At 41.9% G+C, this 72,089-nt stretch overlaps 1 protein-coding gene across 3 annotated transcripts; it reads right to left on the reverse strand.

The window, feature by feature from the left end:
• Window positions 1-38,153: 38,153 nt before the first annotated feature.
• LOC147622656 (pentatricopeptide repeat-containing protein At4g14050, mitochondrial-like) lies at window positions 38,154-42,579 on the reverse strand. 3 transcript variants are annotated; one of them, XM_086822207.1, is made up of 8 exons: window positions 42,379-42,579; window positions 42,215-42,304; window positions 42,052-42,125; window positions 41,878-41,954; window positions 41,601-41,754; window positions 41,426-41,505; window positions 40,141-41,335; window positions 39,821-40,043 (listed from the first exon to the last, which is right to left on the reverse strand). In XM_086822207.1, exons 1-8 carry the CDS (start codon window positions 42,537-42,539, stop codon window positions 39,967-39,969), a joined length of 1,908 nt encoding a protein of 635 aa, XP_086678333.1. In that variant the 5' UTR covers window positions 42,540-42,579; the 3' UTR covers window positions 39,821-39,966. The 3 variants fall into 3 exon arrangements, with proteins under 3 accessions (XP_086678332.1, XP_086678331.1, XP_086678333.1); XM_086822206.1 differs by having other exon boundaries at window positions 38,154-41,332; XM_086822205.1 differs by having other exon boundaries at window positions 38,154-41,335.
• Window positions 42,580-72,089: the final 29,510 nt, after the last annotated feature.

Consider the following 72,089-nt stretch of genomic DNA (forward strand, 5'->3'; position numbering starts at 1 on the left):
TGTGTATGTGAAGAATGGATGTGAATGTGTATGTGAAGAATGGATGTGGATATCTATGTGAAAGAATGGATGTGGATGTGCATGTGAAGAATGGATGTGGATGTGTATGTGAAGAATGGATGTGGATATGTATGTGAAAGAATGTGATGTGATGTAAAGAGATGTGATGTGACATGAATATATGTGGATGTGAAGTGATAGATATGAATGTATGGATAGATGTGGGTAGTCGTGCATGTGAACGATTGGATGGATGTGGATGAATGAGATATGATGTGGATAGATGTGATGTGATGTTATGTGGATAGAATGTATGTGATGGGATGGTGATGAGAATGAATGTGATGGATATGAATGAATGTGATATGAATGAATGTGATGTGATGGATGTGAATGGATGGAGGTGATGTGATGTGAGTGAATGAGATGTGATGTGAATTGGGATGTGAATGAATGAGATGTGATGTCATGTGAATCGGGATGTGAATGAATGATATGGGATGTGAATGGATGAGATGTGATGTGATGTGAATCGGGATGTGAATGAATGAGATGTGATGTGAAATGGATGTGATGTAAATTGGGATAGATGTGAGTGGATGATATGTGATGTGAATGAATGTGATACGAGATAGATGTGAATGAATGAGATGTGATATGAATGGATGAGATGTGATGGGATGTGAATCGGGATAAATGTGAACGAATGAGATGTGAGGTGAAATGGATGTGATGTGATGTGATGTGATGTGGATCCGGGTAGATATGAATGGATGAGATGTGAATGAATGTGATGTGATGAGATGTGGATATGGATATGGGTAGATGCGAGTGGATGAGATGTGATGAGTATAAATTTTGAGAAAGATTTGATGAGATGAAAATGATGTGATTAAAAGAGAATGGGAATACATATGAAATGGATGTGGATTAAATAATGTGGATTGATGTGGAACAATGTGGAAAGATGGGTGCATGAGTTGTTTTCTCCTCACTCGGGTTCGCGTCATGAGATTCCAGCACTTCCCCAAACAATCCGGGATCCGGATGAGGGGCTTCTCCTGTGTGCTGACTCCCTTGCCTATGAGCTGCACTGTCGTTGTACGGCCCCTACTTGTTTAGCCGAGCGTGAATTAAAATCCTCATGTGTTTGAGGGCCGTCTCCTTGCAGAACTCCATGTTTCCTTGCTTCCTCTCTTCCCGGAGCCTTTGCTACATTTCTTCCTTTTCCTTCTTCTCTCTTTTCACCCACTCTTGGAAGTCTTTGATCATTTTTTCTTTATTCTGCACTTCTGTGGGCATGAGCCTTCTTCATGGCTTCTACTTGCTCATTTCTTTTCCTGAGCTTGGCCTTGGATGACTTCAATTATTCTACATGTGCTCTTCTTTAGTCATCCAGCTACTCCTATCTCTTGTTTAGATTGGCATGAGCGACATCCAGCTCATTAACCATCATTTTACCTTCTTTTGCTTGTCACCCTTGATGCAGCTATTCTGGCTTCCTTCTTGGGGGCTTTGATTGTCTCCCCATCTTGTCTCTGCTCCTTATATTCCTCCAATAGTTCTTTGTATTCCTCAATTTGGGCCTTTGGGCAGCTTCATTCGCTGGCCCTTTCTTCCAACTTTTTAGTGGCCGCCCAAGAATGCTCTCGCAGCTCATCATGGGGGATTATGTCTATAGATGTTCCTTTGTAAATTACCAGCTCCTTCCCCTTCCCCTCCGGGTGCTCTGCCAGTTTCTTGCCGCTTCCCTTTAAGAGTGTAAAACAATTTTTCCATGCCTCCACCTTTGCTTTCAACTGCTCAATCTATGACTGCAGCTCTTTTTCCTTAGTGGCCCCATCCCTTTTGTTTCCTGCCTCCATGCCCCATTCGGTTTTCTCCGGTGGTTGCCACTACTCCTGTTGGCTGCATTCTTGTTAGCTCTGTAAAGTTCGGATTTCTGGTTCGTCCATCCGGATTCCTGTTTTGAGTTTGGAGGGGAGCTATTTGTTTGCAGGTAGGTGTGGGGGCTTGCATGGCCACTATCAAGTTTCTCAAATATTCTACCCCGGACAACTCCTTTAAGTTTTGTATGGCATGGTTCTCCCTTTGCTCCATTTTCTTTGCCTCCAGCTCATAGATCTTAGGAACTCTTTACCATCCATAACCGCCAATTGGGATTCCGCCTTGACTAGCTCCATATTATCCTTGCTCGCTGCCCTGGCTTGTACTTCTCTTATGATCCTTAAATGTTCTTCTCTGATCATGTTCACCTAGACTTCAGCCCTTGCTTGGCTTACAATAGCCTTGTCCACCTCCTCTTGTAGCTGCCTATTTACTTGTTATGTTCCGACTGGGGTGAAAAATCCCTGTCCCCTCCACGCAATGAATTTAGGGGTAGGCTGGACTGACAGGATAGGTTGGACAGGTTAGCCAACTGCCCAACCACTGTGATGATGATCCATTTAAGAATTTGGTTAGGTTTTGTCTCGGGTACCAGGGAAAAGAGTTCCCAGACCCCCTAGTCGGATATTCATACAAACTTAAAACTAGTCACACCACTTACACGGGCCAATATGAAATTGCTTTTTTCACAGATTTAGCTATCTTTAAAACAATCTTTAATGAAACTATAGTATCACTGATCATAATCCTCCAAAATATCCGGTTGAATCCTAATTTCCAATTTTTCCTTCATCAGTGTACCTATGGCATCATTGGCAACCAGAACGCTCACCACCTGTCCACTCAGGGGCCTTTTCGATAGTTCCTAGCTCATAGTACTTGGCAATATATTCACTTATAAAAATCAAAATGGAATCTCCGTTGAAGATTAGCAAGATCAAACCAATAGATCCATATAAAAAAGCCATGGACTCATCCGTTGAGGACCAGTAAGGTCAATCAACCAGATCCATGCCTGAATTCAAAAAACAACTCTTACTCCTTGTTCCAATATCTTCCCCGATGCACGTGTGGGTATCTTCAGCAACCCAGAGCCCGAGCACCGTATGGTCAACACCCTCAATGATCCTTCGTCGTCGGTCGCTCGCAGGTCACCTGGCGCCTCACTCATAGGCCGCTTCCTTGGTCCCTCATCCACTGTACCAGAAGCTCACCATTTAAATCTAATTGAGGCTGGTCAAGACCTTGGCCGACCTTGCTACACGAGACGTCCTCCATTGACTCTCCGTCAATCGTTGCAACTTTATCAGTTGGTCTCCATGACCTCATTCACAAGATGGTCAAAATGCTTCCCCAGCATTCTTGACATAAAACAGTCATTTAAAAACAGGTCATAAATACAGTTTCTATAACAGACTCTGAGTAGGAGTGCCAATGCCCCTTGCCAACAGAATCTCCTAGCCGAAAGAGAAAGAACAAGACCCAGTCCAAAACCAACAAGCAGTCCGCCCTATGGGTCAAAGTATTAAGGGACTAAGGTTATGTAGAAGGGTGAGAGAAGGGTGTGAGTGTGAATGGACTTGAGGTCTACTTGTTCACCTATTTAAAGGTGAGGCCATGAGGCATTTTGCATGAGAGCAAAGCCTAGTTGTATGCATAAGCAACTTAATAAGCAAGAGTTCTTTCTTGTATTTTGTGAGTCTCTCCACTCCACACACTTGATCTAGCATAAGCACCACGTTTCTTATCATGGTATCTAGAGCTTAGGTGAGTTCAAACTTTGTGGTGTAGAGAATAGGTCAAAATTATCTTTTTTTCCTCATCTTTCTTGTGTGGAGCTCAACCCTCTTCCATTGGAGGCTTTCCAGCAGCCGGTAGAGGCAAGATCTTGAGGAGATTACTTCATGGAAGATGGAGATAAGGCCTAGGAAAATGTAAACGTACTGTCAATTTCTTGATTTGTGCTGGCGCTGCGACGGCATTGCCCACGAAGGAGATTTCTGCTGTTTTTTGCTACGCAGGCTGGCCGTACAGCCATACGGCGCCTGTGAGCAACTATTGGAGATGGGCTCTTAGGGCTTTGGTAGTCTAATGTATGAGGACTCCGCAGCTGCAATATAAGCTCAAACCATCCACGCATGCGCCGGGAATCGACGAAAAACCAGTCATCTCTTTCTTCCTTTTCCTCAAGCTTCCATTAAAGCTTGAGTTTTTTGGTTTCTTGCTCAATCATCTTAATCCCTTGCTCTAATCACTCAAATGGTGGTGTGAATGCTTAGTTGCTGAGTTCTTCTCTTGTCTTGAAGAGTTCTCATTCATATGAGGTAGCCATAAACCTCATGCCCGTCAAGCTTCAACACCGACATCAAGTTTTAAGCTTTCAAAGTGATTAAAGTGTGCTTCTAAGCACTAATTGTGTTGTTTAACACTAATCACTCTGTTAATCCAGAAAAGGGAGGTTATCTTAAAGTATTTTTAAACACTCATAGTGTTATTAAACACTAATGGTGAGTTAATCACCAAAATAAGTGTTATTTTACACTAAAAATGTGCTTTTTAGCACTAATTGTGTTTTATACACACAAATGGTGATATTAATCATCAACTAAAGTGTTGCTCAACACTAAGGTGGTCTTAACCATCAAAGAAGGAGGTCATCTACATTAAGGAGGCTCTTCTTCATCAACAATGGAGGCCGGGCACACACCATACGTGCTACATTTCAAGCCTTCATCAACAACCGCTTCTTCCAAAGAGCAATGGTGCAACCATGAACCAATTGTCTTCACCTCATAAGCTAAAGAGGTTGAAGAATTCTGGTTTTTTATCATAAAACTCAGATTTTTGAGTGTTCTTAAAGTTGGGCACATGTACATTAAGTGCTCATCTTCAATGTTTATGTGTGTTACCCTTGAGGCTCTTGTTTGTAAGAGGCATAGGCAAGCCATAAGCCGTATGCTCTCGTTTCCCAAGCCCAAGGCACTTCATTCCGCTGCATATTCTGCATTTTCATCGTATAAGATGAGTTGTAAGGTTGAGCATAGAATCCCTAAATGCTCTACCTTATTGGTTGTCATGATTTTAAGCATTTTTTGGCATTACTTTTGTAAGAGACATTGGCAACATTATGAGCCATGTCCTCTCCTTCTTGAGCCAAAGATGATAATCCTTATTTGTTTGAGTATTTACCTCAACCAATTACTCATTAAGCTTGTAACTTCAAACTCTAAAGAGTATCATTTAACCAACATGCATAAAAGCTATTGTAATTATGGAGTAGACACTGCCCTTGACCAATGCATAAGGCAAGTAGTAAGACCCTCCCTTTCCCTTCCCATGATCATTGTGTGGCAGCCTTGTCTCATGATCATTGTGTGAGAATGGTCAAGGTGGAAAGCATGTGGTGGAAGCAATGGCATGTATGTCTCAACCATGTCATCTACAAGAAGTCAAGCAAATACAAAGAGTGGGGTGCACCATCATCGAGGTGTACATCTTTATCGACAACAAATAAAGACTTAGAAGGCAACATTGTATTAGCCTCTAAGGCTCTAGAAACACATTTGTAAATCCTAGATAACCACACCACCATGACATCCTTGTATGCCTAATGTTATAAAGGCAACCTATGTCCAATACCACCTATTCCAATTCTTTCATAGTTGGTATTGAGGGGGGGTATTAAGGGACTAAGGTTATGTAGAAGGGTGAGAGAAGGGTGTGAGTGTGAATGGACTTGAGGTCCACTTGTTCACCTATTTAAAGGTGAGGTCATGAGGCATTTTGCATGAGAGCAAAGCCTAGTTGTATGCATAAGCAACTTAATAAGCAAGAGTTCTTTCTTGTATTTTGTGAGTCTCTCCACTCCACACACTTGATCTAGCATAAGCACCACGTTTCTTATCACAAAGTGGAGTCAAGGGGGCGAGAAGGAGGTCAAGAGAGCCTGAGCAGACAGTATTCGAGAATGCTGCCATCCTCCCAAAACTAACTGAGCCATACCCTTTTGCTGCAAGGATGGCCATCAAGGTAATGGAAAGATCCAAGAAGAAGTACCCTATGCCAACCTCAACATACAGCTCCGGAGGGTGGATGAAAGGACAGAGGTTAGCCATGCAGAAGTAAGCAGCAGGAAGAGGGCTTACGAGCCCAGGTATGCCAAGGACAAACCAATTATATTTGTCTCTTGGGGTCTCGCCAAAGAAGAAGGACCGGAAGAAGGGGGCTAGAATAGGCCTTAGGAATCTAATCCAAGTTTTGGAAATAAAGTTTTGAATTTGCAAAGGATAGAAGTAGTCGGGAGGGAAATAATAGGAAATCATGTGGGCTTCGTTGTGCGACTACAGTGTCCACCATCATCGCCAAGTGTTTGGGGTCGTCCAACCACCAGTTGGCACCCAGCTTTTGCCGCTTTGGTTTGGAACCACGTAAGTGCTGGGCCTCAACTGGAGACTGACACAAATCCTTGCACATCGGCACAAGGGATTTCTCCCTTTCTTGTTTTCTTACACATCCATGTGGTAAAACTATGGTTTCTTGCCAAAACAGCCTGCATGAGGGTATTATCTTGTACATTCTCCATTCTCGGGTTCGAGCATTTGTCAGATCCATGGATCTGATACAAATGTAAGGTATCCATAGACGATGACCAAGGATTATCTAACCTAGAAACAAAAACCTAACAAGGTTTCATAGACCTAACATCATATGTATTGCATAACTGCAATAGATTATGGCTAGAGACTTACCACCCAACTATAGATTCATTACCTTGAACCACCCCCTAACTTAATGTCTAATTTCTACCTTCTCCTACGTAGGTAAATTTTCCTATATAGAGAAATCCATACGCTATATTTCCTATGTATACAAATTTTTCTATAGAGAGAAATCCATGCACTATATTCCCTAGTTAGTCTATCTAGGAAAGTGTTCCATTTTCCCTAGTTTGCACTTTCCCTAGATATGTTCATTTATATCTAGGGCATTATCTAATGAATGCTTTTCTTCCCTATATAGAGGATGAGAAAAAGCTCCATGTGCACATGTGGCATACTATTGAAAAGTATATTTTAAATCTACCACTTCTAATAAATTTAGAGTTGATATACTCAAGTTATGTCTTCCCCACTAAAATGTAGATTCCAAATAGTGTGACATCCATGTTACATGGATGTCACAATCGTTAGAATCTACCTTTTAGTGGGGAAGGCATAACTTCAACATATCAACTCTAAATCTACAAAGGTGGTAGATTTAGAATATACTATCCTAATAGTACGTCACATGTGGGAGTTTTGACATAAGGTACATAAGGTTCACCACGCCTCCCTTTTTTCTAGTAAGGTGATGGCATGGCTCTTCTTAGAGGGCCCTTTTTAGTCTAAATTTTATCTAATGATGACATTCCTTTTTTACTTATTATACATGTAGAAATCTATAATTTAAGTATTTGAAATATGTAGAAATCTATAATTTAAGTATTTGATAACATGTAGAAATCTATTCGATAACATGTAGAAATCTATAATTTGAGTATTTGAAATATTTTCGAACCATATATACTTGATTTTTTACCATTGGTAGGACCTTAATACGTCCATTCATGTTAATAAGGATGTTTGCTCATTCTCTTCTCATGGGACTCCTCCAGTAAGATAATCTCTATTAAGAATGATATGTTCTTTTTTTAATGGATTAGTATATGAGAATGAGTGTCTCATAGTTGGAATATTTGTCTCTTTGTGTACTTGGTTTTTTTTTCATTTGTAGGCTCTCAATATTCATTTACTCTCATCTCAATAAACTCCTCAAGTAAGATAATCTCTATTAAGAATAATGTATTCTTCTTTTGATCATGGTTCAATCATGGTATCTCATATAATATATATTTGTATTTTTTAGGATAATGAATTTGTGAAGAGGATCAAGAGACAATTCTTTTGAAGTTTCTAGATATACATATGATTCATGAGATGTATACATCCTTGAAGTCCAACTACAACATTATTAAGAGAGATCTAGCTTTTTTTGGAGGGAAAACTGAGCATAGCTCATTTACAATGAGAAAAGCTATTGCAAATTGGTTGATCTATGAGAGAAAGTTCATGTAAAGAAGAATAGTGATCACCTTTTGAGCCTTGAGACAATATACATCTATTAGAATGATTCATGTACAATTATCTTTGTACTATGGATAAATCAAAATTATAAATTTTTGTTATGTTTTTAAAAAATATATATTACTTTAAGTATGTCTTTACATTCTTAATCCTTATTGTGATTTTTTTGTTAAATAAGTGTTATAAAAATGTTTAAGATGTTTCTATTACTTTTGTCAATGTTGCTGACTCTTTAAGTGTATTTTGAGTTAGATTAAGTATATTCTATTCAAGTTAAATTTTCATGATCAATTTTTAAATTTTAATTTATATTTTTTATTTTTATATCTATGTAAATCACTATATAGGCAATGTTCTGTTTTCTATATAGATGATACAAGGATCACCATCTAGGAATTTGCGGAAGACAATTTCTCAAGCAAAATAATTATTCAACCATTTAACTTAAGCTATTACAATAAATTCAACGTAAACCAAGATTTAGAAATTAACACATGAAAATACTTATCTCTTGTATTTTCATGAAAATACTTAGCTCTTGTATAACACAAACATTGGGTGTAATCTTCCCCCTCACATGTTACTAAAATAGGCCATAGCCTCCAAAAAAATAAAATATGTGTTTTTTATGTGCTCTCCCTTTACCTAAAATAGAGAGCACTTCAATATTAGATTACTTGAGACCAGGGAAAAGCTATATTTGCAAGTCTATAAATCTATAAGCTTATACAAATAAATAAGTGGATGTGCACAAGCTAGCACATATGTACAAAGCTTGCCTAAAATAATGAATGCCTTCCAAAAATAATAATTTACGCACTTTCACCACAATCTTTCAAATCCTCTTCACCTATAAAATACCCCATAATAAATTGACAAGTAATTATGCATAGGCATACAAACCATTAACACACACATGTTCATCAAGTGTAGGTACTCCTGGAATCACCTTGTCATACAAACCAACTGCAAACAAACATAGGAAGCCACAAGCATATGTCAATGTGCACCAAATGTATTAATATTTAGAATGGCATCACCCATAGTATTAACATAATTTGGCATGATACAAAAACAATCCAAGTGTCCCTAAATTATCTAAGAGGGTAGAATAATAGTTTTAAGAGTGCTTAAAATACATTCTTCTTTGGCCACATCTTTACCTTTATACATTTTGGATTTATCAAAATTGATCAAAAAGAAAAGAAGATTTGGAAGACTTTGCATAAGAATTATCCTCTGTATTCTAGAATCTCTAAAAGTAGAAGTTTTGCATTTAGAATTGAGAGTAAGATCCATAGCAAAACTGAGATTATAAGGATGAAACATATTAACATCTTCCCTAATGGCTCGCTTGAGGCTGACAATAATTTCCTTCTTTGCTCTCTTTTTTGACCTTCTGATCACTCGAACTGTAATAAAGTATCCCAAAATTTATCAATATAAGATTGGGCATTCTCTTTCTCCACTGAAATGTTCTCGATCACTTGAACCTGTAATAAAGTATCCCATAATTTATTAATATAAGATTGGGCATCATTGACATGCTTTAACCTTGTATTGCAAACGAAGAAAATGTTTCTTTAAAAGCTTCTGAAAGTCCTTCCATGTACAGTCGATGCTTTCCCTGCTTACTCAGATTCCACCATAAAGCAACACTTTCAATCAAATGTTTGCAAAAGTACATCTAATCTTGTCTTTTTTTCAATAATTGTTTGCTTGAGAAATAATAACTAAGCCATGCAATAAGAACTCGAGCATCTTTCTTCCCATCATAGCTCTGGAAAGTGAATGCCTTGGCTAATCTATGAGTCTTTCTAAGAACTTTGGGCACAGAATGTAGCCTTAATAGTGCATCTAATATGATCCTCTTCCATCAGAATCAAAAAAATCATGTTTGCGCATACGGTGCTCTAACTCGTGTCTATGAGCATGCTCATTTGCTACTCTCTTGAAGGGCATCAAGTTGCTTTTGCATTGTGGGTTGTGTTGGTGAATTGGCTATTTTATGCAAACATATAAATAAAGAAAGAAACTATAATAAATAATTTACAAATAAAGAAGTAAAGCACACAAATTGAATTAGCTCAATACTCTTGAGATGTCTTGAATTCGTGTTGAAACTAAACAAAAACTTTTTATCAAAGGTCAAACTTGAGTCTTGCTTCACACAATTTGTGCAGGTATATACAAGCTTGAGTGTAGGTTGAGTGTAGGTTAAATATGGTTGAAATTAATCCTTGCACTTTACTCTCTGCTTGAAAACTTCAATTCTAGTTTCCAAAGCTGAAAGAAAATTTTTAGAAATTAATATGAATTTATTTGGGTTTTTATGGTATTTTGGCTATTTTAGGCCCTTTATGCTCAAAATAAGTTAAACTTTGAGTTTCAGGCCCCAAACAATTACTGAAAAAACTAAAAAAATGTTGAAAATCCTAAAATTACTAGTTGAACCTCTAACACCAACTCATTTGCCCACTGAAAACTCTAAAAATTAAGGATTTGAGCCTTTTAAAGCCTTTTTGGACTCTTGAGATTATGGGGCTTAATCATAACTAATCAAAACCACCATGGCTAAAGTTAGGTGCATGTTGAGAGAGAGAGAGAGAGAGAGAGAGAGCTTATTGTGAGTCAGTGCAACCCTTGAAGAAGTGGAGAAGATGAAGTTGCTGCTAAAATTTGAGTGGTTTTGAAGCTTCTTTGCTTGCTAAACACATCTATGGTGTCCGATTAAGAAAAGGGTTAAGGGATTGAAAAGTGGTTTTTCATTTTTGAGTGTTTTGAGTAAATAATAGTGGTTTTTCACCTTCCTTTGCCCTTTGGTTATTGTCCAATGGTCACAAAAACCTTTACTCTTTAACCTTTACATTTAGCCTTTAATTTCTTCAATCCTATTAAATTTCTTCCACAAATTGACCTAGCCCGAGCTCTAATACCATTAACACAAGGATCCCCATCTATAAATTTACGAAAGATAATTTTTCAAGTAAAATAATTATTCAGCCATTCAACTTAAGCTATTGTGCAACAAATTCAACATAAATCAAGCTTTAGGAATTAACACATGAAAATACTTAGCTCTTGTATAACCCCCTTCATGTGTGTGTCCTATTCATCACATATGAGTATTTTTAAGTATTCAATTGACAAAATAGGCCATAGCCTCCAAAAATACAAAAGTTGTGCTTTTTCTTGCACAGCGCTCTCCCTTTACCCAAACTAGTTGTTCTTTTGTTTTGGTTATGAGGGAGAGCACTCACTAGGGCATGGCTTATCCTCCTCTTCAAGTTCAGGTTCAGGTTTAGTTTTGTGCACTCTTAAATTCCCACTCATCTAGTCAAATAAGTGTTTCCAAAGTTGAGAATTTCCTTCTAAAAGAGAACTTGAACTTTAAAAGATGTCTTAGGCTAGGGGATTTGTTCCCACCAAGGTATTGGTCAGATATTATCTATGTGGGACTTACTTATAGTCCATTTCCATTGACCATCGAGATCCTAAGCCTCCAAGTGGGCATATCCCTAACTTTTATTCGTAGCGGCCTCTACATAGTACCCTGAAATGCAATATACGCTTTTCACGCATGTTGCTTTACCCGATCGCATTTAGGGTACTTCTGCTTTTATGCATAACATATCAGTCTATATGCAAGAATGTAAGAGATAAAAATAGGCATGGAGGCTTGAAGAACTTGAAGAGATCTTGAAGGGAAGCTTGCACTTCCACTGGGACTCTGGTGTGGCTTGAAGAGATCTTGACAGCAGGAAGCAATCTCCTCAGCAGATATCTCTTCACCAAGCTCTCCTCCTCCTGTTGGATTCATCAAGCTTGTTGGCAAATTTTGGGTTGAACCTTAGGCTAGGAGATTTGTTCCCACACCAAGGTATTGTTCAAGTATTATCTTTGTGGGACTTACTTATAGTCCATTTTCATTGACCATTGAGAGCCTAAGACTCCAAGTGGGCATATCCCTAGCCTTTATTTGTCAAGTCCTTTGCTTGGTATCCTGAAATGTGATATTAGCTTTTCAGGCATGCTGCCTTGCCCAGATCGCATTTTAGGGTACTGCTTTTATGCATAACATATTATTCTATATGAAATAACTTAAGAGATAAAAATAGACCTGGAGGCTTGAAGAGCTTGAAGAGATCTTGAAAGGAGGCTTGCACTTCCACTGATGTAGGCTTGAATAGCTTGAAGAGCTCTTAAAATGAAGCTTGCACTGGACCTACTGTGAGCTTGACAAGAAAGCACAGAGCATTTGGAGCTTAAAAATGAAAAAGAAATGCTAGTCTAGAGCACACAAAAGGTAGAATGCTTTTTTGGAATCCCACTTTACCGAAGTTCCGTACAACGCAGCAAGATTTCCGGCATGTGCATGGAACTAGTATCATTTGTCCTTTTTGCCGCCCACTCCCCTTTGCAAGATTTTCGGTATGTGCATAGAATTATCACCGTTTAGTGTCATTTCTCATTTTCGACGCGACGACCACTCCTTTTTGTGGAATTATCACCCTTTAGAATCATTTGTCGTTTTCGGCGCCACCCACTCCCCTTTGCATGACCAGTGATTCTTCACCATGAGTTCTCCGCATAAACATTCTTGATTTTCTTCATAGTGCACCATTCTTCTTCTTCTTCACAAAGCTTAAAGTTAACAGATGCCTCTTCATCAAGCTCTCCTCCTTAGCAAATCAACACTCCTTAGCAGATATCTCTTCACCAAGCGCTCTTCCTCCTTTTGGATTCATGAAGCTCCTAGGGATCACAGTAAGAATATCTTGCATCTACCATATTTTTCTATGTGGCCTTGCTTGACATATGCTTTAGCTAATTGAATACCTTAGAAAGCAATTTTAGGGCTCCATCAAGCTCTCCTCCTTAGTAGATTAATAAGATCCTTATCAGATATCTCTTCACCAAGATCTCCTCCTCTTATCAGATATCTCTTCACCAAGATCTCCTCCTCTTACTGGATTCATCAAGCTCTCGTCCTCTTGTTGGATTCATCAAGCTCCTGGTGGTGGTCGCAGTAAGAATATATTGCATCTACCATATATTTCTAGTGGTGGTCATAGTAAGAATATATTGCATCTACCATATTTTTCTGTGTGGCCTTTCTTGACAAATGCTTTAGCTAATGGAATCCCATGGAAAGCAATTTCAAGGCTCCAAAAGTGGTGTTCTTGCAAAATAGCTTTTTAAGGTACTTAGTGTTGCCCTCTCTTGGCCATTCAGCACAACTAGCCAGGTCAACCCAAGCCCTATCTATAGGTTCTTCATATGTCATAACTCCAGGCTCTTTCGGGGCCCTATTCTACGAACCCTTATCTCCTAGCTCTTCTTCCTCCTCTACCTTTTCCTGGCTACTCGGCTCAAAAGAACCGGTAGGGTCTATGTCGAAGGAGAAAGTAGAAGAAGAAGAAGAACCAGGGTCTTCTAGCTGTTGGTTGTTACTGTCAAAGCCCCTTAATCTCATTTAATGGTATGTCACTGCGTATATCCTTATAGAGGTAGGTGATGGCTCTACAACCCTACCTTAACTGTATGACATGTTTGCTCCATTTTCCTACATTCCATTATTGGATTGAGGGTCCTTAGTGTCCAACCCAGTTTGCAACACTCTCTTGGCCATTCATGTGTGCTCCATGCCCTACAACCCTTTCTAGGATTTAAAGGATCTTAAGCTCATGGTGTTCATAGTAAGATTATTTTTCTTTGTGACCTTGCTTGACATTTTCCTACTTTATTTGAGCCGTATGCTTCAATTGATGGTGTACCCTAAAAAGTGATTTCAGGGCTTCAAAAGTACCATGAAAATTTACTTTTCACAGTACTTGGTGTCCAACCCTATTTGCAGCCTCTCCCTACATCTCCCTACATTCTATTCTTGGCCATTCTAGGATTTAAGGTGCTTGTTGTCCAACCTAGTTTGCAACCCTCGCTTGGCCATTCTAGGATTTATCTTGAGCCATTATGTGTGCTCCATGCATGCCCTACAACCCATTCTATGATTTAAAGGCTCTTAAGCCATGTGTGCTACATGCCCTAGGACCCACTCTTGACCATTCTAGGATTGAAGAGCTCTCGAACCATCTATGCAACACACCATACTTTAAAAGAGATTTCAATCCTCTATCAACTCTCTATCAGCAATTTCAACCCTCTATCTCTTATATAGGTAGTGATTTTTACTAGTTGCAAGTTTCTAGGCACATTTTTTGCTTTGTGATGAGAATGGAGTAAAGTTCAAGTGGTTCTCAACTGCACTCTGGTGTTTTCAGGAGGCAACTGAGGATTTCTTAATTTAGTGGTTTTAGGATGCCTTTGTTCTTAGAGCACATGATCATAGATTTACTATAATGTAAAAGGATATGAACACTCTCAAAACTATGAGATATAGGTAAGACAAGCTTTTGCACCTTGTGGATGTTATGGACAGAAAAACAAAAGACAACCTAGTAGTTCCTCCTACAAAGAAGCCTAAGGATGTGGTGAAGATTATAGAAGTAACACACGAAAGAGACACAAGGTTGCATGCTCAGGCTGAAGAAGCTAAGAAGAAAAAAGAACAAGTAGCCAAGAAAGAAGAAGACCTAAAGCTACCAATAAGTGCAATGCACAATGTAGTGCAAATCAGGGTGCTATAAGGAGAAAACTACAAGACATTGGTGCTCCATTTGATCTAAATATAGATGATAACCTTGGCATACTTAGGTTTGAACGATACAAAATCTAGGCTTTGAAATTGGTTCATGTAGAAGCCACCGATACAAGATTATCTTTGCATACATGAGGTTGCTGAGGTCAAATCATGTGAATGAGAACCACAAATAGATGATACTAGAGAGCCTGTATCACCATCACCATAGAACATTGTCTATAAGATCCCAACAAAGACGGTTTTGTATATTATATATATATAAATTAAAGAGTTATTATTGAAAACTACTTGTAACTAAAATACACTTACTGTTACTCACGAATCAATGAAAGTGAAGAATTTTCTAGAACCTTACATGCCATTGTTTGTTCTTTTCTCTTTGGCACCTGAATGTGAAAGTAATACAAATGTCAGAGCTTACACAGATACAAAAATTTAAATACATACGAAACAGTGTCTTATACCTTTTGCATGTCATTTGAAAATCCAAATCTTTCTGGCAAGTCTGTATCTTCATTTTGTAAATCTTTTTTGATCTGTGCAAGTGTACAATTTTCTGCAATTGGAATTATAGTTTGAACTTCACCATGCTTTTTCACTTGAACATAAATAACCGTATGTTTTCTTAGTCAAGAGGCACAAACTAATTTTGAACTCTATATGCCCTTGTATTTTATTTTTTTTTACAATTTCGAATTCTCACTTGATGTATTATTTGCATAATAGTGTTTTTGCCACAACCATGTGTATTATACCATCTGTCTCTCTATGATCCCATCCATTGTCAAGAATATCCATACTTACGTTTGTACACATAAACATTATTGTTGTAATACAAATATTTGTGTTGAGAAAGAGATCAATAAATACATTGATTGGTGTGAACAATGTGATTCTATAACTCTTGTTATCACTTGGGGTTTCAAATTACGTTGAACCTCTTGAAAAGCTTGCAAACAAAGACTCTCAGTACTCTAGCTACTAGGTAGTTACCATTCTGGACTACTAAACTTAGGTAGATCAAGCTTTTCGAGTGTACCACAAGTGTGTTTAAAAAAACTATTATAGAAAAAAATACCATTCTCTGCAAGTGACCTTCGAGTCCTCCCCTTGTATTTTTGCTCACCAATGGAAGCGCAAAACATTAAACAATCCAATTACAGATTCTGTAGGTTGCCATTCTCCATAAGATGATGGATAAACATCTGTAAAACAAAAATATGGAGTTTAAGAAAATAGTTTTCTTCAACATTACCTGTTTGGCCTGTTTACCTAAGAGTACCCTCACTAGCCAAGGCAAGTAGGACACCAAAGCAAAGACCTGGCAACCACCTTTTGGCCAAAAGCCTACCTTTGAGCACAATACTGCCAAGTGGGAGTCTCAAGTATAGGAGATATGCCCTCGCTGGATCCCTGTTAAGGCGTTAGAAGCTCAAGGCTTCTAGGAGGGAAACCCTTCCGTTTGGATCCCAGAGAGTTAAGCGATGGCCCTAGCCCCCAATGCCATCCCAACTGGCCATACTTCAATGGAACCCAACAAAGCTACTGAAATATCAAGGCTTCTACAAAAGGAACCCCTACATTTGGGTTCCACAATCAAAGAAACCCATGATCCAAGCCTCACTAAACACACTATCAAATGTCAAATCCAAGATGAAGTACAGACCCAAAGCCATGCCTCCAACACCACCCCCAAAGCTTAAGCAGGATTGGAGAGCATTGGATGCCACCTCAACTCACGTGCTGACACCAACAAAACAATCAGAAGAGGTCGGGGCGATTCACCAACTCCATGAGCGGTGGTCATACCCCCATCATAAATCAAAGAACAGCCCCCCACGGTACCAAAACCTCAAGAGAGCTGTGCACACGCTTCTCCCGTGGCATTGTCAAGTGACCCCAAGGCCAAAAGAGATCACCATCACCCCCATGCCCTAAATAACAAACACCACCTGGAAGGCCAAAGTTCAATCAAGTGTGCACCACCAAAGCCAATTGTGATGGCATTAAAGCTTTGTTATGGATGGGCAAGCATTTTTTTGCCTTCACTCAGTGAGCCACATGGTAGGCCAAAAACCTTAAACCCCAATATCCCCTACCAATCTTTTGTAAAAGACGGTGTTGGAACATATAATAAAGTAGTCTTACCATGTGCTTAATGCCAAATAGGGGAATTCAAAAAACTACGTGTGCATACTTGCTTAATATTATTAATATTAGCCATACCATTTTTAAGTTTGCGCCAACCTACTATGAAAACTAGTCACTTGTCAATTTTGAAAATAAGCAATACACATTCATTCCCTTGCAATAGGATACTTGTGAGTTCTCCTCTTCTCTACTCTTGCTTGCTTGCTTATATGCTATTGAATCTTTTGCTCGATAGATGCATGCTTGATAGGTTTGATTGTAGGCTTCTCTCTTCCATTAGCTTCACCCCATTCCATCTTTTGTGAAGGATGACCACCACGAAGGTTACCTCCACCACCCCCATAGACATAGAGCACTCCAGTGTGACAACAATGAGGACATGATTGCGGATTACCTATTGCACCCATATCAAGGAGTTGCACTGCGGCTCAAAGGCAAGACCCAACGAGACTTGATTCAGCAAGGCTAAGGTAAGCTCTTGACTTAATCAATTGTGTCAAAAAAACTTAGCGATAACTCCATCAATCATCGAAGCACTAATAGATGAACAGATTGAAGTCTCACTGGATAGCAAACAATGCGCAGAGACGGCGGAATTATGGGTAGATAGAAATACAAAATTTAAAATTTTTGAGGATGGAGATATGGTCCTCTAGTTCAACTCAAATATGGGTACATACAAGGAAGTTTCATGGGTAGAAGAACCATATGTCATCTACTAACTCTCTACCAAACAAGCAGTAGGATGGTGAAATTTGAGCCTCAGATATCCATTCTCCTAGTGGATGAGCACAATCATGCTCAACACAATCGGCCTCAACCACTTCACCAAGCTGCCTTGGGACACCTTGCAGGCATAATATCCTTGCTCCACAACAGCTCGCCTAAACCAACGAGTGCAACGCAATTAATGAATATGTAGGATACCTTGTTGTTCACGGAGCCAAATGGTGACACTCAACATACTAGATTCTACAAGCATTTTTGGAATTGAGATTTGTACATAAGCACAAGCTTGCAATCAAGTATGTGAGAGTTCACTTACAACATAGGCACTTATAATTGTATGCCAACACAATTGATCTCAATACAAGATTTGAATGCCAATAGTGAGGCTTGCAAAGGTGAGCTCCAAATGGTTGTTTGCCAATATCATAGTCACAGGAAACGGCCGTTTCAGTCCCTAGAAACGTGTTTCTCCGGTTCAGGACCCCATCCGTTTCCATGGCCATTTCCACCCCTAAAAACTCGTTTCCTTGTTTTCATTCCTCGAACATTTCCGTTCCCGGTTTCTCGTGACTATGGCCAATATACAACTTCAAGCATTGCCTTGCACAATCCCCAATGCTATAGCCAATCCATCAATACCAATTATGGAAACTCAAGATCAAATGCATGCACAATTCCTTGAAGAACTCATGTCTTTGATCAAATGAATCATGCATTGATGTTTAAGCTTGATTACGACTGCAATTGATAAAAAAAGGATGAACGTAAACCCAAATTTTTGAAAGTCTCAATTTTAGCATGAGGGAATGCATATGATCAAAATGCACTTAGTTCTTGATCTAATGGATTATTAGTGTTGTCATTCCAAGATTATGATATTGACGAAGCTCAATCCTCATAAAATCCCCACATGTTGATGCTATGTATTGAAATTATCAAGAATTGAAATAGAGCAAGCATAACATGCATCAATTAGCAAGTAATGTGATCTCCAAAAGCTGTAAACGCAATCTATTAGGATTTATGAAGATTACCAGAGTATGCATTAATGAGACTTAATGCACACTTGAGGAAAAGCTTAATGCATACACTTGAGGAAAAGAGGCTTCCATTGAAGTATTAAGGCACAAGTTGAAGCATTAATCCCATTTGAAGAGGAGAGACTACATTCAACAAAGCCTTGGTTGCACAGGTAAAACTTTTTTTAAGAGGCTTCTGCTGCTACTGAATTCGTGCCATTGGCAACCTCCACACTAGGTAAAACTTTTTTTTTTAACTAACCCTAAGCAAAAACCACCTCCCCTAAGCTAAAAAAAGCCCTGGAGTCCACTGCAACAAACCCCTCCTCTTCAGTATCCGCCATACAATCTATCACTCCTAGTCCCCATTTCTTCCATTTCCGCATCTCACTTCAGATTTAGCTTTCATCGAACTTTCACCAAATGTCCAGAGACTAACTATCTTCAGTGGATTTTCATCCCCCTTTTGTTTAGTGTTCCAATTCTGTCAATACTGCTCAACAGCAAATGAATGCAGCAACAACAGGGAAGGACAGTTTGCAGAACAGATCCACGCTGTCAGACAATGATGTGCAAATCTACATACAGAAGTCAATAAGCTGAAAGTGGAGAATGTAAGGGTAGAAAGAATGTAGGCAGACAGTAGAAAAGCGTACTGACAAAAAGGAACAGCGTTCGGAAGAGGTGAAAATGTTGGGATTTCATCTAACTGCCTTAATAAAGACACAAACAAAGAGCAAGAGGAGCCGCTGCAAGAAGCCAACATCCGCATTGCCAGCCTCAAAGAAAAGATGAAGAAAAGGGTGCATCTACATAACGGTATTGTGGATCAGCTCAATAGAGAATTCAACAAAGACAGGATAGAACTACAAACAGCTCAGGCAAAATTAGTGTCATTGACTTGGAAGAGCCCATGGAGGTGTATGAACTGATGAGCAAGGACACAGTGCGAGCTTGGGAAGAGCATGCCATACAAAGAATAGGAGGCAAGACGTCAGTGACAGAAAAGATGGTGGAAGCCCTACAGGTTCCACCATCCACATGCAAATCATTCCTAGCCCTTCTGCCCCAAGCAACACAGGCGAAAGCAGAGCCGCATGATACAAAAGTTCAAGGGAAAGGAAACTTAAACTTAAAGTCCACCGCATGATACAAAAGTTAAAAGGAAAGGAGACAACAAATGAGACACCAAAGCACAAGAAGGCAATACAGCTCCGGCCCTAGCTCATTGACATAGCTCTAGATAGCATGTCCGCCCCATGGAAATAAAGGAGCACGCTGTGGTGCTGATAAAGACTCTAAAAACTTTGGAAGATGAACTTGCCGCTATCAAATTACTCAATGCAATCTATGAACAACAGAACAGACAGTCAGAAATGCATGCAGACTATGAAATGAACAACAGAACAGAAAGCACACTCAAACTGCAACTAAAGGCTGCAATTATATGACGAAAGCAGTAAAAAAAAATAGAGTGGAGCTTTAAAGTAGTGCCCAGAAGGAAGAGCACTCATGGGCCACCACCAATCTGCTTCACAGAGGAGCAGATTATTTGTATGAATGTGGTAAATACATGGTAGAAAATGTACTTCAACCACCTCTAATGTGGCAACAGGTAGTACCTTTTATCCACTCATTCCATCGCCCCACTCAGCATCCAACAAAAACCCCAACACCACCTGCCAGCAATGACCCTTCTAGGGCAGTGCATGGTAGTTCCGCTGTGTTATGACTAGCTAACATCAAGGAAGAAGTAGCAGATGAGTCCAGAGGCATGGATCTGCATGCTCACCCAGACCACCCATCCACTCGCATCTGCCTGATCAATGGGATAGCCATCTTCCAACTATGACTAGAGTTTTTGGAGCAGGCTATGCTGCTAGACAACGTATGGCCTGTCCCTGAGCCAGAATTTCGTGCCCCAAATGACTTTACTGGCCTTGGATGTGATCCGAACAAAGCAGCAAAATATGCCGAATGCTGTGCATGGCTACCCTACGCTGGCACGTCAGGGAGACAGGCTTGATCCATTTTGTTGGAGGGGCCGGACATTCAACTGGGCGTGCCAGGTGTTGGTGAACACTGAGCCTCTTGGCTGGGATGGCTAGAGGAAGGATAATAATTATTCTCACGTTTTACCACTGTAATCATTATCTTATATTTACGACAATTCTGCAGCACTCTTGTAATTGAGTGGACATTATTACATAGTCACCTTGATGCCATTATTACATAGTCACCTTGATGCCATTGGCAAGATCTTGTAAGCCAGCCGGGCCATACAGGTTACAAGCGACTGGTCAGCTCTGTATTGGGGGTTTCTTCGTTTCACAGTTGAGAGGAATGTTAGCTAATATGATCTTGTCCTGGTATTTAATGTAGTTGATGTCCATTGATGTCCATTGTATAAAATCCATCTTTAAGCGGTCTTCAGTTTTTCTCTTGCATTTTATTGTGTAGTCATATTCATTATTGTTTCTTTTTGGGGCATTCATGCATATCATGGTTGAGTAAAAAGCAGCCCACTGTTGCCACATCTACTTGTGAGGCTGAGTACAGGGTAGCCTTTATAGCCACAGTAGATTGTGTATGGCTGAGGAGACTGATGACTGATCTTCATGAGTGTCAGTAGACACCCACCACCATACTCACTGAAAGTCAGAGTGCTATAGCCGTGGCACGAACCCAGTGTTTCATGCACATACTAAGCACATAGAGATTCATTATCATTATGTCAAAGAGAGGATTCATGCACAGAAGATCTCATTATCTTATTGCTCTACAAAGGACAATGTTGCAGATTTGTTCACGAAGGCGTTGCCTCGAGAGAAGTTTGAAGCTTCCGCAAAGGCTTTAGGCGTACTCTCCTACAGAGAGAAATCTGCTACCGACCTTGTACAAGTTCACATTGCCACTAGAGAGAGGGGGAGGGGGGTGTTAGGTGGGGGAGATTTATTGGCATATATGCTATGAGTAGTGCCACATGTGAGCATGGGCTAACCAAGGGTACTTTTCTCCATTTGGGTTTTTCCCCTTGGACATCTGGTGTGAAAGGACACCACCATTATTATTGTATTTTGATATTATGGAGCTGACTCCCTAGCTCCACACATTCTATGCAATCCTTCTTTGTGTGAGCATCAATCAACATCTTCTCTGTGTGCTTGCTGCTGCTGTTTCTCTATGTGTCTCTGTTTGTGTGGAGCCCTAACCCTAACAATGGTCTCAAAGTCTGCTGCTCACCAAACAACTTCCGTCGACACTGCGATCCATCCATCCACCGTTGCAACATCCGCCCCGTCGACGACTGTGCAAACCATTTCGTCTGCCGTCTCCACACCCGCCCGACAACCATTTTCCGCTGCCCGTTTCAGCCTCCATTTGGGGTGGCGCTAGTGCCGAGGGCTCAGCCACACTTGTGGCTGATGTGGCAATCGACGGAATTGTGAAAATTCTTGGACTCTTTCTGTCCGGTAGTGCTCGCCGTTTGTCGCCGGTTCCATTTCCAACAGTCGTCATTGCAGTTTCTGACCGTCGCCACTCGCCGTTCCAGGCCATTGCCAGCCGCCGCCGTCCAACCTATCTTGCCAATCACTGGATCAGATCCGCCGTACCTGCCCGTCTGTAGCTCGCTATACCTGCCGCCTGTAGCCGTACCTGCCTGTCTGTAGCTCGCTATACCTGCCGCCTGTAGCCGTACCTGCCCGTCTGCAGCCCGCCATCGCCCCTTCTACAACAGTGCAAAAGGTGAAGGTATATCAGGTTCTACTGCTTTGGGCATTGCCAGTGCACTCTGTTTGGTTTCAAAATTTCAAAGTGCAAGTCATGCAAAATTTGGGGGCTTTGTGAAATACTTGCTTCATTACAAAAATCAGGTGCACTCAGTCCAAGGCAACATTTTGGTGCAAGGTTTTCAGAGAAATTTGGGGATCTTTCAAAAATTTGTGCTGAATTGCACTTTTGTAGTTACAAGACACACAGAAATTTCAGGCTTTCCTAAAATCAATGCTTAATCGCACAATTAGAGTTCATTGGTACACAGATTTTTGGGACTTTTGTGAATTATGTGAAACTGACGCATAAAACAGCCCATTGGTACTCAGAAATTTGAGGTTTTTCAGCATTGCAATTATCTGCAACCTTGTATTCGGGGTAAAACATTTGCGCAAGACTTCGTGGTTGCCTGCCATTGCACTCCGGTGCGTTTGGAATTTTGCTTGCAGGTACTTTTTGCAGCATATTTGGTTACACGTGTTTGCATATCTCTTGGTAAAGAGATTTCAACAAATGGCTGGAAATACGATCGATATATTCGGGGTTTTGTCTCAAGAGGACAAATTGGATGGTAGTAATGACTCCCTTTGGAGTTTCATGGTCCGAAATCTTCTTGTGGCGGCCAAAGGATTATGGGATTATGTGTCAGGTGAAGATGTACACCCTGTTGACATAGCACCTAACACACCTGGCCATGGTGCTCAACAACTAGCAGTACCTACTCCTCCCTCACAGGAGCAGAAGAGATGGGATACTCGCGATGCCCAAGCGATGGCTTTGATTGCTTTGTCAATAAAGCGATCAATCATACCGCATATCCGGTCTTACAGGACCTCACAGCGAGCTTGGAATGTACTTAAAACCATGTATCAGGCAAAGAATGAGACTAGGGTTGCATATCTCAAGAAAGAGCTTGAGAATTTGGACATGAATGATGGTGATAGTATGGCTGATCATCTTACGAAGATCCAAGATCTTCGGGAGCAGTTGCTCAATATTGATAAGATCATTTCTGAAAAGGAGCCGGCCTCCAGGGACTCTTCCCCGCCAGCAGAAACCTACTTGAACTTCTACACATCACTCAATCTATCTATGCAGGGAAACCTGGAACCAATCTTGTTTGAAGAGTTGATTGGCTTGTTACTTCAAGAGAAGTAAAATCGGAAGAACAAATCTTCCGTCATGTGTGGCAGTGATGGGACTTTTGTTGCCCAAGACAAGGCCAAGGGAAAAGCCAAAATCAATTTTCAGCCAAAGGCTGATTCGGGACAGCCTTCACAAAAGGCAAAAAATGATGCAAGCAAGCCCAAGAAAAAGGAAAAATATCACTACTGCAAAAAGCTAGGTCACTATTTGAATGAGTGCAAAAAAAGTCTTGCAAAGAGAAGAAAAACGAAAGCAGCATGGTTGTAGATTCTTCTTCATCACCTGCAGGGAAAGATGATGCATCAGTATATCTTGTGCTGGATGAGTGGACTTTCCTTACTTACGGTTATGATGCATCATTAGAGCATGTCTCTCAATGTCAATGAAAGACACGACACATGGTACTTTGACAATGGTGCTTCTAAACACATTACCTCACAAAGGAATTTGTTTAAGAAGCTTATGGCTGCCCCTAAAGGCAAACGGGTAACATGTGCAAACAATTCTTCTTATCAAGGTGTTGGTGAGGTGATCCTCATAATAGCAGATGGTGCAGACCTATGTCTTCCAAATGTATTGTATGTGCCAGGGATTAAGAACTTGTTGTTCGTCTCTTCTTTTGCTAAAAGAGGATATACAATAAACTCTCTAATTTCTTTTTTCTTTTATTTATAATTTAAAAAAGACAACCCCCTACTTTATTTTCCAAAACTATATTTAAAAAAGAGGTTAATTTAAAAAACTAAAATGCATAGCCACATGCTGATGCACGCCCGTGGGTGGTTGCATGAACCTCGCAGGTACCTCCAAAGAACTTTAAAGAACACAACCTCTGCTTCGACTCCAATTCAACACAAACATAACCTCACCCTGTCGATGTATTGCCATGAAGAAGCCCAATCTCTAAGCCTCAAGCTATGAGATCTGGGAATAATATTCAGTCGCACCAAGAAGGTCCAGATCACCATCTACCCATGCAAATGTAACATGCGGAAGCTTCGGGGGAGATCGGTAACTTCAATGCTCAGAAAACAACACACTTATCACAAGACGAAATTAATGCACAAAACTGAATGTAGATGTGCAGAAAAATAGAGAGAGAGAGAGAGAGAGAGAGAGAGAGAGAGAGAGGGAGAAAAGGACACAGTATTGGGTCAAAATACCCTCTAGTATTGGGTCAAAATACCCTCTGTAGGGCCCCCCACCACGAATGGTGTATTTGCTTTTATTAGACTGATGTAAAAATACTGAAATAAAAGACTGACTGAACCTTCTTGGCTGAGATGAATCTCTGCCCTTGACCTTCAATCCTTCACCCCTTCTGCGTTAGCTTGATCTAGACTATCCTGGCCCCTGCTTCAGCTTCAACACTTGGCAAATGATGAGATGAATAGAATGATATGTGGGCTGGGTATTTTCTCGGCAACAGTCGGCTGTCTCAATATGCTCCACGACTGAATAATACAGCACAAATCAGAATTAAATGCTGCACGTGACTAATAATAGGCTTGGGCACTTAGGCACATGGGCAAAGGAGGCTGGGCACTGTGCGCCTGCTGTCCTAGAGGCTGGGCAGCCTGTATGGGCTGCCCCACACTTGCCCTACAGCCATCCCATGGCTGGATAGCCAGTCGGCTACCCATGCCAAGCCCCTAGGGCTGTCTGTAGCCCTCCCATGACCTACCCATGGCTGGTGGGTACAGCCAGGGCCTTCTTGGTCCTTATGGGGATTGTCTTATACTTTCCCCATGCCCACATGAGTTCCTCGGGTAGCCCTATGGGCTGGCCCCTTTTCCTAAATGCAAACCCTAACTATCTACACAGTGTTCTTGCATCCGGTATCATACCAGATACACAAAGTCACTGACATCATTCCAGAGGGAGACTCACAGCGCGGATTGGCATTGTTTCATGTGCACATTTGACCTTGGACTCATGTGCAGGACAATGCACATTTGACCTTGGACTCATGTGCAGGACAATGCACACCTGACCTCGGACGACTGGGATGGAACCCTGGCTAACTCTTCCCGGACTGGGCTCACATGGGACCAGTTTACCATCCCAGGTCCTGCACCTTCTGTACAAATATGTCTACGTGGCATCCAAGTGTGGGATGCACGTGACAACAAATCATCAATTTCACCAATTAAAAGGAGCGAGCCGCTCTTACCAATTGCCAAATTTTAAAGAGCCCAAGCCACTTCCATAACAAAAGGATGAAGAAATGCCACATTGAATATATCTTTCATGCCGCCCCGGTAAGCTGCCTACAACCAGGGCTACCCAAAGATTATCACCAAGATGCCCTACATCCGAGTACGGATTGGTCTCGAATCTACCAGTTAACCTCACACACCACCTTCACCACGTATTCTAGACCATCCACACCTCTCCAACCTCGCAGCAAGCTTCACCACTAACTTGGGTGACGCAAGGACATGGTCACCATTAGAAAGTGAGGTATGTTTAACCACTTCGTTGGTTAACTCCTATCATAAGACATTTTGCCATCTTACTCACTCGAACGGACACCTATCCTTTGTAAAAGACGGTGCTGGAACATATATAATAAAGCGGCCTTACCATGTGCTCAATGCCAAACAGGGGAATTCAAAAAACTACGTGTACATACTGGCTTAAGATTATTAATATTGGCCATACCATTTTTAAGTTTGGGCCAACCTACTATGAAAACTAGTCACTTGTCAATTTTGACAATAAGCAATACACATTCATTTCCTTGCAATAGGATACTTGTGAGCTCTCCTCTTCTCTACTCTTGCTTGCTTGCTTGTATACTATTGAATCTTGCTTGCTTGATGGATGCATGCTTGATAGGCTTGATTGTAGGCTTCTCTTCCATTAGCTTCGTCCCATTCCAAAAGGAGAACCACTGCAAAGGTTACCTCCACCACCCCCATAGACATGGAGCATTCCGGTGTGACAACGAAATGAGGACCTGATGGCAGATTAGCTATTGCACCCACATCAAGAAGTTGCACTGCGGCTCAAAGGCAAGACCCAACGAGACTTGATTCGGCAAGGCTAAGGTAAGCTCTTGACTTAAACAATTGTGTCAGGAAAACTCAGCCCTGATGAGTCCATCAATCATCGGAGCACTAATAGATGAACAGACTGAAAAGTCAATGGATGGCAAACAATGTGCAGAGAAGATGGAAATTATGGGTAGATAGAAATACAAAATTTAAAAATTTTTGAAGAAGGAGATCTGGTCCTCGAGTTCAACTCAAATATGGGTACGCACCCAAGGAAGCTTCATGGGTAGAACCATATGTTATTTCAAAAAAATTTGGTACCAAAACCTTCAAACTGAAGCTGCCAAAGTCCATAAACGGATTCTGCCTTGGGCCCTCGGAAAAATTTCACGCCTGAATCCAACGGTCACTGCACAGCAGCCTCAACACAATCGACCTCAACCACTTCACCGAGCTGCCTTGGGACACCTTGCAGCATAATATCCTTGCTCCAGAACAACTCACCTAAACCAACGAGTGAAACACAATTAATGAACATGTGACTACATTCAACAAAGTCTTGGTTGCACAGGTGTTTCATTTATCCATGGAAGGAGTCTCAGGCAAAGATTCCGATATGGTGAAAGCATTTGTGAAGAAGGATGGGAAGGAATATAAGATCTGCCTGGACATAAAGAAACAAAAGCAGTTGAGATTTTAGGAGGAAACAATGAATGTACTGCAGAAACCAGTTTATATGAGCAAGAAATTCTTCCGGCTACCCCGTGCCATTGAAAAAGCAGTTGAGATTTTATGTGAAAATAATGAATCTACTGCAGAAAACCAATTTATATGATCTAGAAATCCTTCCACCTGGTTCATGTCACTGAAAAGAGAATAGGAACCTTCAGAGGAAATTACAACTTCTTGCAACTAAAGGAGGAAAAACCAAAATCAGCACCCATCTTGCTGCCTTGTTTCACACATACAGCTCGAATCCACTGTCCCAGAATGTAATAGCTTCTTCTGCTACTGCTTTAGTGCCACCACACTAGGTAAAACTTTTCTTAAAAACTTACCCTAAGCAAATTAAAAAAAAGAAGCAAAAACCACCTCCCCTAAGCAAAATATTTTTTTTAAAAACACTCTGGAATATCAAAAGCCACCTCCCCTAAGCAAAAAAAAAAAACCCTGGAATCCACTGCACCTCCTCTTCAGTATCAGCCATACAATCTATCACTTATACCATAACATCCACCACCAATTCTCCATTAGTCCCCACTTCGCATCTCACTTCAGTTTTAGCTTTCATTGAACTTTCACCAAATGTCCAGAGAGGCTTTTGACTACCATCTTCAGTGGATTTTCATCCCCCTTTCGTTTAGTGTTCCAATTCTGTCCGCACAACAACTTAATCACAGTCCAAGCACCTCTGTAATCCCTATCCCAATTCGTCAATACTGCTCAACAGCAAACGAATGCAGCAACAACAGAGAGGACAGTTTGCAGGACAGATCCATGATGTCCGACAACGATGTGCAAATCTACATACGGAAGTCAATAAGCTGAAAGTGGAGTGTAACGGTAGAAAGCATGTAGGCAGACAGTAGAAAAGCGTACCAACAAGGAACAGCTTTCAGAAGAGGTGAAAATGTTGGGTTTTCAATCAAACTGCCTTAATAAAGACACAAACAAAGAGCAAGAGGAGGCGCTGCAATAAGCCGACATCCGCATTGCCAGCCTCAAAGAGAAGATGAAAAAAGTGGTGCATCAACATACCACCATTGAGGATCAGCTCAATAGATAATTCAACAAAGGCAGAATAGAACTCCAAACAGCTCGGGCAAAATTAGTGTCATTGACTTGGAAGAGCCCATGGAGGTGAACTGATGATCAAGGACACAGTGCGAGCTGGGAAGAGCATGCCATACAAGAATTGGAGGCATGGCGTCGGTGACAGAAAACACGGTGCACGCCCTACGGGTTCCACCATCCACATGCAAATCATTCCACCCCAAGCAACACAGGCGAAAGCAGAGCTTTGACAGAATCCTCGGATCACTAGGACACATCCACCCCTGATTTAGTCAGTGAGAAAAATGCCAACTTCAAGGCCACCGCATGATACAAAAGTTCAAGGGAAAGGAAACTTAAACTTAAAGTCCACCGCATGATACAAAAGTTCAAGGGAAAGGAGACAACACATGAGACACCAAAGCACAAGAAGGCAATACAGCTCCGACCCTAGCTCTAGATAGCATGTCCGCCCCATGGAAATAAAGGAGCAAGCTGTGGTGCTAATAAAGACTCTAAAAACTTTGGAAGATGAACTTGCCGCTATCATATTACTCAATGCAAACTATGAACAACAGAACAGAAAGTATGAAGAGAGCAGCATAAGAAAGACAAAAAAAAAAAAAACCAAGATGAAATGCATGCAAACTATGAACAACAGAACAGAAAGCTACACTCAAACTACTATAGACTGCAATTATATGACAAAAGCAGTCAGAAACATAGAGTGGAGCTTTATAGTGCCCAGAAGGAAGAGCGCTCATGGATCACCAACAATCTGCTTCACAAAGGAGCGGATTATTTGTATGAATGTGGTAAATACATGGTAGAAAATGGACTTCGACCACCTCCAATGTGGCTTCAGGTAGTAACTTCTATCCACTCATTCCATCGCCCCGCCCAACATCCAACAAAAACCCCAACACCACCTGCCAGCAATGACCCTTCTAGGCAGTGCATGGTAGTTCCACTGTCTTATGACTGACTAACATCAAGGAAGAAGCAGCAGACGAGTCCAGAGGCATGGATCTGCCTGCTCTCCCAGACCACCCATCCACTGGCATCTGCCTGACCAATGGTATAGCCATCTTCCAACTATGGCTAGACTTTTTGGAGCGTACTATGCTGCTAGACAACGTATGGCCTGTCCCTGAGCCAGAATTTCACGCCCAAAATGACTTTCCTGGCCTTGGATGTGATCCAAAGAAAGCTGCAAAATATGCCAAATGCCGTGCATCGCTACCCTACACTGGCACGTCAGGGAGACAGGTTTGATCCATTTTGTTGGAGGGGTCGTACATTCAACTGGGCGTGCTTCCCCCCGGGCTTCTAAAGAGTTGACCTCAACTGAAAAGCCTCAAGATATGCTTGCAACAATTGCGGATAATCTGCAAAATAATCCTCATTTACCCACTTGGCATCAATAGGCAAATAATTCTTAAACTTCACAAGGTATCTCCTGGAAAGCTTTCCTGCAGGTAGCTTTCTCTCCTTGTGAAAAACAATCTGTTCTGGCTAGAGGATCTCCTCAACCTCTTCAATCTCTGGTGGATCTTCTGTGACAGGCTCATCAGGATCTGGCCCCACATATTTCCGAAATAGACTCGCATGAAAAGCATTGTGAATCTTCCAATGACTAGGTAAAGCAAGCCTGTAGGACACTTCATTGATCTTCTGAATCACCTTGAAGGGTCCATAATAGCGAGGAGAAAGCTTAGGATATGATCCTTCTCGTCCTGGCCTCTTTCGAAGCCTAGCCTTCTCAAATTTCAGCAATACCCAATCACCTTCTTTGACTTCCATGTCCCTTCTATGCTTGTCAGCAGCCATTTTATGCTTATCCTGAGATCTTGCACGCACTTGACCAAAGGCAACATCCAAGTCACGAACATATTCATCAGCTCCAAAAATCTCATCCTTGGTACGAAGGATGGGTGGCAATACCACTCTGCCATAAATAATCTCAAACGGAGCCTTGCCCGTGGAAGCATGGATCGTATTGTTGTAGGCAAACTCAACAAGTGGAAGATACTTCTCCCATGCACTCTTTTGATCTGCCACATAACACTTCAACAAATCCAACACGGCTGAATTTGCAGCTTCACTTTGGTCATCCGTTTGGGGATGATAAGCTGATGAAAACTCAAGCTTAGTACCCATATTATCAAATAAAGCCCTCCAAAATAGGCTTGTAGTCCTGGGATCTCTATCCCCAACAATGGATTTAGGCATACCATGATGCTTGAAAATATTAGCAAGAAAAAGCTTTACCATATGATCAGCTTTGATGGTTTTCTTGACAGGCAAGAAGTGAGCTTGCTTGCTAAACCTGTCCACAATAGTCCAAATAGCATCATTCCCATGCTGGGATCTAGGCAAATCCATAATAAAATCCATCGTGATACTTTCCCAAGGTTGCGAGGGAATAGGCAATGGCTGAAGCAAACCTGGAGATTTTTGCCTGTCAAATTTGACCTTTTGGCAAGTAATACATGCACGCACATAAGCCTCAATGTCTTTACGCATGCTTGGCCAAAAGAAATACCTCTGAATCATGCGAGTAGTAGGCATAATACCTCTATGACCAGCATATGGTGGAGCGTGACATTCGTCCATAACCTTTGGACGCAAATCCTTCACCACACATAGGCAATTATCCTTCATGAGATAACCCTCGTTGATAACATAAGAGGCATGTGAATGACCAGCCATCAAATCAGTCCATATATGGCAAAAATCAGCATCCAAATGATACAAATCTCTCATAGCAAATAAATCTCCATGAGAGGCCACTGAGACTGCAGCAACATAAGGCCTCCTAGATAGTGCATCGGCCACCACATTTTTCTTTCCTGGGGTATGCACAATCTGAAAATGAAACATGGAAAGAAAATTTGCCATTCTCATCTGCTTCTCTGAAAGCTTGGTTTGAGATAGAAAGTATCTCAAGCTTTGATGATCTGTCTTGACTACAAATTCAGCCCCAAGAAGATAATGTTTCCAAATCTTTAAGGCGTGAATTACAGCCAAGAGCTCTTTCTCATAGATATCCATATGAAGCTCAGCATCATGCAAACGACGGCTCTCGTATGCAACTGCATGCCCTTCTTGATTTAGGACAGCTCCTATGCAATCACCACAAGCATCACATTCAACCACAAATGACTTGTGCAAGTCAGGAACAATCAATACTGGACCACATATGATCGCATGCTTGAGCTGCAAGAAAGCATCCTGTTCCTTTGAAGTCCATTTGAAAGCAGTTTTCTTCTTTGTGAGATCATGTAGAGGAGTGGCAATCATAGCAAAATGCCTTATGAAACGCATGTAATACGAACATAATCCCAAAAAACTACGTACTTGATGTACGTTTTGCAATTCGGGCCAATTCCGAATAGTCTCTATCTTTGCAGGATCCATTGTAACTCCATCTTTGGATACAATATGTCCCAGATAATGAATCTCTGAAAGGAAAAACTCACTTTTCTTGGCATTGACGAAAAGTTTATGCTTCCGCAACTCTTCGAACACTGTGACCAAATGAGTTCTGTGTTCCTGCTCATTCTTGGAGAAAACCAAGATATCATCAAAGAAGACTTCTGTAAACTTGCGATGGGTTCGGAATATCCTATCCATCATACGATTAAAAGTAGCAGGAGCATTGGTGAGACCAAAAGGCATTACCAAGAATTCATATAATCCGAAGGCTGTCCTGAATGCAGTCTTATGGACATCTTGTGGCACCACGCGTATCTGGTGATAACCACTCTTCAAATCAAGTCTGCTAAAGCAAGCCGAACCATCAAGCTTATCCAAGATATCATCAATACGTGGAATAGGAAATCTGTTCTTGATGGTAAGCTTGTTCAAAGCTATATAGTCCACACACATACGGAATGATCCGTCCTTCTTTTGAACAAGAAGCACAGGAGAGCAGTAAGGTGAGGAACTGGGTTGAACCAAACCTTTCTCTAAAAGCTCGTTTACCTGCTTCATAATTTCTTCTTGTTGTGCAGCACTCACTCGGTATGCGGGCTTGTTAGGTGGAGAACTACCTGGCACAAGATCTATACGGTGATCTTCGGGCCTTTGGGGAGGTAATTCACCTGGCAATGAGTCAGCAAAACAATCGTTGAATGCATTAAGAAAATTCAGCCTATCATTAGACATAGCATCCACATTTTAATGATTTGGTACAAGACTATCACGCACAAAACCAAGTACGCTGAAAGACTCTTTTTCATTGCTTTATTAATTTGGATGTGTGATACAACTGGGATAGAATCCCCTTCTTTGCCAGCATCAATAAAATGCATGCGGCCTTTATGCATAAAAGAAATCATATTGGACTTGTAGTCTTTGCGGGGCTCAAGCCTATGGTGCCACGGCTTGCCCAACAATACATCACATCCATTTAGAGGAGCAACTAGAAAATGCTCATTATCAAGGTAGCCCTGGATATGGATACGCAACTTCCCAATCAAAGGGGTAACCTGCACCTCTTTGCCAATAAATGCAGCTTCAGCTTCAATCTGAGGTCCCATGTTTTCAACCTCAATACCCAATGCAGCTGCCATTTGCATAGAGATGAAATTGTCAGTTGCACGGTCATCAAACATGAAGAGTGCGGGCTGATCCTTGATTTGCCCCCAAGCCTTGCAAACCATACGCTCTTTTGCATCATGACCTGTATTTCCTTGCACATCAGGAACTGCATGTACATTAGCTTTGGTGTGCTTGTCCTCGTGCTTTGATTTGCGATCTGGGCATTGCCGAAACATGTGGTCTTTGCTACCACAAGAAAAGCATTTTCCATCCTTAGCATATTGCTCTCTTTGCTCCGGGGTTAATCCAAATTTGTTCTTCCTTGGGCCCTGTTCTTTTGATGTGTTATTTTCAGCTTTACCACCCTTGTAAGGCTCCCGGAAGTTCTTTTTAGGTGGCTGTCCACCCTTTTGCTGATTTGGGACAGCCTTGTCCTTCCCCTTGGAACCTCCTTGATCTTGCTTGATCTTGAGTACCAATTGCTCCGTAGCAAGAGCAGAAGCTGTGAGTTGTTGCAACGTATGTTTCGGATGCAATTCAATACCCGATCTATATGCTGGTTGCAGTCCAGAACGAAACTTCCTCTTTCTTTCATCCTCTGTGATTTGCATGAAGGGAGTCACTTCCAGCAACACTTTCCAGAATTTGTTAACATACTGTTGCACACTCTCATTATCTTTTTGTTCCAGCCTGTCCCACTTTTGAGTGAGAGTTTGCTCCGCATTGGGTGGCAAGAACTGAGCATAAAATCTATCTTTGAATTCCTTCCAAGTAGAGATGGGATCCTTGGTGATCTTTTCAGTGATCCACCAATGGGCAGCAGTCCCTTTCAAAAACATGCTAGCATGGCGCACCTTTGATTTTTCTGTGAAATCCTCATCGCTAAAAGCAATGTCGAACTGTGCCACAAATGCTAACACCTTAGAAGCATCATGTTCACCATGAAAGACATCAAATTTGACAGATTTATCACCTGCTTTGAATTCCTTGAGCTTCCTGGCATGAGGCTCATGGTCTTCTCTTTTTCTTTTCCCCTTATCCAACGGGGTAGCCCTGTCTGCATGGGCTCCATGGGCCGTCATAGAAGCTTCATGGGGCACGGTGGCATGTGCTCCACGAACTCGAAACTCAGATGCATGTGACTTACGTGCATATGGCATGGTCTCTCCATGAGACAACTCAGAAGGCAAAATTTTTCTGGAAGTAGACCTGTCACCATGAGATACATATCTTGCATGCATGTGACTTTCATGCCCTCCATGAGCACTGGCATACATATATCTATCAGGCTTTGTGCCTTGTGGAGAGGATGCATGACGAGAGGTGACAGTCACCTCTTCCTTTTGCATAAAAGATTTCAGCCTCTGGGATGCGGGATCTCCATGCTTCAAACGAGGTGGATTTCTGAATTTCAGCTCTCCGTCATCCCCCTCTTTGATATCACCTTTGTGAAGGAGATAGGCAAGTGCCAACTCCCTTGGTTTCTTGCCCACTTCACGAGCCATTGATTCAAAAGTTACATCAACCATAGCATCAGCCTTCCTGGCTTCAATAGCACTTTGCAGATGGGGATCTTCATGTAAAAACTTTAATTCTTGCTCTTGAGCCTGCAAAAGTTTTCTCATATGTTCCATTTCAGCCCTCATAGTATCAGGCTCTTGTTCAGGCATAACTGTCTTTCCTGGAGACAGTTGACCTTTGATTCACTATCCATAACCCTTTCAAGGGGCTTGTGCCTACCACGCAGGGCATCAGACCCACGAGAAGCACTAGATGGACCCCTCGAATTTGGTACTTCCAAAGGGTTGCCTTGGCTGTCCATTGTGTTTTAAGTTTGCTAAAAGCGGGATGTCCAGTACACAGGTTCGTTTCCCCACTAGGAAGAGGGAAACAACCGTGCTCTGATACCAATGAAACCGATCCCGTCAAGTGGGAAAGACTCCGTTGGACACCCACACGCTTAATAGCACAACTTTAAAACCACAAATTTGAAATGGACAACTTAAAACAACTTGAAATTTAAATGAAATGAAATGGAAAGATGGACACCAGCACTGGGGCCGGAACGGGCCGACCCCCCCCTCAATATATGATATATTTATTGGGAGTATTTAATAAATACAATGCTCCATGGGTTCCAAGAACCAGATAATGTCCATGTACATATGAAAACAGTACCAAACAAATAGGCTCGAATTTCGATGTAGAAGCTCGAAGCAGAACGACCACTAGTGTGGTCCAATCTCTACGGTCCTGTGCTTTCACTGGACTCCGCGGAGAGCGCCTCACTGGTGTTCCGAGACCACGCACAAACAGGCGCTCTCGTACTAACGCCTCGCTCTCCCGATCTCAGCACCTTTGGACCGAGGTTCTCCAGTAAAGCTTGGACAACCCGGCACCGAACGGGTGTGGCCGTAGAGGGATGAATCCTTTAACAGATTTAAACATAAAATACTTTACTGGAATCTGAAATTCACTTACTTGTAGATGGTTGATAGAAAAACCAATACTTGTGGTGTTTGTGCAGAAGATGAAACCACCCAAGAGATGTGAAGTCTTCTTGTAGCCGCCAAAGGAAAAGAAGTACAACCTCGTGCAAATAAGCAATAGAAAAATTGCCTTGGGAGAAGTAAAATCTTGCTGCAGGAACACAGCCACCCGTTGTATAGGAGAAGGTGGCTCAGCCTCAAGAAGCGTGGAAAAACAACCAGTATAGAGTGGCCTGGCTGCAGATGAATGCTCTGACTGCAAAGGGGTAGTGTAGGTGCCTGCAGTGGAGAGAGGTAACCTGCTGGAAGAGATGCGCAGGAAAGCACACAGGCGTCTACAGAAGTACCACGCTGCCTGCTGGTCCAGGAGAAGTCGCCTGCTGTAGTACAACCTGTAAGAGCAAGAAGCGGTTGACTGCAGCCTGAATTGCCTGTAGCGCAGGGAGAAGAGCAGCCGCCTGTAGTTGCAGCCAGCCGCCTGGGGAGAATAGCCGCCTGCAGTGCAGTTGCAGCCAGCCGCCTGCAGTGCAGTAGAGGCAGTCGCTTGTATGGGTGGTGGAGCAGCCGATAGGACAGCCAGCGTAGGAGATCGCCGGGTGATGAACCAACGCCAGATAGATGCGATGGGTGTGAGAGAGGCCCTTGTTATAAAAATTAAGGTGTAGTTAACTTTGGTGATACCCACGTTTGCATGTGGGGGGACTAGTGGGGGTAGGTGACCATGCCCACCCCCACACTCACTTAAAAGTGGGGCTCCCCACCTTGGCCCCTAAGTGGGTGCCCACTTTTAAATAAATGTGAACACCTATCCTTATAAATTAAAGGGTTAGAATATAAAACATTAAAACAACATGTGCGACATACTTACCACCTGTTCACATGCACCAAAACTCGTCAGAATACAGAGCAGACTTCACGACTCACTGGCAGGCGTCCCCGCTCAGTAAGTAACACGTCAAGCAGGCAAACACACAAATACATGTCATGCGAAAACAGTTTCAAGCATGCAAATCATGTGTGCATGTGCAAATAGTAACATGGACATATCTCCCGTTCATGGAACAAGTACAAAATATCTGTCGGCACAAAACTGGCACAACAATAAAAACATAAAAACCTGGTCTTCCTATGGAGTGACAGTCCCATAGGTAAGAGACAGTTCCAGGCACGAGTTTCCCTATGGTGTGACAGTCCCATAGGCAAAACACGGCACGAATACTGGCTCTTCCATGGCGTGACAGTCCCATGGGTCGAACACAGTCCAGGTCATACACGGGTGGCACTGGTCTGGCTCCCGTCCATACGACACCATCCTGCTAACACACGGGTGGCACCAGTCTGGCTCCCGTCCATGTCAGCAAAATACTGGCCTCTTCACAGGAGACACCGGCCTGGCCTCAAGTGAACGAGACGCAAAAACTGGAGATGGACCAAATGGTCGGCCAATTGGTGACAGCGTGCCAAGTGTTGGTGAACACTGATCCTCTTGGCTAGGATCACTGGCTGCTTCATTTCACAGTTGTGAGGAATGTTAGCTTATATGACCTTGTCCTGGGGTTTCTATGTAGTTGATGTCCATTGATGTCCATTGTATAAAATCCGTCTTTAAGTGGTCTTCATTTTTCTCTTGCATTTTATTGTAATCATATTCATTATGTTCATACAAGCACTGTGTTATTGAGGCAATTGTAACTAAGGAATTGGGTAACCCCACCATGGGAAGAATCGTGAAGCACATTGTGGCCTTGTTAGACAATATGTGTACAATCGTGCCCGTCACTTCAGAGCATAACACATAGACTAGTGGCAATGCCCACCACATGGTGGCTAGAGGGTTCCAAACACAAAGGCGGGAGAGAGGAATTAGAACCTCAAGATTAGACTGCAGGGTAGCCTGCCCATTGGGTGTTCATACCCATTTTTAATGTGGGTGTGAACACTCCCCCTTATAAATTTTTGACTAAGTCCTAAACATGGATTTTGTGACTTTTGATAGCCAGTTTTGGCACCTGCAAAAAGCCAATCACTAATCAACAAGCCTGCAAACCTTCTTTCTCCGCACACGTACAAAATGCAATGCATATGCAAATATACATTGGAAAACCCCGTTCTCAAGCCATGTATCTCACCCAGGGATCTAGTCATACTAGATGACCCCGAGCACCAGTGTTCTTGGTCATACTAGTCACACCTCCAAGCCTCCTAGTCACACTAGCACTGCCAAAAGAGCTACATCATATCAACAAAGCTCCCATCCCTCTGGAAATACCAGCCCATGTCACAAGACTACTGATCATATCAGCAAAGCCCAAACAGTGGACATCCTGAGGGTGATTCACCAGTCAAATTGGTGTCCAAATGCATAGAAAGGTCCAATGAGAATCCATCTTTGCATTCATTTAACCATTACGCAAGAAACGTTCAAAGAAGAGAATCATTATGCAAGCATTAATCTCATTTGAAGAAGAGAATCATTTTGCAAGCATTAATCTCATTTGAAGAAGAGAATCATTATGTAAGAACCATCAAAAAATGCAAAAAGAACCTCAAAGAGTTCTAGGCGGCCGTCATCTTTCACCGATACAACTGCAGCTCTGCCCAACTCTTACAGGCCTGCCACGCGTACGTAGGGTGAGGTGTTAACATGAATCGCAATGTGACACATACCTACTGCCCAATTGCTTCCGCACCTGTTGCTAATATGATGAAATTTCAATGCCACCAGAAAATTAAAGTGCTAAAATACCTCAATTTCATAGCTTAAGTTATGTGATAGATGCAAGCTCTTTGGGCTGGATTGTCTTTGCAGTCCGTCTTTGTTTTCCCCATATTGACAGAGAGCCCACGAAACTTTCAGATTTGATCCAAGACATGTATCAACTTTTATATAACCTCCTGACTGAATGCAAAGAGCACCACATGATCTGTGCATATTACCAAAGTTGAAGGCCATCATTACTTCCCACACAAATCATAATCATCAATTCTAGCTCATCTATGCAGAGACCATATAGAGCGGGAGAAAGCGGGCAGCTAAAGGGTTACATCCCTTCTTTCAGCTTGTGTTGACATCTCACCTTCTTATAAAGGTGGGCAACTGCCCTTCTACATCCTACTTCCACCCTGCTCTTTTCCATTTTCTCCCATAGGCTTCTTCAGGGTACAGTATCAATGTCGATTGATGCAAGCCATTAAAATTTCTTTCACAGCCACCTTCAAACAGCTGATGTAAAGAGTTCTTTATGTTATGTTATCCTCCAGCAATGAGCCACATCCATGTTCAAGCCCTGAAAAATGCATCGAAGAACTTGCACCATTAATGGATGCAGCATCCTCCCACAATACTCATCTTTTATAAGATCCATACAGTAAGCGGGCTTGCACACGCAGGCTTATACAAAGCCTTCTCCAGCCCCCATTCTCCTCATTCTTCTGCACTGTGCTACAGCCTACACCTCTCCAATCCCTCTCCACTTTGTCAGCAGCTTGGAAGTGCAGCAAATCAGCAGCAAGAGTCTCCCCTTCAGATAATCTGGCAGACAAAGTTTCTGGGATTGACTTGGGTAGTCCAAAAAAAATTCTTCAGTAAAATTTGGTAGTTCTCTTCAGTTTTCACTGTTCAACCACATTGGCAGGCTTGCACATTGTGCAACTTGTTCCCAAAAGTAAGAGTATACGGTAGTTTAGGTGCCTGTTGCTTCTGAGATAGTATAACTCTCTCGATTACTCATTTGCAATAGACACAATCCATACAGATTCAGCGTATGGGACTCCCGCAACAATCTTGCTTCATAACTCTCTATGAATGCATGTGCATGTCTATGCAACTCTCTATGAATGCATGTGCATGTCTATGCTCCTGCCAAAATAGTCATGCTCATCATGACTTGCACTGCAATGCCTCATCTATGCCAGATCAAGACTAAGTGTTGCATGAAGTATTTAAATCTGAAACTTTCAAGATGCACTAGCATCAGCAGCAGCTCTCACAAGAGCACTTTCCATCCTTGAAAACATGAAAGTGGCTTGCATCTCTGCAAAAAATAGTTCGCTGCTCCACCTTGGATATGAGTGCCACAGATGCATGACATTGATCACGGAGCCAGAGATTTTTCACAACACGTATGGGCATCCCTCCAAGTACATTAACAAGGCCAAATGCAATAGCCAGCTTTTCACAATGACCCAAAAGTGCATCTTCCTTGTCCAACGTGTCCAGTAATATGGACTCAAAATCAGATATCTGCATTTTCCTTAGTTCAATGCAAAGATGCTTTAGTTTTGAATGAAGATCTTTATTCTGAGAATGTTTCGTATCTCCTTCCACAAATGTATGCACAACTCCACCAATCTCAATCCAGCTCTTTCCTAGCTTTTCACCTGCTTGCATATCCACTTGCAACTCCTCAATCTTCTTCAAGTCTTCCCACATGTTAGCATCAGCATAGATGTTGGACATCAACGTGAAAATAGAAGCCTGTTTTTTCTCCATCCTCACAGCCCATTCAAAGGCTTGTCTAGCAATCTCAACATTACGCCACTTCCGGCAAGCACTCAAAATGGTCTTCCATGTCACAAGGTTGGGTGGAAGAGGCATCTTTTCTAGCATCAGCAAAGCCTCATTGAGTTGGCCTGCCCGACTGAAGAGATCAAGCATGCAATTATGGTGTTTTATACCTGGAGTGATGCCATACTCTTTGCCCATAGCTTCAAAATACATGGACCCCTTTTCGACCATACCTGCGTGACTGCACACCGAGAGAACAATAAGAAAAGTAGTATCATTCGGGCGCACGCCTTCTTCTCTCATTTCCTTAAACAGATGAAAAACCTTTTCACACTCACCACGCCGGGCATGTCCTGCAATCAGTGACGTCCACGACACCACACTTCTTGCTGGCATCTTGTCAAAGACTTCCCATGCTTCCAACAATGAGCCTGATTTGGCATACATGTCCACAAGAATGTTACCAACTAGAGGATCTCTTTCATATCCACCTTTGATTACCTGAATATGTATCTCCCGGCCCTTGTCTATAGCTCCTGCGTTGCTGAAGGATTTCAAGCTGCAAACATGCATGCCCGCATCGGGCGACACACCCTCCAGTTGCATTTGTTCCAAAAAACTTGACACTTGCTCACCAAGCCCATGATCAGCATAGCCCGCGATCAATGCAGTCCACGAGACTACGTCTCGAATCAGCAGCTTCATAAGCACTTCTCGGGCCTCTACAAGTGATCCAAATTTGGCATACATATCCACCAAAGTATTGCCCACTAGATAGTCCCTTTCACACCCTGCTGCCACAATCCAAGTATGTATTTCTCGGCCTCTTTCCACAGATTTCAACCTGGCACAAGCCTTAAGTAGGCTCAAGAAAGTATGCGTACTTGGATGCACATGATTCTCATGCATTTTCTCATACAAGCTGAGAGCATGTCGGAATTCCCCAGATTCGATGTGCCCATGAATGAGAGATGACCAGGAATACTCGTTCCGGTGGACCAACCTGTGGAAAACCTGCTGAGCATCATATAAACCACCACAATCCACGAACATAGGCACTAGGTAGTTCCCGAGCATTTTATGAGATTCCAGCCCATGGTTGCGGATATACTTATGCACACGCTTGGCATAAACTAGAGATTTCTTCTTTCTGCATTTTTGCAAGATGCCAATAAGGCTGTCCACTGAAGGAGGCTTGACCTTTTGTTCCAAGCACGCAACTGCCTCCTCGGTGCTCAGCGTTTCCCAACCATTAGTGTCTCGTGTTTCCAATCTAAATGCATCTGTTTGAGCTACACATGTAGCACTATATTTTCTCTTATTCCCATGTCCCACTGGCTCCCTTGGCTTGGCATGGTCCACCCCATTTGGTGCAGTGTGATTGCCTACTAATGAACTCGTCTTGCCCATTCCCTGTCTTCTAGATTCCTCCTCAAGCTTGAATGCAACCCACCCAGGGTTACTACAATCACCTAGCCACAGCGATTGCTTTGTAACTTTATGTTTAAAATCTGGTGCCCTTGGGTTTGTCTGCTGAAACCCGCTACAAACTGGTTAGACAAAACTGGCCACCAGCATGATATCTGCAAATGAGGTAAGCTAGTATTCATGGTGTACACTTACTTTGCTCTTTCTGTTGTCCCACCACATAGTAGGATCCATGAAGTAGTCCTCCCACAAGCAGCACTTGGTATTAATGGTGTCTGCATGCATAAACACATGCGAGGCCATCTGTCGATAGTGTCCTGTCAATCGGAAAATGGGAATGTGATGGCAAAAACGGGGTATGATATGAAACCTGAACTCAAACATAGGGGAGGGTCATCCCATGTGTCCGCCCCACTGCACTTCTCTTCAAGCATATCTTTGACCCAACTCGGATTGTTCCAGCCATTTATCCACAAAGACTGCTTCGTAAATTTATGCTTGAAATCAGGAGCTTTTGGGTTCCTCTGTGTCAGAAAACAGCCAATTGTCAAAATGACCATACAAAACCATGCTGAACACATCAAGATGTTAAACTTAACCAAACCACAGCTATGAAAGGCATACTGCTGGAATTTATCTGTGCTTACTTTTCTTTTTCTTTTGTCCCACCACTGAGAAGGATCCGCGAAGTACTCTTGCCATAAGAGCTCCGTATTTGGCATGTCTGCAAGCATAAGCACGACGAAAACCGGCTGTACAGAGTTTATGGGTGGATGCTTTGAGACTGAACTTCAAAGGAAAAAAGTAAGATAGAAAAAAACCTCTTTCAGGAGGACTGTCCTGTCCAGTCACAGCCTGTCTTCCCAACTCTTCATGATCACACATGTCTACCAAGCTACGTTCAAGCATCAAAATGAAAAGCTATTCAGTAACCTCATTTAGGGCATGCAAGTGGTTTTTGAACCATAAAATTTCATGACTCACCTTTCTGCTGAAGACTCAAAAGTGGGGGCTGTTTGGGTTGTCTGTACAGAGAGACTGCTCAGCTGCTTTGTGCTTGATATCTTAATCTCTCTGTTGAACCCAGCATAGACTTGTTAAATTAACGTTTGAACGCACTGTATTAGCATGCAAATGGTTTCGCTTACATTGCTCTTTGAAGGGTCCATCCATAACCGTTCAGTGAAGCTTGAACTACAGAAGAAGAAAATCCCAACTTTCCAACAGAGATAAGCTGGAGAGCCCTGCAGCAATCTTCCATAGCGACTCTCCAATGCAATATGTTTGCATTGGAAAGTACATCTTCCATAGCCACTCTCCAATGCAATATGTTTGCATCATCTTAATTTTTTGGGAACAATAGATATTTATATTCCATATACAAAAGAGCTCTTGCTATCTTTACCCCCACTTACTATTAAGCAAATTACAAATTTGGTCCCGTCTCTCCTCGTCCCAAAAAAAAAAAAGATGACCCATTAAATATGATACCCGAGGTACATCCCTTAGGAGTCTATTTTCCCAACCGTCCCCTTTAGTCCAAATTTTCACAATTGGTCTTCTGCCCAAGGGCTTTTCAATTAAGGCCACAAATGTATGCAAAGGCTACTTCTCCTTTTGATACCATCTCCTGGTTTTGGGACCAAATTTAGGATACTTTATCTCCAAATCATTCCTTATGTAAACCTGCCACATATCAACAATTGTTAAGATGCCCTAGTATGTGTTAATATCTCTACAACTTGGACCTAACTCAACCTATTCCAGCCTGCAGAACCTAGACTAGCTCAACAAAAAGGTTATCATTCAAATTATTTACACAATATATAAATCAGCACTGATGATGTACACACTTATACATCAGCTCTAACACATCTAAACCCTGACTAGACCCTTTTTGAAATAACAACAAATTCGTGGAGTTCTAAATCCCCCATAAACAACAATGTCTAATAAGACTAAATATTACATTAATGGCCCCTCCCTCTTCATTCAACCTCCACACCAGCAGCCAGCAACAAAAACTCACCAAACGAGAAAAATGGCTGGCCAAATATCCCAATGCCATCCTTGAGAAGCAACGTCTTCAGAAGGCCCAAGCACTTTTAGAGCAATACCAGTCTCAACTTGAACCACCACCCATTTTGATAACCTTTAACCCCATATCGGAGTGCGCGTTGTTCCCCATTGAACCTGAACTTCCACATCGGGTCAAGTAGGAGCCCTCGTAACCGCTCCAGGCTGAGGAAGATTCGTCGCTAACATGACGTTGACAAATGATGATTTTTTCCCTCATGCACCTCCTCATCCTCCTATGCCTATTCCACAAATTGCCAAGCCCAAATCCCCCGTTCACAACTTGAGGTGAAAACTGACACAGAGTCCGACAGACACTCACGAGGTTCGCACACCAAATTTGTTGAGGAATTTTATCCTCCTACTGCAACTACCTCTCGACCTCCACACCTATCAAATAAGGCCCAAATTGAACTTCCATATACTATTGATGGTCCACCCTATGATCAAGGCCCCGACCCTCAAGAAGCCCCTACTCATCAACGCGACCTGCCCGGCCTGTCTGCCTTCCTTTCCTCCCAAATCCAAATGCCCATTGGAACCTTGTTAAAAGGTAGTCGAAATTTATGGAATGACCTTTGAGATTGGATGGAACACAAAGTATAGGCTTATGTAGACGGGCAAGCTCCAGATTCCTCGGATGAATCTGAGCCCCATCATTTAGACTTACTCCATCACCACCACCCATGACCCAAAGGTGCACCAACAATTTGCATCAATGCACTGGGACAATACTTTGAAGGTGATGACACAAACACAGCATTGCCCATTTCCTATAATGGACATGTGGTCAAAGGCATCCTGGATGGAGGTGCTGGTGTAAGCATCCTCACACAAATATGTTGGGAAAATTGGGGCCAACCACGCTGATCCCACCACATTGGTGATCAAACTTGCGGACGGGAACCTAGTGCATGACCTCAAGGTCAAAGTCTGTGACATGATATTCCACCTCACATTTGTGGTCATGGACTTTCGTAACGCCTCCTATGATGCCATCTTAGGTTGGCCCTTCATGAGACAAACCCAACTGCTCCATGGGACCTACATAATGTCTACCTCTACAAAGCGTCTCAAACACTTAAGGTCAACTTATATACCTGGCACTCACATTCCATGACCAAATCTCCCCTTGCTGAAGATTATGTGACCACCGCCAGCAGCGACGACGATCTCTTTGTTTGTAATGCTTGTCACCAGGCCTTCGATGCCGCGCAAGTGGACGTGCGAGTGCCATCCCCAACCACTTCTATCATGAATGACAAAGTCAACCATGGCTGGCTGAAAGTCCTTGCTACGCTTGACACCCTCCTTAGTCACACACTCAGCACACAATTCTTGCTCCCAAATGGCCAGACCCTTTATGAACCCTATAAATCCATTGCCTCGCTTAACACCCTGAGTGTAAGCGTAGCTCCACAACCTACAACAACCACCCTACGGGTTTTGATAAATTTTTCCTTTTGCAAAAATATGTAAAAGAACCGTGCCTTGTTGTCTCCCACAGCTATCCACAATCTTTTCCCATGGGAAACATGGGTCTCTCTGGGCAAACCATCTCTAAAAACTGCCCATTCCAAAGTTCAATAGTTCAATTGATGGGTGGACAACGCATACATAGCCTTGGGTCCTTTCCACAAAATGTACATACTGTATCTAACCCATTAGCTTGTAGGTTCTATGTGATTCCCACATGTGAGACAAAGGAAGCAATCATCCTTGGAGAAAGCTAGGTCCAGAACGCTACAAGTACAATTAACTCAAGTGACACCATAGCTACCCTCAAGCTTCCCCAGGGCAAGGTAACAATGATCCTATGGGACAAGGAGTACATCGACTCAGATCCTCTGCCTTCACAAATTGCTTCCACAAAGGGTATTTTCACACCCTTCCCACAATTATTGGTAAGTCTTCCACTGCCCTTGAACTACCCAAAGAATTAAACCCACCAAGAATATGGATTGGACTCCCAACCGAGAATGGTCTACAACGGTAGCAAGCCCACATATATCCTATGGTCCACACAAACCAATCTCATATTCTTGGAGGCGTGGAAAGCTCTTGGAAAACCCACACTAACAAAAGAAAACACTTATATTCAAATTTCACATGAAATGCGTTTAATGAGTGTTGGGTCTTTCATTCCTAAAATTTCTATTGGAAATAACCAGTTGGAGTGAAGATTTCATGTCATTGATGCAGGGGCACTCCAAGGCCAGATTATCATTGGAAAGGAGTGGATTGATGCCACTCACTGCCAAATCAATTGGCGCGAACAAACGGCCACCATGGAAATCAACGGCAAAAAGGCCATTGTCCTCTTGTGTCCCCCAAGAGGAAATGATACACACACACTCACCCCCGACTCCCTTTCCCCCTCACGCCACATCCTCATCACCAGCATTCTCTCCTATTTTCACACCCCATGAATCACCAAAACCAGTCAATCGGCCACTATCGACACCATCCACAAATGACAATCAAGCCTCGTCTCGTCGACATTGCCTCTTAACTCTACAACCTCGAACCACCCACACTGCAAGCACCCCGACCTCATATCTTTATCATGACAATCAATGGTGGGTGCCGAAGAATCTTCTTGTTGCTCAGGGATTCTACAATGGTTACATAACTATGGATCCCCAAGCGCAAAAAGCTAACTAAGCCAACAACAACCACCAACCCTAAGACAAAGCTTCAATGTTGGCAAGTCCTCGGCCACCTGTTGGCAAGTCCTCGACCACCAACCCTAAGACAAAGCTTCAATGTTGGCAAGTCCTACGAGCACAAGGCTACTATGAAGGCAACACTCGCCTCTGGCTACCCAAGCATGTCGGCTGTGATCATTCTCCAAAACAACTCCCCAAAAAGCCACGACAAAAGGTCCCACAACCAGAAGTTTGGCAACCCCAAGCACAGCAAAGCCAACAACGCTGGGTGCCTACCAATGTGCTCCAAGCACAAGGCTTCCATGAAGGTAACACACACTTGTGGCTCCCCAAGCCAAAATAAAAAGCCAACAACCACCTCATAGCTCAAAGCCTCGTCGACAAAAAAGCTGGAAGCCTCGCCAACCATGGACCTTCATCACTCGATTAGTGCTTTTCTTTTGTTGGTCTCTCCTTCCCAAGAGTATTTATTGGGGTTCTTGAAAACTACTTTTGGTGAATCTTAGAATCCATTTGGAATAGGAATTGTAATGTTAAACATTTTCTTTATAGTTCAATTTGATTAGTGCTTCTATAAAAGGAGCTTCGATATTAATCTAGAACTACTAAGATGGAATATTGTATGCTAATAGACGTTGGGGTGCATTAGATAGTAAGGTAGATAACTAGTAAGTGAGTGTGACTATGTAAATATCATATGTGAACATCATATGTGAACAGTGCTCAGTTTGAGTGGCCCTTTGTGTTCTAGGTGAAGACTATGTTGATATGGCCATTTCACATCCATCGGCCACCAACAAAGTAGTAGAAGAATAGGGAAGAAGTAAAATGAGGAGGATAACTAATGGGAGCGATATGGTTGAGAACGTGATGGGAGATCGGTTTAATGTAAGGGGGAAAAGTAATAAGTGATCTAATGATGGATTGGAGGAGGGGTAGGCAATGTGAATAAGGGGGGACTATTGACCTTGAAATGATGGGAGGGTATACATTTTGAATGATTGGTACTATATTTATGGTGGTGGGAAGGTGTGATCCTTGGTGAGAAATGGGAAGCATGTGTAGAAGTGAATGTTTTGTGCAACTAGGGGTAAGGTATGGAGGGGTACCACTACTATAGCCTTTGTCATTTGGGCTTGTTATGTCTCGTGTCTATGTAGCTAGCATGAGGCCGGATATATTTTTAGTTTGTGGCTCGTTATATTGTGACTCTTACCTTGGGAGAAGAATTTAAATTAAGAGCTCGAATAAGTAACTATAAGTTTCCAAGACTATTAAACTTAATGAATAACCATTCCAAGGATTCATTGTACTTAACATTTCCCATTAGGAAATCTTTATCCTTTCTCATAAGATTATAGATAGATTTTTAAAGATGTGTATAGGTTATGAGGGCTTGAGCATTGATAAAATGTGGGATGAGGCTTTGGTATTCTCTATCATGCTTATAATAAGCAACATTTTTTTTTGGGTATCCTTAGATGAGAAAATTGTTATGCCATCGTAAACTTACTTATAAAAGCCCAGCATTATAAGATCCTTATTATTAAGGAGGACCCTCGAAGAATGCCAAATCATGTGAGAATATCTTGTTGGGTATAAGAACTTTTTGTTTGAAGTTCTACATGGGAAGATGACCACATAGTCTATCAACATTCTTTTTCCCCACTTTATTTTGAGATGAGGACATCGTGGTTTCTTTAAGGGGAGAAGGATAAATAAAATTCCCAATTTTCTCTCTCTAGCTTGCATGACCCTCCCCATCTATATGTGTGTGTGTGTGTGTGTGTGTGTGTGCGTGTTTTAAAATGGAAGACCTCACTCCATCCCTCTCCACTCCCTCTCAGCCTCTTCACCCGCCGCCCTTCTCCCACTCCCTCTCAACCTCCCTCATCCCAACCCTCTCTCTCTCACACTAGCATTCCCTCCCCCCCCCCTCTCTCTCTCTCTCTCTCTAGCATTCTCTCTTCATGTTTTGTAAAAACAAATTATAGGCATAGGTTCCAAGACTAAGTATCTTAAGCTAAATATTCTATTAAAGTATCTTGAAAAGTGATAATTTTTTCTATAAATTAGATTTAGGCTCTAAGAATTTGTGAATCTAGTTTTTCCCCTACCATTATTGAATTCACGTATAGAAGAATTCTCCTTTAAATCTCTCTTTCTCTCCCATATACACACACACACACACAAGTACCATCCTTCCAAATATGGATCAATTTTTAATAGGCAATGACCAAGCCACCTTGAGTGCTATGTTTGTAGAAATGAAGGAAAGCAAGGCTTGGTTTGAATCTAACCAAGTTTGCATTTACAATGACAAGTGGATCCCTATTAGTACGCACCAAGAAATATCAAGGAATTAGCAATATTCCTAAGGAAAATTAAATGGCATAGTAGATCCTTGAGATATCTGGCAGATGTGGCAACACCACTATATTGTCTACTAATAGGGAAGGATGTGGAGTATGTTTGGTCAAGAGGATGCCATGAAGCATTCTAAAATTTAAAGAAGATGATTACTTCAATAAACAAATTTAAAGAAGATGGCATAGTAGATCCTTGAGATATCTGGCAGATGTGGCAGCACCACTATATTGTCAGGGAAGTATGTCTAGTTAGGAGGATGCCATAAAGCATTCTGAAATTTAAAGAAGATGATTACTTTAATAACCAAATTTTGACCCATATTTCATGTATTTGTGGATGCATTTAATGTAACCATTGGTAGTGCTTTGATTATAGGAAGTCCAAGAAGGATGGTTTAGACCTCTTTACTATGCAAGCCAGAGATTGTCCAAGGTAGAGAGAAACTATTCCACTTTGGAGAAGGAAGCCTTTGGATTGATTTATTCCATTCTCATCAATCTACTTTGAGTGTTGTGCTTTTATCTATCGCTTGCTACATCTATGTGTGTGTTACTACCTTTGTCTCCACTCCAACAATTGGTATCAGGTTGTTGGGACATTTGCATTTTGTGTTAGAGATTCATTATTTGCAAGCTAAAATTATAGGCAGTGATGTATTTGGGATACTTTTTGATGAGGATAAGCTTGACAAGTCCACCTAACCATTGTGGTCCTATATGATATGTCATGTATTGGTTGCCAAGGGGATTTGGAATGTTGTTATTAGCATTGAGACATTCCTTGGCTTACGAGTGTGTAGGATAGTACAAGTACTTCAGATAATGATACTAGTTCAGGTGTAATTGTGTCTATCTTTGCATCATCTGCCACATTGAAACAAGCTAGGTGAGATGGTAGGGATGCACATGCACATTCATTGGTGGCACTTTTTATGAAAATATGCATTATTCCTTATATTCACTCATTTGGGATGTGCTGCACTTTACCAGGTGCATAACGAGGCATGTGTGGCCTACTTACGTAAGCAGTTAGAGTCTGAGCATATAAATGATGGAGACTTGATGGATGAGTTTCTCACAAGGCTCAAAGATCTCAGAGAGAAGCTTGCATTTATTGATGAGGCATGTTCGAAATAGTTAATTGGTGTCTACTATTCTCATAGCTTTAGGGTTTTGCATCAACACTTTGGCTTTTGTGATGATAAAGGGTAACACCAATGCCCTTAAGTTTGATGAGTTAGTTTCAACACTCTTGCAAGAAATTCAACAAATTTGAAGTGTTATGCATGTGGGAGATTAGGCATTCATTTCCAATTAAAAAGGTAAAGGCAAAGCCTTCTCTCAAAGTGGCTACAAGCCAAAGACAGATTGGCCCAATCTTTTGGCAGAGCAAGGATGTCGAGAAGGGGATGATAAACCTAAGAAGAAAGGTAAATGCAACTATTATCCAAAGCTAGGCCATTATATTAACGAATGTAGAAAAAAGCTAGATAAGGAGGAATAATCAGGCATGGCTAGCTGATGCATCAACACAAAGTGTTGAAAAGAAGCAGTCTCAGGAAACTGTGCATCAACACAAAGTGTTGAAAAGAAGCAGTCTCAGGAAACTGTGCATTCATTGTGCACTATAGTTGTGAACCTTCTGTCTATGATGTATGCATGTTAGTGACAGATTAGCATGTCTAGTATTTTGATAGTGATGCTAGCAAGCACATCACTTCTTAGCACGATTTGTTTTCCTCCCTTGATCCTACTCCTCAAGTAGGCACAATCACACGTGTAAAGAACTCCTGATATCTAGTGAAAGGAGTTAGTAAGGTTGTGCATAAAAACACTACTATAAATGGTGGGATAATCACTCTCTCAAAAGTCTTGTTTGTGCTAGTAGGCATTAGAAAGAACTTGTTGTCAGTCTCTACCATTGCTAAGATAGGCCTAGCAATGGGTAGGCCTAATGGTCAGATTTGTTGTTGATAGGTGTATAATCATGATCGAAGTGATGGAGACATTACTATGGTATTTGGTACTCTAAGCTATGGGCTTTATAGGTTGGACATGTATAAGTGATTGGGTACATAATGTTTGTGTTGTTACTACCACATGTGTAAATCTAAGCACTAGGGCATGCCTAGTGGTCAGATTTGTTGATGACAAATGTACAGTCATGATTTGTTGATGACAAATGTACAGTCATGATTAGAGTGATGGAGACATCACTATGGTATTTGGTACTCTAAGCTATGGGCTTTATAGGTTGGACATGTATGATTAATTGGCACATAATTCTTATGTCATTACTACCACACATGCTATGTGAGTAGTGATCTATGGCATGCCTGCTTTGGTCACTTGATGGTAGTTTATTGTGCCTTAAAAGGCAAGAGATGGTGTTAGAGTTGTCAAAGCTTGAGACCCCTATCAAACATATATATGAGGGGTGCATTTTGGGCAAGATACAAATGAGGCTGTCTAAAAATTACAACTTATACATAGTGATGTATGTGTTACCATATTATAGTAGTGATGTGTGTGAACACACTTAGGACCGCCGGGGCACTTTTTCCCTCACTAGGAGGTTTTTTCCCCCGTGCATTGTATATACGCCCATTATCTTCTAGGGCTTGTAATCTTTCATTTTTGGCACTCATAATACACTACTGTGTTGTGCTCAAGCTTCCTCATCTTCTTAAAGTTGTGTGTGCATTCCTGCAACCCTAATTCCAACAATTGGTATCAGAGCAGGCTTCCTCCTCCCGGGCAGCATCACCGGCACCTGCCGCTTCATCTCCTCCGATTGCGACGAGGTTTCACGAGCGTCTGCAGGTTAGTATATGCCGTGGGCGAGCCCATGGGGCTCGGTCGTTTCAGAATTTTGATCTGAAGTCATTTCGCCCTCCGTTTTTGCATTCCAAGTACTGCGCAGGCAAAATCGTCCTACTGTGCAGATTTTCTGTCAAGATTAAAATCTGCAGGACAGGTGCCCATTCGTCTGTTTTGGGCTGTGCTACATAGCACAGGTCGATTTTATACAGGTTTACCTCTTACAGACAGCATTTACATCTAGTAGTACAGTCATTGGCCATGGCTGACAACAATGATGTATTCCGCATGTTGGCTGCTGAGGATAAGTTGGATGGCACCAACTATCCATTGTGGGCATATATGATGCGACATGTATTGGTAGCAAAGGGGTTATGGAACATTGTGCAGGGTATTGATGCACGTCCTATTGTGGCTGGGAATGCTGCAAACACATCAGAAACAGGTACTGTTGATGATGGTGCAGGCACAAGTGCTGTAGCAGCTGTTCGAGAACCACCACTTTCAGCAGAGCAGATTCGTTGGGATGGTAGAGATGCGCAGGCTCATGCCTTGATTGCGCTGTCTGTCAAACGTACCATTATCCCACATATTCGCTCCTGCAGGACTTCTAAGGATGCTTGGGATGTACTTGCCACATTGTATCAGGCAAGAAATGAGGCTCGTGTTGCTTACCTCCGAAAACAGTTGGAGAGTGAGCATATGAACGAAGGTGATTCTATGGATAGCTTTTTGACAAAGATCAAGGATTTCAAAGAGCAGCTCATTTCTGCAGATGAAATCCTGTCAGACAGTTCACTTGTGCAGACTGTTTTGAATGGTCTACCGGATTCTTATCAGGGTTTTGCTTCCACTCTTCGCTTGATGATGAAAGGCAATCCCAATGCCTTATCATTTGAGGAGTTAGTTTCTGTTTTGCTGCAAGAAGACCAGTCAAGGCAAAACAGGAATATTATGCGTGTCGCAGATCAAGCTTTCGTTGCTAGTCAGAGAAGCGGGAAAGGTAAAGCTGGCTTTTCTTCTAGTAAGCAGAAATCTGCAAATGCTGCGCAACCAAAGAAGGAAGACAAAGATGAGAAGAAGGGTGACAAACAGAAGACATTTTGCAAGTACTGTAAGGGAAATGATCATGTCATCAAAGCGTGTCCTAAGCTGGCTGCGAAAGAGGCTAAGAAGAAAGAGGCTGGTATGGCTGTTGCAGATGCCTCTCCTTCTAACAATGAATCTGCTAATGTTGTGCTAGATACAGAATGGGCATTCAATGCGCAGTGCAGTTATGACCCATCTTTGCATGACACATGTATGTCTGCAGTAGATTCAGATGTATGGTACTTTGACAGTGGTGCCACTAAGCATATCACCTCGCAGCGCAGTTTATTCACTTTCCTTGAGTCTGCTCCCACAGGGAATACTGTCACTTGTGCCAATAACTTCTCTTATCCCGTTGAAGGAGTTGGACAGATTGTGCTGAATGTTGCAAATGGCAACACCTTTACACTTTTTGATGCATTGTATGTGCCAGGGATCAAAAAGAACCTGCTGTCAGTCTCCGCATTTGCCAAAACAGGTTTGGTTGTAAAATTTGTGGATGACAGATGTACTGTTCATGATCTCTCTTGTGGTGACATCATTGTAGCATCTGGTTCACTATGTCGAGGGCTGTATAAGCTCAATATGGATGGCAAATGTGTAGAGGATTCAGCATGTGCTATTATGGATACGCAGGCTATTTCAAATGCAAAACTGTGGCATGCACGTTTTGGTCATCTGAATTTTGCAAGTTTGCTGCGCCTGCAGAAATCTGAAATGGTGTCTTCTTTGCCTAAGCTTGAGGCACCTGTCAAGCATGTTTGTGAGGGCTGCATATTGGGTAAAATGCAGCGTGCTTCCTTTCCCAAAGATGGATCAGTGAGAGCTGAACGCAGATTGCAGCTTGTTCACAGTGATGTTTGTGGTCCCATGCAAACTCCATCATTTGGAAACTACCTTTACTTCGTGACTTTCATTGATGATTTTACCAGGCATGCATGGGTATATCCTTTGAAGGCAAAGTCCGAAGTGTTTTTGTGCTTCAAACAGTTTTTAGTTATGGCTGAAAATGTGTCAGAAAGTAAGATGGGCACCCTCCGTTCAGATCGAGGGGGGGAGTATATGTCTTCAGAATTTAATGCATTTCTGGCTGAGCGTGGGATAAAACACCAATGTACAGTGCCGTATACACCACAGCAAAATGGTGTGGCTGAGAGAAAAAACAGGTCTCTCATGGAAATGGCAAGATGTATGGTTAAGAGTCAAAGTCTACCACATGGTTTTTGGCTTGAGGCTGTCATGTGTGCCACTTATGTACTAAACAGGTGTCCCACCAAAGCATTACAGGTTGTCACTCCATATGAGGCTTGGCATAGCCGCAAGCCATCTGTTGGCCATTTACGTGTTTTTGGTTGCCTGGCATATGCATTAGTGCCTGTGCAACATCGCAGAAAATTGGATGACAAAGCTGTCAAATGTATTTTTGTTGGATATAGTGCTGAGAGCAAAGGCTATCGTTTGTATCATCCACAGACAAAGCGCATTTTGGTTAGCCGTGATGTTGTATTTGTGGAAGAAGCAGTTCAGCCCTTGGTTTCATGTACTAAGGAGACAGATATCAGCTCACGTGATGTCTATGATACATTGTTGCCTCTTTTCAGTGGTGCACAGTCAAGTGCAATATCTCATGAGGCAGTTTTTCAGCCTATGCAGGTTTTAAATGATGGCACAGATCAGCCTATATCTGATGCAGATGTGCATGATGCACTTGAGGATGAGAGACAAGAGATTGAGGGCTCTAGGAACATGCCTAGATGGCTGGTGCAGACTTTGCGTGACAGCAAGTTGGATGCCCCTTTGTCTAGTCGCACTCGTTCTGGCTCTCATGGTTCCTCTTATGCGTCAGATTGTTATGCATTGGCTGTTTCTAGTATGTGCGATGAAAGTGAGCCTGTTTCATTTGATGAGGCACAAAGTTCAGAAAATTGGATGGCTGCTATGCAAGCAGAATACGATGCTATTATGAAGAATAGTACATGGTCTTTATGTGACTTGCCCCCTGGCAAGAAGGCCATTGGCACTAAGTGGGTATACAAATTGAAGCGTAAGCCTGATGGCACAGTGGATCGCCATAAGGCTAGGCTTGTTGCAAAAGGTTATGCTCAAGAGAAGGGCATTGATTTTGATGAGACTTTTGCTCCCACATGTCGTATGACCACTGTTCGTAGCATCTGTGCATTAGCAGCTCATAATGGTTGGAATGTACATCAGCTGGACATAAAGACTGCGTTCTTAAATGGAGATTTGCATGAGGAGGTGTATGTATCGCAGCCTCGTGGTTTTGTTCAAAGAGGGCAGGAAAACAAAGTGTGCAGGTTAAAAAAGGCTTTATATGGTTTAAAGCAAGCTCCACGAGCTTGGTATGAAAAAATACATGCATATTTGACTGCACATGGGTTTCAGAATAGTCCAACAGAAAGCACTTTGTATGTTAAACGTGTGGATGGTGTACATCTAATCATTGCTCTCTATGTCGATGACATGCTGCTCACAGGACCAAATGAGAGTCATATTGCTGATTTTAAGGCTGATTTGAATGCCTCTTTTGAGATGTCAGATTTGGGGCATTTGCATCATTATTTGGGGATACAATTTAAGCAGTGTGATGGAGGTATTGCTTTGTGTCAGACAAAGTATATTGAAACATTGTTGCGGAGATTTGGCCTTGAAGACTGCAAGCCTATTGCTACTCCAATGGAGACAGGTTTGAAGTTGAGTCTTCATGATGCTGGAGATCACTTTGATGTCACACTCTATCAGACAGCTGTTGGTTGCCTCATTTATGTATGCATTATGAGGCCAGACATTCAGTTTGCAGTCTCACAGGTGAGCAGATTTATGCATAGCCCAGGCATTAAGCATTGGCAGGCAGTGAAGCGTATCTTTCGCTATTTGAGTGGTACTCGGCATCTTGGGTTGTTTTATCCCAAGGGGGGATCATTGCCGCCAGATTTACATGTTTTTTTCAGATTCTGACTGGGCTGGTTGTTATGACACACGCGTGTCCACGAGTGGTTTTTGCTTCATGCTTGGAAGCTCATGCATATCATGGTTGAGCAAGAAGCAGCCTACTGTGGCCACTTCTAGTTGTGAAGCTGAGTACAGGGCAGCTTTCACAGCTACGGTTGAGTGTGTGTGGCTCAGACGCCTTATGGCTGATTTGGGTGTTGGGCAGCCATCTGCCACCACCATCTTCACTGACAGTCAGAGCGCATTGGCAGTTGCGCGGAACCCAGTGTTCCATGCTCGTACGAAGCACATTGAGGTGCACTACCATTATGTCAGGGAGAGACTCTCTGCAGGAGAGATCAGTTTGGCTTATGTGCCAACACAGGATAACCTTGCAGACCTTTTCACAAAGGCTCTGCCTCGTGAGAAGTTCGAAGCTTTTCGCAAAGCTTTGGGCTTACTCCCTTTTGTGGATTCGTCCACATAGCTAGACACTTCCCTATACATGAGTGCTAGCTCTTGTTCACCGCATCACTCCAGGGGGGATTTGTTACCATATTATAGTAGTGATGTGTGTGAACACACTTAGGACCGCCGGGGCACTTTTTCCCTCACTAGGAGGTTTTTTCCCCCGTGCATTGTATATACGCCCATTATCTTCTAGGGCTTGTAATCTTTCATTTTTGGCACTCATAATACACTACTGTGTTGTGCTCAAGCTTCCTCATCTTCTTGAAGTTGTGTGTGCATTCCTGCAACCCTAATTCCAACAGTATGTTGTTGTATGAGGACAATATCATTTGAGGTTGTCCAAAAATTATGGGTTATCTATAGGGTGATGTATATAATCCTATGAGAATACCATCAATCAAGGGATATCTCTACTTTATGACTTTTATTGAGATGGCTAGTAGGCACACCTAGGTGTATCCTTGAAGGCAAAGTAGAGGTTTTTACATGTAATAGGCACTTTGTTTTTATGGCTGAAAATGTGTCTACATGTAAAGTTGCACCCTTTGTATAGATCGGGGGAGTATATGTCAAAGAACTTTCACGCATATATGGCTGAAAGAGCAATAAAACATTAATGAAAAGTGCCTTACACACCTCAACAAAATGGTGTGGCTTGCCTCGTGTTTTTTGTTGGTTGAAGATGTGCCACTCATATGTGCTAAATAGATGGCCCACCAAGGCCTTGCAGCCCTTATGAAGCTTGGAATGGTAAGAAGTCCTCTTCTATGGCTTGTTTGGGTGTTTTTTATTGTCTTGTTTATGCTCTTATACCTGAGCAGTAACAATACAATAAACTAGATGATAAGGTAAGCAAATGCATTGTTGGGAATATATCTCAGAAAGCAAAGGGTATGGACTCTACCATCTGGCCACAAGGCAGATTTTGGTGAGTAGAGATGTTACCTTTTAAATTATTGAAAAGTCAATTTAACCCATGATTTTATGTAAAAAATAACAAAATGTATGATTACATGGTATCTTTGATACCTTGTACACTATTTTTATACAATGCTAGATAGCTATATGTGGAGGAATGAAAGCTCAACAAGATGTTGCAAATCAGCCCATACCATCTCGAAATTAGCTCAATTTCACCCTATAGATTAATCTATTGATGAGGTAATTGTGGATGAGGAAAGGTAATCATATAGGCATCCAAGAGTATGGCTTCTGTAAACATTACAAGATAGTAAATTAGCTACTCCCTTGCCTACTAACAAGACACATGGATGTTTTCATCATGCATCTTATTCTTTTGTGAATCATGCTCTCATTACCAGTATATGCAATGAAGAGTAATGAAGAGGAACTTGTTTCCTTTGAGAAAGCATAGGAAAATGATTGGATGCAGGTCATGTAGGATGAGTATGACTCATTCCTTAAATAATGACACTTGGTATTTGACAAATTTGATTTATGGTTAAAAAAGTCATTGTTATGAAGTGGGTTTATAAGCTTAAGCATAAAGTTGACAGTACAAAGTGGGTTTATAAGCTTAAGTATAAAGTTGCCTACAAGGCAAGGCTTGTTGCACATGGTTATGGCATAGATTATGATGAGACCTTTTCCCCCATGTCTTGTATGACCACAATCCAGTGTATTATTCCATTGACAATGTATATGATTTCAGTGACTTTGATTGGGCTGGATGTTATGACAAATGAGTGTTATGACATGCGAGCATTATGATAAGGAGTGTTATGACATGCGAGCATTATGATAAGGGGTGTTATCCTAATAGTGTTCTAACTTTAAAAATTTTGAGGAAGGAGATGCAATTTTGTTTCTCAACTCCAAGATGGGTCTGCATCTAGAAAAGTTAAAGACGTAATGGGCAGGATTGTACAAATAAACATAAAATTTAAAATTGGAACCTTTGAGCTAGCCAATGAAGTTACCAAATTTAGTAAATGGCTACACGCTTGAGCCATACTTTGTTAATTTTTTAGACCATCCCACATCATCTAGAATTGAATGTTAAAGATTAGGATAGAAGGATCAAAACATATCCAGATGGAAATGAAATACATGATGTTAATGTGGTTTCTATGTGCATAGTAGTTGTTAACCTAGCTATCTCTCATGCCACATGTAGAGAACATAGAATGTTATCCTTAGGTGGCATACATCGGGTAGAGGGTAGAAGAGTCACATCTATTCATATCCCTAGCCCCTCATGATGCTCTCCTTCATTTTGTATGCATGTGATAAAAAGTTATGCATATCAGCATAGGATCCTACACCATGCCTACATAATGTCATCCTAATATAAAGACAAATCTATATTTTACTAGGATGGTTGATTTTGAGTTCTTAAGCTTTCTCGAGGAAACCTAGACTCATGTGTTGAATGGCTGGGCAAAGAGTCGCACTGAAAGTTTACAGAATTACCTTGGGAGGAAGTATAACATAATTTGCAAGCAAAGAGACAGCTTGAGAAGTTACAAACATCTAGCATAATCACTCTTCCATCAAGACATAAGAAAAAATGTACACCTATGTCATCGAGATCTTCAAGCTCTACAAAAGAAAAAATGGAAATCGAGCTTACTAATAGAGGAATATCTCGTGAATTAGCTTGGCCCAAAAAGAGGGAAAGGCTAAAGAGCACAAGATTATCAGATGCCTTGATGAGGTTTGCTATTAGAGGAAGATCTCATGAAGCAGTTTGGCCCAAAAGAGGGAAAAATATACTTCTATGCATTATTTTATGCATAAAAATCTATAATGAAGAAAGTAACACTTTCATAATAAAAAATTATCAATAAGTATCTTTCATAGAATTTAATTATATTGAAAATCACTGAAAATCATTCTTTTATAAAAATTAATCAATATGCATCTTTCTATGCATGAATGAAAATGACACTTTTAGAATACTCTAACGATGGGGATTCCTCTTTTTTATTAATAAAAGATAACATTTATTTTAAAATTTTCAAAAAATTTTGCCATAACCTCCTTTGTATGGCTGACCATTTTTCAATTTTTAACTCATTAAAATTAATTAGAAGTTCACCAAGAGTATTTAAATCATTCTAATGTAAACATTTTCTACTTATTTAAGAGAAACATTATGAAAAACTTGATTTTATCCAATAATCAATCATCTAGGATAAAGAATGGTTGGATTTACTAAATAATAGAGGGGAATGCCTTTTTTCAATGAGGCATAACATCATTTCATTTTAGAGAAGACAAAAATCATAAAAAACCATAAAAGAAATAGAAAAGAGAAGAATCTCCAACTTACATGGATAATTTGAGAGCTTTCCTTTGGCTTGATGGTTTGAGGGTTCTACTCTTGTTTGAAACAAGAGTGGCCACCAATCTTTTAGAAAAGGGAAGGTCAAAAACTCATGAATTATGAGTAAAACTCACTATTTTTGGCACTTGGGAGAGGTAGGGTAAGAGTGCAAAACACTATTGAGTTTCAACAAAGGGGAAGGCTTCTATTTATAGGAAAAAGTGAGCTTCTAACCAAGCCAACTGATTCTAGAATTTTCCAGATCAGTTTGGTCAATTTTTGATCATTTTTGGGTCAGTTTTGCTCACTTTTTGGATCTAGTTGAAATAGGAGAGAGGAGAGATAAAAATATCTCATTATTTGGGAGTTTAAAACTCATTCAAGCATGTGAAATAGGCACCTCCTTCATGAGGGGAATTCCCCCATACTGAGGTGTCAAAAATGCATCATTTCATCTAAATATCTCTCTTTTTTTAACTATTAACCTTGTCCTTAGTCAACTCTTCATCTTATGTGAGTATTTACTCATTTTTGGGGGATTTTTCTTTTATTCTTCTATTTATCTCCTTCCTATATTTGGATGAATCTTATTGGTCCATAAGAACCTTAATTTAAAATTTCGAAAAAATCTTGACCCTCAAGATAATGCCTCTTGACATGCAAAGTGGGAAATTACAGCAAAACAACTATGCATCCTCAAGCAAAAACAATAAGGATAATGAAAGGTTGTTTGTTATGCAGCATGTTCATGTCTGAAAATGTTAAAGCAGCACATAAAGATGATGTATGGTACATTGATTGAGGTGCTTTGAACCACATGACAAGTCATGGTGGGGAGTGGTTTAAGGAGATGAAAAACCTTGAAAGACCAGGTTTTGTGGAAACAGGGGATGACACTGCTCATCCAATTGCCCATGTTGGAGATGTGCCATTGTCTATATGCAGGATGGCAAAGTGAAGTATCTTGCACATGTACTTCATGTTCCGAACATAACAAAGAATCTGGTTTCAGTTGGCCAGATGATTGAACAGGGTTTGTATGTTCTCTTTAACCGTGATGGTTGTTATGTTTAACCCTGATGGTTGTTATGTTGAAGACTTTAAAGACAAGTGCAGGTTGGTTGCAAAAGGCAACAGGGTTTGTAGGTTCTGTTTAACCCTAATGGTTGTTATGTTGAAGACTTTAAAGACAAGTGCAGGTTGGTTGCAAAAGGCAACAGAGTGGGCAGAATGTTTACATTGAATATAAACGGGTGAAAGCATATATAGGTGGTACCAAAAAGGAGTGTCTTGGACACTCCTTTTAGCCACCCCTTTGGGAGGAGAAAGAGGCTTAAATTTGAAATAGAGGCGGGCTTGAAAATGCAACTGAGCGTTCATTAAGGGAATGGCGTGCCCATTAAACGCTTCTGAATATTCTCTCTCCTCCACTCGGTCTGCACTCATCTTGCAATCCATTGGCCTGCCATGACTCTCTCTCTCTCACTCTCTCTCACTCTTCGCCTCTCTCTCTCTCTCTTCCATAGCCTCTGCTTCCCACCTACACAAAAGGGCCTCTCTTCCTGCCTGTGAGCGCAAGCTGTATTCACCTGTACTATCTCCCTCTCTTCTCTCCATGAAGACTACAGTTGTGCTTTAATGGTCTTCTTTGCAATAACCTCAGCCTCCTAGCTCCCTCATAACTGCTTTAATGGTCTTCTTTGCAATAACCTCAGCCTCCTCGCTCCCTCATAACTGGCTCCACATGGAGTCTCATAGTGTACAGAATGGCAATACAGAGGCTCCGTAAATCTTCCCCCATTGTCTATCACACAACACATCCCAAGAGAACTTCTACCAGGTCTTCGAAACTACTGGGTTGCAAAGAAGAGGGAACAAATAAGCATTGAGAAGAGGATGGCACGTACGTGCAAGGATGGTGACATGGATGAGCGAGAGGCAAAGAAAATCTGCAGAGCAGTTTCTCAGTGCTGGCGCAAACAAACAAACGGGCTTTCCGAGGGCCTTCAAACAAAGATTCTACAAAAGCTCCTCCGTCATCCAACGTTCTCAGTGTTGCAGCACACGTTAGAGACAGTTGAGAGACTCATTTTCTCTAACATTTGTTATACATTATCTGAGGTGAAGACACCCCATTCAAATAACGAGTTGTTTTGAAAGCGGGCTACTGTCATGGCATGCCTCAATGGAACATCTGGTGTTGACAATCAAATTAGTGGTAGAGAAGTTGCCAAGGCTTTAGGAGTTCATCAAAGGAATGTCATTGCGGCCAATTTTTGGCTGCAACATGAAGCGGAGGAAGGGTCACTTTCCTTGGATTCTTGTCACACCGTCAATTGCATAGGGCAAGCACCATCACCAGTGAAATCAGGGAAATCGTGTTTCAGTTTTGGTCGGTGGAAACTCGCATCTCCCCAAACAAGAAAGATGTTGTTCGAAAGAGGATAGGCAAGAGTGCGCATGTACTGCATCCAGTGCATCTACTCGATTTGCCTCAGGTATATCACTGTGTTGAGAGTGTGTTGTAAGAGCTACATAGTTGCTTGCATATGATTGATAGTGTATCCGGATATGCTCTTCTATACGATACTGATTTCTAAATATCAGTGGTTTAGAGTGCTTGACAGTACTAAAATTTTGTATGATAGGGCATTAGAGTGCTTTACCATGCTTCCAAATGTTTGCAAGTGCCTCACAGTGCATTACAATGCTTAACCATGCACTATAGTGCTTTACGAAGCTTTACAATTGATTTCAGATGCTTCTGAGTGCTTCATGGTGATTCCAAGAAATTCCAAGTCATGAGTGCATCTTAGTGCTTCTGAGCATTTTCAGACCACTTCTGAGTGCCCGACAGTGCACTATATTGCTTAACCATGCTTTATAGTGCTTGACATACGTCTTCAAGTGATCACAAGTGCTTCTAAGTGGTTCATAGTGGTTCCAAGTAATTTTATGTCATTCCAAGGGCATCTAAATGTTTCTGTGTGCTTCTAAGTGCCTTTTGTTGCTTCTGAGTGCTTAATAGTGCTTCAAAAAGCTGCCAGGTGCCTGTGAGTTCTTCCAAATGCTTCCAAGTGCTTATGCTTATAATGGCTTAACAGAGCTTTAGAAGTGATAACAGTAAGTGCTTCCAAGTGCATCTAAATGTTTCTATGTGCTTCTTAAGTGCCTTTTGTTGCTTTTGAGTGCTTAATAGTGCTTCAAAAAGCTGCCAGGTGCCTGAGAGGTCTTCCAAATGCTTCCAAGTGCTTATGCTCATAATGGCTTAACAGAGCTTCAGAAGTGATAAAAATAGGAGCTTAGTGCTTGTAAGTGCTTCCAAGTGCTTATGCTCATAATGGCTTAACAGAGCTTTAGAAGTGATAACAGGAGCTTCTAACTACTTCCAAGTGCTTGTAAGTGCTTCCAAGTGCTTGCTAGGGCTTCTAAATGCTTGCTAAGTGCTTCTAAGTGCTTGCTAGTGCTTCCACGTGCTTCTAAGTGCTTCCAAGTGCTTCTAAGTGTTTGCTAGTGGTTCTAAGTGCTTCCAAGTGCCTCTAAGTGCTTGCTAGTGATTCCATGTGCCTCTAAGTGCTTCCAAGTGCTTCCACATGCTTTACTTGCTTCTAAGTGTTTGCTAGTGTTTCCAAGTGCTTCTAAGTGCTTCCAAGTGCTTCCAAGAAATTCCATGTTATTCCAAGTTCATCTAAATGGATCCTCAGGCTTCTAAGTACTTGCAGGTGCCTGAGAGTGCTTTATAGTGCTTTACAACCATTTGCAAGTGCTGCTGCCAGGTGCAGAAAGTGCTACTAAGTGTGTCTAAGAGCTTTACCCAATGAGTGTCATAGCTTTACACTGATTGAAAGTGCGTCATAATGCTTACCAATGTTATAGGTTGCTTCAGAATGATTTATAATGCTTGATAGTGTGTCTAAATTTGTCTTCTTTGTCACAGAGGGACTTCTATATGCGGTTCCAAGTGGCTCATCCTAACATAAGGATCTCCCTCACATGTTTTGAGGGTGTCTAAAGCCATACTTCGTACGCAAGTTGAAGGAACGCAACACTTGTTGCTGTGAATACCATGTGCAGCTTTTCTACTTCAAGGAAGCTCTTAATCAGATGCGCCAGGGAAGATATGGGCTACATGGCCGGCCATGCAATTTGCAGGTGCCTTGTTTGTAGTTCTCATGATGGAACAGCACAGTGCACGGCCTCCAATGCCACATTTCCAAGCTTAACAGACCTGTGGGAGTCTGTATTGTGCCCAAAATCCACTGACTATGCTTATCACCGTAGACAATGTCTTTTGGGTATATGCCAACATTGTGGCATTAAACAGATCTCATTGTGTCCACATGAAAAAAGCGATGACATCTCTATGATGACTGTCGAGCTTTTTGACGACGTTCCTACACAAGAAGTGGATGAGAACGTGAAGCAAAAACTCGAAAAGATCTTGTTGTTCGCCAAGTCAACCCGAGGACTTTCACTTCCTTGCTTCAAAGCAAATTGGGAAACTTCATCAAACACAATTATAAGTACAGATGGCAAGCTGAACAATTCAAAGAGTGTTTGGATAAATTTCCAGATGATGTAGTAGTGTCGGTAGTGGATTTTGCAGAGAATTACTCCTTCAAGGTGCAGAATGAAATTCAGTCAATGCATTGGTATTCAACTCAGGTGACAATCTTGGTCCACATTTCGTACCTGGGTGATGTGCTTCGTACCTGGGTGATGTGCTTCGTACCATTTCGGAAGACAACCCACTTCTACATCTCTGATGACAAAATCCATGACACTTTGTTTGTGCAGCACTGCTTTCTTTTGCACAAGTGGCTGAAAGCTCAAGGATGCAGTGTCAAGCGACACTGGGTGTGGTCTAATGGCACTGCTTCACAATTCAAAGCAAGGCGCCCTTTCTATTTTGTAGCCCGATACTTCAATATGACAGGTATTGAGATGATGCACAATTTCTTCGCATCCAGCCATGGGAAGGGCGAGCACGATGGGGCTGGTGCGGTGCTCAAAAGAGCTCTCACACAGGAGCAGTTGAAATCTAACGGATGGGTGTTACATAACGCTTCAAGTGTGGTGGAATTCCTCAACGCAACCCTCAGGAAAGAATGTCCATTGACAGGGAAGAAAGTCGATCGTAGATTATGGGAGGTCAAGCTCGGTGATGTAGACAGAGATAGAGAGTGGGATTGCATGCGGATCAAAGGGTCTCGATCCTTCCACTATGTCAACAGCTACAGTCAATCAGATATGCACGGGCTACGGTGCAGACCATTTCCTGCTTTTGCCATGCATGCATGAAAGGCCAATGGAGGAGATGTGTAAACAAGGACCACGTTGAGAGGTGGCAGTACTTGCGAATACAACCGACTGTCAATGTTCAAAACGATAGAGAAGCATCTAGCGATGATGAGTTACCAGGAGCCCCATGTATGCTAGCCACCATGATGACCTAAGTGATGCCTTGATTGTTAGCCAGAACTTCACAGTGAATGCAGAAGAGCTAGGTGCAGACTTCTACATCTTGAAGTGCACTAAAACCAAGTGCTTGACCATCAAATCTGAAAGGGATGAATGGCATAACCGTATTCAAAAGAACTCATTTGTCGTTGAGGGACTCTTCTACGATAAGGTAAATGGCCAAGATGACACCTACGTTCTTTTGGATGACAAACCCCCTGCTTTTATCTATTCCCACCTGGTGCGATGCATCAGGTTTTCGATGTGCTCGGTAGAAGGTGAGCCTAATGTATATGAATTGCCAAATGATCTATTTGAACAAATCTATAATAGCATGCCCCCAGAGGAGAACTTGTAAGTTCTAACTTTCAAGCTAGCACAATGTAACCTCCTAAGAAGAAGCACTATTTCGCACGTTCAACTCTTTGACAACACTTTCAGTAGTAGACAAGCACTTTAAGACCACTTGACAAGCACTTCTAGTACCTACACAAGCACTTCTAGGATCTACACAAGCACTTTCAGATTACTTGAAAAGCACTTTAAGTACCTAGACAAGTACTTTAAGTAACTAAACAAGCACTTTTAGACCACTTGACCAGCACTTCCCAAACAATTGAAGTACCTACACAAGCACTTGTTGAGTACCTAGACAAGCATTCCAGACCACTTGACAAGCGCTTTAAGCACCTTGACAAGCACTTTCAGATTACCTGACCAGCAGTTAGCCAGTACTTTCTAGTACCTAGACAAGCACATGTTTAGTACTTTCGGACCACTTGAGAAATTCTTGTCAAGCACTTCAGTACCTGGACAAGCACTTTTAGGATCTAGACAAGCACTTTCAAACCACTTGACAAGCACTTCAATACCTAGACAAGCACTTTCAAACCACTTGACAAGCACTTTTAGTGTCTAGACCAGCACTTTTAAACCACTTGACAAGCACTTCAGTACCTAGACAAGCACTTTCAGACCATCACTTTCTTAAGAGTCCACAAAATGCAACCACAGTATAAACTAAAGAAAATGACACCAGATCGACACAAAATCGTTCCAAGGTCAAAACCATTTTTGTTTGTATATATGTCAAGGAGTGTTGGAAGTTAGCCACACAATAAAGGCACGGTGTCAAAGTACATTAAGCTACATAGTAAGGGCATGGTGTCATGGCCGTGAAGGGGCTACAGGCAGTCCTCTGTACAATGGAAAAAATGCCAGCAAAAGCATTTCTAATTTGCTGTTTTACTCTTTGGACGCTTATACTTTCTTTCTTTAGGATCTAGGTTGGGGGTAATTTTCGGCAACATGGGGGCTTCAATTTCTTTCATTTCCTCAACATTGTTCCGCACGATTCTCCAATTCGACCGTTACAAGGCATCATCCCTGATATCAAAAGGGCACTCTCTGATAGTTTTTGCTCTGTCAGCACTTTCTGCCCACTGCAACACAAAGTCAGCCACATCCTGTTTCAGAAAATTTTCCCACTGCCCCTCAGTCTGCTTCTCCACTTCAGGACGGATCGCATAGCATGCAGGATCGTTAGAGTACATTTTTACAATGAGTCATCTAGCACAAGTGTATTTGTCTTATTGAATTTCGAGAAAAGATGCCAGAAGGTATCCAGGTTTTTCAAGAACATTGGCCTAGGAGGATTATCAAAGCGCCAAGTGCAAACATGGTAAGCGGTTTGCGACAGCCATCCACTCATGCATTTCTTAGCTTGAGGCAGGCACTTATCCATGGTTGTCTCCAATTCACTGCCTCTGTGGGAGGTCCACACAAATACCTTTGCAACCTGACTCAACGCAAGTAAGGACACCTCTGCATCCTGCTAGGTGATGTTCTCATCCTCACGGACTTTGGAAAAGTATAGCATTGAGACATTGTGGGAATCTCTGCCTGCGCTTATCGTGCACGCACAAAAGAACCTTGTTGAAGTCAACAACGACTGCCAAGTCTCGAGAGTCATTGAAGCATCGAAACTGATAGCGTGGAGGACAGTGCTCAATGTGCTCTACCTCATCAGTGGGGGGTGGTAGGGTTTTCGAGCCAACAACTTGAATTTTAACTACATGCACAACAATTAAGATGGTCAGGACACGCACAGACACTGAGACAAAGGACTTATATATTAAATTGCCGCAAAATAATGCGGCTTGCATGAGCAAAAAGCTACAAAGTTGCAAGAAGCTAAAGCTTCTTGCATGCTCGGGCTTTGGAGAAAATTGGGTTAGTACTTTTCTTGGGGTCCCGAAGAGGCCCATCCTCCACCTGCCTTTTCTTCTTCTTCCGCAGCTCTCCTGCAACAAATTGGAGGGTCTCTTCCATATCTGGGTCCAACTCCTCTTCAGTATGTACACCTTTGTCAACGCGGCTTGGCTCTCCAGTTGGAGCACTAACATGACTTAATGTCTTAATGACATCAGTACTACTTGGGATAGCAATAGGAAATCAAGTTAGGAGCACAGGTAGTTAATATGATCACAATGATCATGGATAATCATGTCTGAGGATAACATGTTACAGCAACCAAAATTACCTTGTGTGATCTCAGAACCAAGAACCAAGTGTCTCCCTCAGGATGCCTCCATCACCAAGCACATCAGTTTTTTCAGCAGACAGACTACAACCCTCAAAGTTTTTGTATTTCATCATCAAGGCGTCTAGGTCAAAGGGGGCATCCACATCATGCATGGACGAGGTGGAAGCGGCTGGGTCCACCCCCTCGCTAGAGCCTCTGGCTCACCTGAGACATAATAGACAATTACTGTACATATCAAAAGTAGCATGAATCCTATCCTATGAAAGAGGCATGCCTTACCTACTATGGACTCCTCATATGCATTCCCAAGTGCCCAACATCTTGCTACAAGTGGTATCTCCCACGAACAGTCCGGAACAATGCACTTGTGTCGCATACGACATGATGAATCTTTGATAATACCCTGTGTGCCTGGTAAACCTTTGTACACCCTTGGGGTTTGTTGGTAGAGGTAGCTCTAAAATGAGCTTGATTTTGTTGAAGTTTGTGGCCAAACCATTTTTGGATACTATATGTTCGCACAGACAATGGAAAAGCAAAAGGGGTGGTACTTGTGGGCACATGGCAGATAATAAACGCCGGCCGCATGTTTGCTTGACAATAGCTAGCCAGAGGCCACACAAGATCCACCAATGAGGATAGTGTCAGCACACCTAGGACAGACTTGGCAGGCGGGGTAGGCACTAGAAGGGCTCTCCCCTCTCTCTTCAAGAAATTGTATGCCTCCTTCATGAAGGAGGCCTGTCTCCTCAGCTCACATAACACATGCTCCATTTCCTCAACCGAAGCTTGCACATAATGAAAAACAACCAGCCATCAGAACTTTCAAGCATGTGTAAGTGGTTTGAGCACCTGTCAGCAGTGCCCTAAGCTCTAAGCACTAGTGAGTGGTCTAAGCACTTGAAAGTGGTCTAAGCACTTGCAAATGATGCAACCACTTGCAAATGGCTCTTCCAAGTGTTCTAAGCACCTGTTAAAGGTCTTAGAAATTGTATGTGCTTTGTGTTTTTGCTAGTGTTTTAAGCACTTGCAAGTGGTATGAGCACTTGAAAGCGGTATGAACACTTGTTGTTGCAAGTGGTCTTGAACTTTGCTAGTGGCCTAGATGTGTGCTTCTAAGTGCTTCCAAGTGCTTCTAAGTGTGTGCTTCTAAGTGTGCTTCCAAGTGCTCCTAAGTGTGTGCTTCTAAGTGCTTCCAAGTGCTTCCAAGGCACTTGCAAGTGGTATGAACACTTGCAAGTGGTCTTAGAACTTGCAAAAGGCATGAACACTTACAAGTGGCCTTAGCACTTGCAAGTGGTATGACCACTTGCAAGTGGTCTTAGCACCTTCAAGTGGTTTAAGCACTTGTTAAACTTCTAAGCACTTGATTGCTTTCTATGTACTTGCTAGTGATGTAAGCACTTACAGTGGTATAACACTTGCAAGTGGTCACATCACTTGCAAGTGGTCTGAATACTTATGAGTGGTCTATGAACTCGATGACCTCTAAGCACTTGCAACAAGTGATGCAAGTGAAATAAGCACTTGCAAAAGTGGTGTAAATGCTACACCACTTTCAAGTGCTTGAATCACTTGCAAGTGTATATATCACTTGCAAGTGCTTGGACCACTACTTAAAGGATAGAAAAATGCTTGAGTTTTCAAAAGTACCGTGGACACCTCCTCCTTCATCTTTGCAGCAGATGTCACAGCACCAGAAGCCACTGAGACCACCCTCTCCAGCACTCCTATCTCAACTTTCTTCTTCAGAATGAGAGCTTCATTTTCTAGGGGAGATGCTTTTAATATCTCCATGTCTGATCTAAGTCTCTCCATCTCTACTATAATCGGGGCATGGGCCGAATAGGTGCCTTCGTTGGCGTAGCCACAAATCCCTCTTCTCTGCTAAGACCAATTTAGCAGAACTAACCATCGCTTCAATAATATGGGCCTGCCCATCAAGATCTTTAGCAATTCTACCTAACCATTCTATGTATAGGGGCTGGGATGCCTCAGTCGGTTTTGCAGGGTGATTAGACACTGTCAAGGCGTAGGAGTCAACATGCTCTGTTTGTCCATATAAGACAGAAACATCGTAATTGGACATGAACTTGCTCACTTTGCGATTCAAACCTCCCTGTTGAGCCTTCACATTCTCCAAGACCATACCACCCACCACAGCCCATGCAATCTTGTGACTTTCGGGTTGAGCTTTAGTAGCTGCACAATTCTCAAAGGCACAATTCACAATTCTCAAACAGTGCTGCGATGTTTGCAAATGGTTCAGGAATTGTTGCAGACATAGACATTTGGCATAAAAGAATTGGACATGTGAATGTGTAGAGAATGAGGTCTATGCAGACTAAAGGAATTGTGACAGGGCTGCCAAAGTTTAAAGTTGAAGGTATGTAGAAAATATGTGAAGCATGCCAATTTGGAAAGCAAACAAAGCATGTATTTCCACATTACAGAAATGTGAGCAGAAATGCACTAGATGTTGTGCATTTAGATGTATGGGGTCCTACAAAGACCATGTCTATGGGAGGCTGCAGGTATTATGTGACATTTATTGATGATGACCACACAAGGAAAGTGTGGGTATACTTCATGAAGGAGAAGAGTGAGGTGTTCACTCATTTTCAGAATTTCAAAGTTATGGTTAAAAAGTAAACAGGGAAACATGTAAAGTGCCTGAGGTCAGATGGAGGGGGAGAGTACTTCTCCAATGAGTTCTCTGATTTTTGAAGAAGAATGGTATTCAGAGACAGTTTACATGCAGATACACTTTGGAGCAAAATGGATTTTGCTGCAGATACACTTTGCTACAGATACACTCTGCAGCAAAATGGATTTTGCCTGCAGATACACTCTGTAGTAAGAGCGAAAAAAATAGGCACATTGCTGAGAATGCGCGAGCATTGATGGGAGAGAAGAATATGCCGCATAGCTATTGGGCTGAGGCTATTTCTACAGCAGTTTACATCATGAACAGGACTCCAACTGTAGCCATACATGATGTAACTCCAGAGAGGAGAAAACCTGATTTGTCTCATTTGAAAGTCTTTGGATGCATTGCATATGTGCATGTGCCAGATGAGGTGAGAACTAAGCTGGATCCAAAAGCTGAAAAATGTGTGTTTATTAGGTATTCCCTTGAGCACAAGGGATACAAGTGTTATAACCCTGCTGTGCTACACGTGAGTTGAGGGTAAGCAAGGATGTTGTTTTTGATGAGATGAGCAGCTGGTATGCTGCTGGAAAAGAAGCTGTTTGGGGCTGATGTGAGTGGAAATGTGGTTGCACAGAATGCAAGTTAGAAATCACAGTCTTTGAGTGGACTAGGAGAGTCCTTATCTAGTGGTTCAGTTGATAAACCATGGAGTGGCAGGCTGCGTCATAATATCAGTCCTGCAAATGTGATTAGTACATCACATAAAGGCAAAGAAAAAGTGATTGAGCCCCTTAGTATGCCTGACATTTCTGCAGGGCATTCTCATGTTGATGGAGAGTCTAGTGGCTCAGAGATGAGCCTTGATGAGGATCTTGGGATACCAGCTACTATGAGAACACCTAGTGTAAAGAAGGCTATGGAAGCCATGAATGCAAATCTGCGAAGATCTGGGAGAGTGAAGAATCCTGTGCAGAGGTTTACCTATGATGGTTATGTGGCACATCACTATGCATACATGGCAAAAGTTTTACAGGTTGTAGAGCCCACATGCATTGATGAGGCTGTTGGAAATGTGTGTTGGGAGAAAGCTATGGATGAGGAGATGGATGCACTATATGGAAATGAGACTTGGGATTTAGTGCAATTGCCTGAAGGCAAGAAAGCCATTGGATGCAAGTGGGTGTACAAAGTAAAACATAATAGTGATGGAACATAGGCAGGTACAAGGCTAGATTGGTAGCCAAAGGATATGCGCAGACATATGGCATTGATTATGAGGAAACTTTTAGCCCAGTTGTGCCAAGATGGCAACAGTGAGAGTTGTGATAGCAGTGGCTGCGTCAAAGCAATGGTCTTTACATCAGATGGATGTAAAGAATGCATTCTTGCATGGGGATTTGCAGGAAGAGGTGTATATGTTGTAGCCACCTGGTTATGAGGATGTGAGTCACCCGAGCATGTTTACAGGTTGAAGAAAGCCTTGTATGGCTTAAAACAAGCACCAAGAGCATGGTCTGACAAGATTTCTGAATATCTTGTCACTATTGGCTTTCATGTAGCCAATGCAGATTTCTTGCTGTATGTAGATGACCTGATCATTACGGGGGACCATGATGCAGAGATATTTGATGTAAAGATCTTGCTTAAACAGAAGTTTGAGATGAAGGATCTGGGGGAGCTCAGATATTTCTTGGGCATTGAGGTGATTAGGTCACCACATGGTATTGGATTATTGCAGAGATAGTATGGCTTGGACATGTTGTCCAAGTATGGTATGACAGGCTGTAAGCCTATCTCAGTGCCATTGGATCAAAATGGCAAGTTGGGTGTAGATTCAGGAGAGATTTTGGAGGATCCTACTATGCATAGGCGCATAGTAGGAAGCTTGATCTACATGATGATCACCAAGCCAGATTTGAGCTATGCTGTTGGGTTGGTGAGTCAGTTTATGCAGGTTCCTTGAAAGCCCCATTTGGATGCATTGAGATGCATACTGAGGTATGTGAGGTCTACTTTGCATTGTGGACTATTTGATGAAACTGGGAGACAGAGATATGTGTACATGGGTACACAGATGCTGATTGGGCTGGTAGTATCTCAGATAGAAGATCTACTAGTGGCTTCATGTTTTCTTTGGGGAGTGCTGCTGTGACTTGGAGCAGCAAGAAGCAGCCTACGGTTGCTCTATCCAGTACAGAGACTGAGTACAGAGGTGCTGCTATGGCAGCATGTGAGGTAGCTTGGTTGAGAAAGCTACTTTGCAGATTTGGGTCAATGGATAGACAAGTTGTCATTTTCTGTGACAACATTAGCAGTATACAGTTGGATAAGAACCCAGTTTTTCATGCTCGCACGAAGCATATAGAGGTCTACTACCATTTTGTCAAAGAGAAGCTTTTGGCAGGAGACGTTGACCTTGTTTATGTCAGCACACAGGATCAGGTCGCTGACATCTTCACCAAAGCATTG

This window comes from Cibotium barometz, chromosome 28, assembly GCF_041138505.1.
Source record: "Cibotium barometz isolate CiBa-2024 chromosome 28, ASM4113850v1, whole genome shotgun sequence".
NCBI lineage: Eukaryota > Viridiplantae > Streptophyta > Polypodiopsida > Cyatheales > Cibotiaceae > Cibotium > Cibotium barometz.

Coding starts and splice junctions, on each gene's coding strand:
- LOC147622656 (XM_086822205.1), bottom strand. CDS start 42,539: ATGGAAGATGTACTTTCCAATGCAAACATATTGCATTGGAGAGTCGCT. Junction 41,755..41,877: donor GGGACAAAAGAAAAAGAAAA/GTAAGCACAGAT, acceptor TTTCTGACACAG/AGGAACCCAAAAGCTCCTGA. Junction 41,506..41,600: donor TCCCCTATGTTTGAGTTCAG/GTTTCATATCAT, acceptor TTATGCATGCAG/ACACCATTAATACCAAGTGC.